The 72,089-nt window shown below is 38.1% G+C and overlaps 4 protein-coding genes across 6 annotated transcripts in view; 2 read left to right on the top strand and 2 right to left on the bottom strand.

The window, feature by feature from the left end:
* Window positions 1–6,408, top strand: part of LOC137024661 (guanylate-binding protein 4-like) — a 12,506-nt gene extending 6,098 nt beyond the window's left edge. The window contains exons 7-9 of the mRNA XM_067392458.1: window positions 4,448–4,660; window positions 4,860–4,962; window positions 5,633–6,408. Coding sequence (XP_067248559.1) covers window positions 4,448–4,660; window positions 4,860–4,962; window positions 5,633–6,078 — 762 coding nt within the window. The 3' untranslated portion in view covers window positions 6,079–6,408. The remainder of the gene's footprint in view (window positions 1–4,447; window positions 4,661–4,859; window positions 4,963–5,632) is intronic.
* A 9,790-nt stretch (window positions 6,409–16,198) lies between these two features.
* LOC137024666 (transcription factor Adf-1-like) lies at window positions 16,199–18,163 on the bottom strand. Its single transcript, XM_067392461.1, has 3 exons — window positions 17,654–18,163; window positions 17,162–17,343; window positions 16,199–16,978 (listed from the first exon to the last, which is right to left on the bottom strand). Exons 1-3 carry the CDS (start codon window positions 17,802–17,804, stop codon window positions 16,502–16,504), a joined length of 810 nt encoding a protein of 269 aa, XP_067248562.1. The 5' UTR covers window positions 17,805–18,163; the 3' UTR covers window positions 16,199–16,501.
* Window positions 18,164–20,347: 2,184 nt separating this feature from the next.
* Window positions 20,348–51,285, bottom strand: LOC137024659 (tripartite motif-containing protein 16-like). 3 transcript variants are annotated; one of them, XM_067392453.1, is made up of 15 exons: window positions 51,238–51,285; window positions 50,948–51,096; window positions 50,339–50,469; window positions 49,646–49,756; window positions 49,372–49,488; window positions 47,653–47,769; window positions 47,379–47,495; window positions 46,704–46,820; window positions 46,430–46,546; window positions 31,946–32,525; window positions 30,910–31,005; window positions 30,591–30,824; window positions 27,808–27,967; window positions 27,607–27,654; window positions 20,348–20,932 (listed from the first exon to the last, which is right to left on the bottom strand). In XM_067392453.1, exons 3-15 carry the CDS (start codon window positions 50,386–50,388, stop codon window positions 20,412–20,414), a joined length of 2,385 nt encoding a protein of 794 aa, XP_067248554.1. In that variant the 5' UTR covers window positions 50,389–50,469; window positions 50,948–51,096; window positions 51,238–51,285; the 3' UTR covers window positions 20,348–20,411. The 3 variants fall into 3 exon arrangements, with proteins under 3 accessions (XP_067248554.1, XP_067248553.1, XP_067248555.1); XM_067392452.1 differs by lacking the exon at window positions 51,238–51,285 and having other exon boundaries at window positions 50,948–51,112; XM_067392454.1 differs by lacking the exon at window positions 51,238–51,285 and having other exon boundaries at window positions 50,339–50,456; window positions 50,948–51,112.
* Window positions 51,286–65,849: 14,564 nt separating this feature from the next.
* LOC137025099 (transcription factor Adf-1-like) lies at window positions 65,850–70,939 on the top strand. The gene is made up of 3 exons (XM_067393131.1): window positions 65,850–69,787; window positions 70,098–70,279; window positions 70,463–70,939. The coding sequence occupies exons 1-3, from the start codon at window positions 69,637–69,639 to the stop codon at window positions 70,937–70,939; spliced, it is 810 nt and encodes a 269-aa protein (XP_067249232.1). The 5' UTR covers window positions 65,850–69,636.
* Window positions 70,940–72,089: the final 1,150 nt, after the last annotated feature.

The following is a 72,089-nucleotide window of genomic DNA, read 5'->3' as shown; positions in this document are numbered from 1 at the left end:
ATGAGGCAAAGGCATATGTTGAAGCAGTCATCACTTCTAAAGAGGTGTCACAATCAAAGCTTGGTGTCATTAGAGAGGCCACAGAGGAAGATGCAGTTCTCCAGGCAGTGACAAGCTTTCCCAGCAAGGGTTGGCCAAAGCATATACCCTTCCAGCTGAGTGACTATCATACTGCTAAGGCTTCCTTGTCTGTTGTCAATGTACTTTGTACGAGGATAGGATTGTCATTCCTCGATGAGGGAGGAGGTGTTATGTCATGAAGGCCATCAAGGTCTCTCCAAGTGCCGTCAGAGGGCAAAGATGTCAGTTTAGCGGCCTGCAATAGGTAATGACATTAACAGGAGTGTCTCAATGTACACCTTTTGTAGGGCCCACAAACCCACGCAAATGAAAGAACCTAGTGCAAAATTGCAGCAGATTTATGCGAGTTGAATGGTGAAACTTACTTGATAGTTGTAGACTACTACTTGAATGACATCAAAAATAGCCCACATTCAGACACCATCCAGGTTTCAAGTTATCAGCAGACTGAAGTGTATGTTTGTAAGATGGAGAATTCCCAGGGAGCTTGTATCTAGTTAATCTCTGCTGAATTTCAGCAGTTCTGTACAGGGTACGATTTTCACCACGCAACCTCAAGTCCTCATTTCCCCCAAGCCAATGGAGCTGCAGAGAAAGCAGTTCAAACTGCAAAACGGATTCTCAGCCTACCTGACCCTCAGATGGCACTGATGTACTACCGGGCAAAGCCCAGCCCAGCCCAGATAATATCAGGTTGACAAATCAGAACCAACCTGCTAATGCTTAACTCCCTGAGGTCTGAAAACGCTCCGGCCCGTTTTGCAGGATTTTTTTCAAATTCCAGCAAAACAGACTTAAAATACTTTGTCATTTCTTGTCATAGAGACATAAGTAATATATCAATTGAAACTATAGAATGTCTTCTTTTATTTGTGTAGCATATGCACACGTATCAGGATAATCAATAAACTTGGGAATGTTCAGAACGCTTTTAGCATGCTGGACTGGGTTGTAAAACCATCTCGGCTCCGAATAGTCTGCCATAAGATGAGCCCACTTGACACTTTTGTGGACCTGCGATGGTAAACAGTAAAGTCCAACTTCCTCTCTTTGGTGACTTCAAAAGGCGCACCCCCCAGAGACTGTCCAGATCCACATTCCAACACCCCACACACACAGGAACACACAAAAGCACACACACAGGCACATACAGAAACACACAATCATACATTTTTAACTGTATATGTGAACTACCACTATGCTGGAATATATATATGATATATTTTAGAGCCTATGCATGTTTCCTAGTGTTTAAATGAGTGTATTTGTGCTAGTGTGCATTTTAACGATATCATTTTGTCTGTAAACCATAACTTGGTTTCTATGCCTTTCTGACCTATCGAGTTTGATCTCGTTTCAAAGCTCCGGACTTGAGCTATTCATTGAGACATGTCACAAAACGGACAAATGCATTTTTCTATGTGTTTAATGATCCTGTGAAGAACACACCCCATCTCGAAATCCGATCTGATAGCCATTAAGTATGCAAATTCAGCTAGGAGACCAAACAAAGCAACTTTGCCCGCCAAATAGTGCTGCGCCTCTATTGGCTGCTACAATTCAGGAGGTGTGTTAGCTTGGGTTTCCATAAAGACAACGACACACACCTTCGCTCACTCTCTTGTCTCTTCGCGCTGCTCTTCTTCTTCTCCTTTGTCTCCCGACTGACTCACGAGCACCTCGTGCACGGACGCCTCAGGTGACCGCGCTTCCCAACCACTCGCGCAGTTCAGGAGGACCACTTCTTTAGACTCTCTCTCTCTCTTCGGCTAAGTTACTTAAGCTTAAACCTCTTTTGAAAACCCCGCCGGAGAAACCCTCTCTGAAAGGACCAACCCAGCCAGGCGCATTGAAACTGCTACACACGGACTTGAACCAATAAGCAAGTATTATCATTTATCTGAATTTGTCTAAACTGATTTCTGTGCTGGCTCTCTCTCTCTCAAAAGGGTTTACGTTAACTGTGTAATTTGCCATCCTTTGATCATCTTTCTTTCCATGTCTTTTCTTCATTCTCACTCGTGTATATATGTGTATACTTCTGTATATATTTTTGACGTATAATCTCGGTAGCCGTAGCTGCATATATTAAACACATAATTCATGCTCGATTGTTCTGTTGTTCTTTCAACTGAAGACCAAGTCACTTTAACGTTTTTCGATCGCTTTATGCTTTAGTTATTTTCATGGCCAGAAAATAACTCTGTTTATAATATTCTGTGAGGGACTTAGTTTGCTGGACAAACGAACAGTTTCTCTAGATAATTATTAAACCAGAACTAATCATATATGTAATTGATTATAATTCGTTGTAATTGATTCACAATATATGTTTAATTCCCCGTTGGGTTGATATATGAATCATAATTTATTCATAACCTTATGAATTATTATATTCATATTTCATCCATAAATTAATGAATAACTGTACGAACCGCTACATTCGTTACATTTGTGTACACTCAAATACACAAATAAAAGAAAACTAACATGATGTGTGATCTCTCGTCTCCCTCTGAACGAAGTCCAATCTGATAGTTCTCAGAAAATGAACTGTAACTTATGAATACTAATCACAAAAAAAATTACACTTATGTCTAAAGAAACATTGAAATGTCAGGTTTTAAATCGTGCAAGTCAAATCGAAAACAAACATTCTTTGTTTATGTAATCTGTATGAAAATGGGATTCAGCTCATTATCCGCTAATGCGGCCACGCCCACGGAGCCAGCGCTATTCAGAGGCAAATTCAGTCAATACATATATACATCGTCTCAATCGTGTATTTATTGTCTTGAAAAGTGTTTATTTGGATGTTAAAGCCGTGGTTAGCGATCTCTAGAAGACATGCCGTTAGTTCCTGGTTCCTTTTCTTTATATGAATTTGTGGCCTAAAGGTGTACAGAGCGCCCTCCGGCTGCAAGTATAAATTGAAAACACAGTATCCAGCACTCATAGTGATGACAATAAATACTGAATAAATATTACTCCTCAGTATAGAAAATTGACATAAACATATAAGAATCCATCAATATTTCTCCAAATGTGCATGCTTTTAAGCTAAAAGCCTATATGAAATGCCATAGAGGTAACATAGTTGTTCAGACACTTTGCATCACAGAAATACATTATATTTTAAAGAATATAATAGAATACCATTATTTTAAATTGTAATAATATTTCACAGTATTGCTGTTTATGATGAGCTGAGACATTATTACAGAGGGATTTTTTCACAGCCCACCTGAATGAAAGGCCTCATTAATATGCAAGTCATTTCAGGTCATTATTATGTGATTCTTTTGTCTTCTCATGTGTAAATGACCCATTATTCATGATGATTCATGCCTCCACGCATACTGTGTTTCTTGACAAAAAGTGTCTTACAAAAACTAAATCAATATATTGTTTTATATGAAGGAGTAGGCAGCATAATTTTTACATAATTCTGAAGCAAAAACTCTAGTCTACAACCTCCAATACCCAGAAGTCTTGTGAACACATATTTAATATACTTTTATGGCCTTATTTCAGTGAATTAAGTTTTTGTTTTTTTCAATAACCACGCATAAACATTATTCCTTCAAAAATACAAACATGTACATACATGTTCCTCACATATTATTGTAGCCTAGTTTGTGCTGAATACAGTCCAATGACACTTTTGTCATTTATATGTTTATGAACAACTGAAAAAAGCACAAATGTCAGGGCATGTCAAAACTTCTCCAAGCCCCAAATCAGCCTCAGACTCCAGAGGGTTAAGGAAAAACACCAACTTGAACCCATTGATTACAAAGCAGTGGTGTGGAAGGATAAGGCGCAAAGGAATCCTAAAAGTTCTTCTATGATCTGAGACACTCTGCTCATGTTTTATCAGAACTCCAACCTGGGGAAAAGTTGGACAGTGAGAAAGGCTAGAAAACACCAGTTGTGGTGCTGAATAAAACTGAAACAAGATCTTACATGGTGCAAGGATTCAGGCCCTCCTAGTGCAGAAACTGAACATTAAAATACTCCTGTGGTTGCTCCTGCTGCACCTATGAAGGCACCACCATTTATAACTTCCAGTGGAAGAGTTGTGAAAACACCAAAATATTATTTAGGCTAAAATCAGTTTTACCTGGAAAATAGTGGCTCAGGAGGTAGAGAAATTCACTAAGAATCAAAAGTGTCCTGGTTCAAACGCTCGTGCATCCTGGCTATATGTCAAGTGCCCTTAGGTAAGACACTGAATCCCTGCTTGTTCCCAGTTGTTGGGATGGTAGCCTCCACTACTGGTAGGAGGCCACTGTTAGAAAATGTGCAAAAGAACTCAAACAATGAGCATTAAGCATCCTTCCTGTTTTTCTGTGTGCTGTTTTAGGAAGCCATCAGTCGTCAGTTTGATGAGTATCTCTGGGACAATGAGAAGGCTTCAGAGGCAAAATGTGAAAGTCTTATGTCAGTTCTCTCTGACCCAATGACAGAAAGAATCAATCAAGGATTTTATGCCAAACCTGGTGGTTACAATCTCTTCTGTCAGGACCTGGAGGACATTGTGAATCAATACAATACACTGGCCTGCAAAGAAGTCAAGGTTATAAATGTTTCATTATATAGAACAATGCTATAATTATGACAATAATATTTCCAATATTATTTATTGTTAAAATGCAGCAAAGCCATAATTATACAATAACAATATTATGGTATATATTTTGAATGTGAAGTGATAGCACTTCAGTTCTTAATATTTTTTAACATCATGCTTAGTCTTTCCTTGTATGTCCTCATAGATTGCTGAGGTGTTGGAGAGGTTTCTACAGGAAAAGGCTGCAGTGACCACAGCCATTAAGCAAGCTGATGATAAAATAACTGAAAATGAAAGAAGAATTTGTGGTAAAAGCGTGTTTTCCATATAATAGACATTGTTTTTTTTAATAAAATATGCTCTTTTAAGGAAAAACAGCTTGCTATATAAAGGGGATGAGAATGATGCCCAGGGGTGTAGTGGACAGGCATGCAGGACACGCACTATGCCGCTATACTGCCGCTGCTGAACATGATGCGGATCTGACGCGCATCTCATTTTCTCATTTTCAAGTCTTTAAGTTTGTTTAAGAAGTTATTTAACTTAATTTAAGACTGCTCTTATGAGGATAGTCGACAAAACGGGCATTCTGGCGTAATTCTGTGTGTTATTGTTTATTCAAGCACGAAAGAGAACTTGATACTGGTGCACATTTTTCTGTGCATAGTGTGTCACACAGACATGACATTCACAGACAGCGCATTCTTGTTTGCCTTGTCGCGCTTGAATGGATATTTGCATGAATAAGAGCGTGATCATTTAATGTAACACTAGCCAAAGGATGACAGAAAATGGATGCTGTGTTAATTTCATTAAATATTTTTAAAGTGTTAAACTGGACTAAATTAATCATGTGATAATGCATTAATTACACCGTAGAGTTAGACATAAATCTATGTTAGATTTGTCTCCTTCATTGGACTCTTGTCTCTTCTCCATCTTATATTTCCTTCAACCACTTCCTTTTTGGCTGACCAGAGGAGAGAGAGAGGGCAGTCCTTCTGGAACAGGCAAATAAAGCCCAGGAACAGAAACAGCGTCAACTGGAGGAGAAGATGAAGACTGAACAACAGAATAATGAACAGAGGGTGAGACAGGTCACACAAAGCATGGAAGAGGAGATGTCGCGCCAACAACAGGTGACCAAGTATGCAATGGACAGTAAGCTGAGGGAGCAGGCTGCCCTGATGGAGAATGGCTTTCAGGAGAAAGCTAACATGATGTCCTGGGAGATAGACGAGTTGAAGAGAAAGAATGCAGATGTAGAGGAGTCAATGTCAAGAAAGTATGGACAAATGATAGCAGATCAGCAGCGAATAAATGAACAGAACATGGAAGTGCTGAGGCAGCAACACATACAGCAGATTCAAGCAATTAATAGCAGACCCAGACCTCGATCTCAATCATCTTGTTCTTTACAGTGAAATGTGTTGAAAGATGTAGTTGCTTTTATTCATAATTACTAGAATCTCACTAAATTTGATGTGACTTTTTGTTGTTTTGCAATCATAACTACAAACTTATATCACAGTTGTTTCAAGTTCTGCATTTTATCAATTCAGAATGGTAATGTTTGATCACCCATTTATGTAAATTACTTACTTTTCCACATGGAAAATTGAAAGCAGTTTCATTTCATTTCATTTGCATCTTTCTTTTATTGTAGTTGTCCTTTTTGTTTTTCTATGCTGATGATATCATTGCCTTCTGTAATAAAAAACATGATTCAAGGAAAACTATTCAAAATAAATGTTATTTACACAGGCGGATGTGTGATATAATGCGTGGATGTATATGGATGTAGTATTGCAACAAAATTTCTATTTTTGTGCAAAAGATAAACAACCAAGTTATGCTAATTAAACAGCATTTGTAGCAGTGTCATTTTACAAAATAATTATAATCTTTACAAACATATATCTTGGTTAGTGAGGCACATACAACGTAAGTGAATGAGATCAAATATTGAAGTCCACAGGGTCAAGCCATCAAACACTGAACTGGACTGTTCTATAAAGTATGAACACAAAGAGGTCTGAGACCACATTCCTACTTTAGTGGACCAAAAAAGGTCCTCTTTCAGGGACAGGGACAGTGTGAACGTAAAGATAATTTTTTCACTTGGTTCACTTCCACTTAAAGGTGTTGAGTTCTTTTAAAGAAGTTTGTTTGAAAAGAACCAAACCCAGTTCACTTAAAGTAAACCAGCCTGAAAGAGACCTTAGTGTTGTGGTGTTCAAAATATAGTCAGGGTTTCCACAGGGACCTAAAAATATTAGGCCTTAAAAAGTCTTAAATTTTCTGAAGTATTATGTTCTAGGTCTAAAATAGTTTTAAACAGGTCTTAATTTTCCTGCGTCCATGTAATGCTAGCTATAAAGCTCATTGAAATGCTCCTGCAGTGCTTTAGGTATATATATTTGATTCCATGGTTTAGTTCTTTCTTTTGCTAGTCCAAATATAATTTGCTGTATTACAACTACAAATGAGACCAACATGCAACTTATATTGCAGCCAATCAGCTTTCGTGTTTGGTCCCCAGGCCAAAACTGGTCCACAATTTCCTTGGGCCCAGATGTCGTGCACACCCTGTCAAATGACTTATTTATTGATATGGCATTGATAATATTGATAAGACAGATCTGGCTGTGAGTTGCAGCGGACTTGATGGTGTTTGCAGCGTCCTAAGAGAACTTCTGCAGTCATCCCTGTGCTCTTCAGCACATCTGAAAGAGCTTTTTATTTCTAAAAAGAACAACACGGGTGTGACACTGCGTCTTTTTAAAGATGTCATTCTGCCTGTGTGTTTCTGGGTGTGGTCATTTTCTACATTGCCTCTGTCATGGAAATTCCCCATATTAATGACAATTCGAACAACCTCCAGTTGTCAATGTAATATAATACAATACTACAGTACCAATACGGGTAATTCCCGTCCTGAATATAATACAATATAATATTACAGTATCTTGAGGTAATTCCCTTATGGAATACTTCTAATACATTTCCAATACTTCGAGGTAATTCCCCTCCTGAAGTAAGGTGATGGCATCCTGTCAAGAAGCTACTAGCACTACCTCAATCACACATGAGCACACAGGTCTTTAGCATCTATACACTCTCACTGTCCTTCTCAGGTGTACGCTGGTCCGACACAGGATCATTAATACTAACTCTGAGTATTACAGCCTCACCCCGAGGGCGACTCTATAGTCTTCCAACACTATCACTGTCTCGGGCGGTCACTTGTCACAACAACAGAGTGAGTCTCAATGAATAGAAAGATACATGCACATTTAAGTCTTACAGTTGAGTAAAAATCAATGTTACTCAAGTCTACACAGTTAACCAGGTAGGTCAGCAGAAAGTTAAATTGTGCATAGTATGAAGTAAGGAATATGTGTTATTGGTATAGAAAGTATGTGTATAAATACATAAAATCAAAATTATGCTTGCATGGAGGTTAGTTATTAAATAAGCCTCACCACTAGGGGTGCTACGGCTTATGTGTGTGGCTGTGTTGATGACATGCTTTATAGATAAGAAGACATTGCTGTCATCTGAAAAGTAATAAATGTGGGCGTACCTCTTTTTGTGTAATCTTATTAATCTGTGTAGTATTTTAGCTCATCCATAATATTTGTGATGTTGATGAAAGTAAAGTGATATATTTCAGTGGTTATTTGTAAAACATGTAGAAAGGTATTGGCTGACATGTTTAGTCACTTTTGTGTATTTTTAAAGATGTATAACATTAAAAAGTAGATGAAAGTATTATTTAAATAAGTCATAGCTTTTGGCGCAGTAGTAGTTTGAAGTTGGGTAACGTTAAATAGAAGAAACAAGTAAGTAGTTTTGGGTGGGGGATCTGTAATGGTGGGGTTTTTAATGAAGGGATAATTAGGTCAAGCAACATTTTGTAATTTCTCATCTATTATTTAGCAGAGAATATGTGTGTATTGTGCATTTCGAAGGTATTTGTCCTCACGAAATGTTTATCATTTGCATCTGGAGTCATAGGCTGGCGGGAGGCATTGTAGGCCTACGGCGTCAAGAGCACGAGAGCACAAAAGTGTTGTTTTGTCTGTGGTGTTGCTCAAAATGACCCAATATTTGAAGGTTACGGGGGAAAAACAGAAACAGTTTGTATACACAGGTGATTATGTGTTAAGACTGGCCTCATATAAACTGAGGGATATGTATGCAGTGAGCATAACGTTCTGATGACGTCGCCAGGTAGCTGTTGTTTGGTCAGTATGACGCCGTCTCGGTGAAGTTACGTTATTGCACTGTAATGTGGCTACGGGGCATATGGGAATCATGAAGTTACGTCGATCTAACTAATGATTTCCGGTACCGGTACATTTTCAGTTTTGCAAGATAGTTTCCCAACTGAAGCTGGGTGCAGACTGTGTGTCGAGTTATTTCCTTTATTTTATTTAAAGAAACAGGGACAGCGTACAATAAACATTAACCTCAAAGGGAGAGATGCCGGGTTTTAGCTCAGCAGCTAATTTAAACCCGTAATCCCTGGGCAATCTGGGAACTTTGTGCATCAACATCTGCTTCTAACTCGAATAAAGCATCAGCCAACTACAGGGGACACAGGGAACAACTCCAGAATCACTTTTCAGTTCTTGTATTTGGCAGTTTAGACAATAGTTTCAGTTAGTCTCAAGTAGATTCAATTAGGTTGATAACCTTAAAAGTGAAAAGAAAAAAAAAAGAAAAAAAAGAAAAGGATACATCATTACTTCTGATGAAATGCTAACAAATGTGAACAAATACAATTTAAATAAACTTTACCATTCACAATTGTCTCGGTTTGTTCATTTACATATTTAGCTTCATTTCCTTTCCTTATGCAAGCATAACATTAATAACATTTTACATTAACTGTTTAAGCAAATGATGCGTTTCCCGTTTTGTGCGTCACTCACAGTCTTTTAACTTTTCAGCACGCATCATCCTTGTACAGATACAGAAAGTGATTGTGCATCTTATCCGCGTTGTTATCTAACCGAAACAATCGCATCTCCAACTTTTCTGCACTCTAGCTCTGCGTGCATGCATCTGCCATTTGAGTTTCACTTTCTTCCGTATTCGCTCGGCACTCTCCGCCGCTCTTCATCATGCTCCGCCATTCGGCATTCTCAGGAAGTCGGTTTGAATTCAGCTCCTTCGTTTCACTTATTTTCTTTGACAGTGCAGCGATCACATACACAAATCTGCTTTTTAGCTTCACAGTGTTTGGCTGGAAGAAAGAGAAATATCTCCCAAACTTGCCATCTTGGAGCAAGCAATACAAGGATCTGTAAAAAGTGATCTGATTGAGAACTTTTTGAAGTGTGTCGTGTTAGAGAGCAGCAGAACAGACTTCTGTAGTGCGGACCAGGAGCAATTGATCGAGATCTTAGACAAGTACAGTTGTAGGAGAATTCCAACACAAGAAAACTTCAAGTAAATTTCACAAGAATGGCACACAAGACTCTCATTCAAGAGCCTGATTGTGTTCTTGAACAGCAGACGAGTGTTGGACCTCTGAGGAAACTGAAGATGTGTATTGTGCACTACAACCTACAGTGAGGAAAACTGTGTGATCTCTCAAATTCCCTGAAATGATGAATACACACCGAAAGGACATAATGCTTGTGTCTGTGCGTAGTCTGCATGCTGTATAAGCGTAGTTTTACAATACCCCATAGACTTATGGAAAGTGTAGTGCCAAACCAATACATCACCCTGTTACATCATCATCTCATGTGGATGACGGGTGTCTTCATCTGACACACTGAGCTTGATCATCAATAGCTGGGAAACTGTTTTTAGAAAAGGCCAATGTTTCAGGAAACCAGACCAAACACTCATTTACAATTACATGAGACATAATTCATTTCGGTAAGTTGTACTGTATCATTCAACATACCTTCTGATGTTCACATGATTGGTTCACGTGCACTTGATCCGTGCTACAGCGATCTGTCATGCTATGATAAAGACAGACAACATGACATTTATTGTTTGAATTTCATCTTAAAATCAACAAAATTTAAAAAAAGACTTAAAAAGAAAAAATAACGCACAAAGCCTTTCGTGAATATTGAATGGCAGGTGAGCTAGAAATATTTAGTGAATTTATTCACGTTGTGCATCAACAGAAACGGCACAGATTAAAAGATTTTAGATTTAAGAAACCATATCATTACCTATTAAAACTAAGAAATTAATAATGTCAATCCAGAACTAGTCCACACAGCTGATAAGTTTAACTGTTTTAGCTTATCCATGTTGTGTGCATGAAATAGGTGCTGAACACAGTCAAAACATGATCGGAGGAGCACTAATTAAATGTGTGTTTATTAAACACAGATTTCATCACTTCAAAACACTTTTGGCGTAAAATCAAAAATATGTTGTACTAAACAAAAATAAAACAAATTCTGAAATGTAAAAATTTCACCAGGAAATTATACAGACTATCAATACAATTTATTTTCTTTCTTTCTTTCTCTTAAATTTAAGGCTTTGTGATCGTAAAGTGCACAGCATCAATTAAGAATATGAATAGACAGAGAAATTATACTATATTAAACATAAGATAATAATCATCCACTTTCTATTAAACGTAGAATAAAATTAATGGACATAACATTTTTTTAGTAAAACAACATGCTCTACAAAACACAGTTTGCAATAAACATTTGCTAAACACAGTAAATTCTTAAATGCTAGAAAAACAATTACCTGCACAGAGCAGTGGAAAAGAGAGAGAGTAGTGAGTGATGTAGTTATAATACAGCTCCATCTATTAGAAAAAACATTTCACTTTGTTAGAGAGCACATGGAAAGATCGAGTTGATTAAAACGGAAATAAAACTATCAAATACACAAAATTATGAACAGAAAACACACTCTAGAAATCAGTTAGTGTTCAATGTTTGCAATCCGCTTCATACATCGTCTAACATTTTATACGAAACCATTATTTTTAACTTTTACTTTACTTACTAGTCCATACAAAACACAGAACTGGGATCGTGACAGTAGAAGAGTTTAACTCCTACAATTCTCTGTAAAAAGGTCTGAATGTTATAAGATTTACTGAAATTTTGAGTTTGTGAAATATTTTGTGAAAATGAGTGACCAACTTTGCTTTTTTGTTCACAGCTCAATGTTTGCTGTGGTGAATTTCCCAAATGAAGAAGACAGTTTCACTGTCAGAAACCTGGTGCTCCAATGAAGGATGTTATTGACCTCCATATAAGAGCCAAGAGAGGATAAAGAAGGCAGTGATGAAAAGACAAACACTGACGCATGGAGATACACCCATTTGAATTAACAAAAAGTGAGAGTTTTAAATGAATATTGAAAAACTAAATGACAATCCAATGAATTGAAAAACTGTTTATGTGATTTTTTTTCTTTTTTCAGATATGAAAAGGCCCATGAATGCCTGATTCAGGCTGAAAAGAGCTCAGACATGGAAACAGAGCCAGAGTCTCATCAAAGAAAGAGAAAGTAAAATTTGGTGTTTGAGATAAATGGATCCTGAACACGACATACACTAGAGCCTCTAATCATTTCATGCTCGCTGTCATTCCCAGAAAAAATCCTGAATCTGAATCAGATTGATTCTGAGGAGTCTGATCCTGAATATAACCAGCTCCCACCACTGCTGAAGTGGTGAAACTATGCTTAGCTTTGACACAGTTTCTGCCAATCTCATGTTAAACTTGAGTACCTGTAGAGTAGTATTGCATCCTTCATATCTCCAAAAACTCTTTAGTTTTATCATATTTATAAAAGATACATATGCTCTATAGACTCTTTCCGGAAAAAGCCAAGCTCCAAGAGGTGTGTCTGCTGTCAGTGTCGTGGGCGGAGCTAAAGACCCACAAGCGTGCACAGCTTTTGCGTAGAGATCGTCTGCAAACTGGAACATCATTATAAATACAAAGGTAACAAAAGTGTTTGTGTTGTTTACATTATATGGACTTGCACGCCGATTGCCAACAAAACACAGACATCTGATGCAGTTTTACTCTCCACCCGCGATCTGCAAATCCAGCGCTGAACTGGGACTTGTTTACAAAGCATTCAACACCAAAATCCCGGGAACAAACAAACTTACGTGCTCAACTCTGTTGCTGCCTTGGAAAAACAAACTCTATCCACTGTTCCCTTAAAGGTGCTAAAGAGGATCTTTTCGTCGACTGAGAAACCAAAGACTGTTACTGAGTTTTTGAAATGAGCGCATGCGTAAAAATTTCGAGGGAACGCCTCCCTAAACTCGTGCACGAGTATTGGAACACGAGTGTTTACCACCGGCATTCTCTGTGTCGTGTTAGTGGATTCATTATGTCGGACTCACCGCAGGTAACTCATAATCTGCAGTTGTTACTCCTGTCTCCGGACAAAAACATTGCATGCGGCGCCTGTGAAGTGTGGAAAGTTACTGGAGCGCGCAGCCGCGCTCGTCTCGCACAAGGAACGTCACGGCAGTGATTGACAAGCCAGAGGGCCAATCGTTTACGCGATGATCGCGTGAACGATTGGCTGATGTTTTTAAGGCCCTACCTCGTGCACAGATGATGTATATTAATATATTGAATTATTTGTGTTCATTACAGCACTGAGAGCAGCAGCAGGACGATCACATGACAGATATAGAAAGAAAACACTGACATTATTCACCACAACACTACATGATGAGTTCAGAGCATGGTATTACCACAGTTCATGTAGAAAAACATGGTTTATCATGTCAGGATACTTTCTAGATCAGGACGAGCAGCATGAACCACTGAACAAAGAAACTCCAACAATTCTGTCATTTACAGTAATGATGAGATTCATCTGGACTGATTTCAGAGTTCAGCTCACAGTTTTACTTCTTTCATTCCTAATATATTTCTGAAGGCCGGAACACACCAAGCCGACGGCGACGAACTAGTGGCGACGAAAGCAGACTGCGGGGTCGGCTGGCGTCGGCTGGCGTCGGCAGCGTCTGGGTCCAAAGTTGCCCTGACACACCAAGCCGACGTTCGACAGCCGACGGCCAAATAGCACGTCCGTTCTGCGCCTGCGTGAGATGAAATGCCTTTCCATGCCAGCAGGTGGCAGTAGTTTGTGTTCGTTGCTATGGTTCGTTGCTAGGGAGACCGGAAGAGCTACAGGGATACAAAACATAAACAAAGGTGCATGAAAAACCAGTTCTCGCTCATCACATACGGATTCGTGTTATTTCAAAAATGTCCGACACGTTGCAAATGGCACTGGCTTTGTCAGCCCTTGGTCTTTTGCTTGTGGAAGAGGAAAAGAAGAAGCGGATGAGAAAAATACGGAGAAAGCGCACTAAATGGGTGAAACCATGGATACTCCAGAGACAGGCCCAAGGTGCTTTCCCGAACCTGTGTCGAGAGCTCGAGTTACAGGAAACTTGTGGTTTTAAAAATTTCGCTCGGCTTTTTCCCACTCAATTTCACATGTTAAAAGAACTTATTAGTCCAATCATACAGAGAACAAACACGAACTACCGGGATTGTATCTCCGTGGGGGAACGTCTGATGATTACACTACGGTTCTTGGCAACAGGTAAGGTTATTCGTTGTTTGAACATTTCATTAAAACACCTTTTCAGTTGTGTTTATTTTGGTGTATTATGAAGCATTATAAAAGTGAAAAGAATTTTATTATTTTGTATCCAGTTGTAGCCTACTTTAAAAAGACACAATGTATAAAACATTATTATGGTTGTTTGTAGCACAATGTCTTTAATAACTGATAAAAAAAATATTTGCTTTAATGTAGTGTAGTACAAATGCATTAAAAGTGTTAGATTTGACTCTGTAAAAGGTGTGGAAAATTAATAGTGGAGTTATGTGTTTGTAATCTTTGCAGGAGAAAGCTTCAAGAGCCTTTCTTACCAATTCCGGGTGGGAATGTCCACAATTCAGCAATTTGTTCCTGAAACCTGTGCAGCAATCTACCAAGTCTTAAAAGAGAAATACCTAAAGGTATACATGTATCTGTTTAATGTTTTTTGTTTTAGCCCAAAAATGAGCAATTTTTTTGATCTCTCAGATATTGTTTTAGGAGGCCTCTGATGTAGAAATTAAAGATTTTTCAGTTTTTTTACATTTTAATAAGGGTAATTTTAGGGTCTTATATTGTAGTAGATAAACTGAAAGAATAGACAGGATGGTAGACCATGTGTCGAGGGCAGAGATCTAAGTATTATCCATCAAATTATAATTTCAATGCAAATAAAATTCCACTACTACATTCAAACAATACAGTCTGGCTGGCCTATTATGCTCTCTACTTATCATACTAAAAGAACACATTCATCCCCCCAGAGCACTTACAGGTTCATATTCAAGACCATTCATACCTGTCCCTGAACAATGCAACAGGCATCTCCCCAAAATCCAAAACATAAAGAGCCTAATGCTGACCTATAAACACTTCTTCAACCCAATAGCATTGTGAGGACGAACAATAGAACCCATTAACTATGTAAATGTGATCTTGAGAGAAAAAAACATTTGCAGGCATTTTTTTTTAAATTTTTGAAAGTGATGTTGTAATTCTGCAGAAGTGGGCTTTGCAGGGTTAATTCAAGAATGTCAAAATCACTGAGTTATTAATGGTCTGACGAGTTAAACTAATTTCTTTTAATTATATTGTTTTTTTAGTGCCCAGACACAGTGGAAGAGTGGCAGCAAGTAGCCGTTGGATTCCAGAATCAGTGGCATTTCCCAAATTGCCTGGGTGCTCTGGATGGAAAGCACATTAACATTCGTCCCCCTCCAGGATCTGGATCTAAATTCTTCAACTACAAGCATACATTCTCAATAGTGCTTATGGCACTGGTAGACAGCAACTACAGATTTCTGTATGTTGATGTGGGCTGCAACGGGCGCATTTCAGATGGTGGAGTGTTTGGGGGATGCTCATTGCAGGATGCCTTGGAGAAAAGAACATCCAACATTCCTGCACCTGCACCACTTCCTGAATCAGACCAGCTGGCCCCTTACTGCATTGTGGCTGATGAGGCATTCCCCTTAAAGGAATACCTCATGAAGCCATACCCGAACCGCAAGCTGTCTGTAGAGCAACGCATATTCAATTACAGACTTTCGCGAGCTCGAAGGGTGGTTGAAAATGCATTTGGCATCCTGGCAAATCGTTTTCGCGTCCTACTAACCACCATTAATATTCAAAGCACTGCCAAAGTGGAGGACATTGTTTTGTCTTGCTGTGCTCTGCACAACTTTCTGCGCAAAGAGTGCTGTGAAGTGTACATGGCAGGAATCGACCAGGAAGAACAAGATCATGACACTGTCCCTGGAAGATGGAGAGAAGACCCTGGCCTACAGCAGGCCTCTCTGCCACGCACAACCAACAGTACAACACACGCCAAACAGCTCAGGGATAAACTGTGCCAGTACTTTAATTCGGACACCGGTGCAGTGCCCTTTCAGTGGGGCAAAATATAAGCATGTAGCAAACTTGTTTCTTTCCCCCTTGACCTTGGTTTATGTTTTATAACAATGGTGTGAATTTGCAAAATAAAGTTTATATTTTTACATCATTGTGTTTTGTGATTTTTTTTTTACATAAAGAACAGTGAAGTACCTTTTACACAAAGTCAGTGTTTTATTTTCAAATGTGCAAAAATAGCATTAAGGTAATTTACAGAAAAATATCAACAGTTGGTATTTAAAATAAATAAAATGTACAGAAATATAAACTTTGCATAAGTACTCTAATATAACGTACAACTAAGCGTGACATATTTACTAAATGCTACAATATCTGTTTACAATTTTGCTACATAAAAAATTACAAGTGTGTATACTGATTGGAAGATGCATCCAGTGCATGGTTGTGGCCCACTGAATATTTGAAAATGCAATTATCAACCTCATGCTGGAAATGTGGCAGTAGATGTGGTGGCAAATTCCGCATTCTGTGTTCAAGATTTTTGCAGTAAGCTGAGATGGCATCATTGGTGTTTTCCTGTGATGCCAACTTTTCCAGAGTTTTGCCGATGGTGCGCATCAAGTTTGTGGATTCCTCGCTGGAGGATTCGTCTTGCATCTTCCTGCGCTTCCCTGGAGGCTTTGGTTTTATGTTGGAGCTTTGCAAATGGTCCTTTCTCATGGCTGTGGACTCAGTTCCACAGATGGTGGATTCAGCCAAGGGTGTACTTGACCGTAGGTCAGCATCACTGAAGCTGGGGTCTTCATGGGTGCCAGTCCAGGTGTCACTGTTGGTACCATCTGAGGGTGAACAGGAATCACTATCAGCCGCAGGTTCCTTAAAAAACATAAGATACAAATGTGACAAGTTAATGTAATGGCTTGACTTAATATGCGGAGTTACTTGTGAATAGACTCTTTTAAAGAAGCACTTGCCATCTTACAAAAAGCAAAATGTTTATTTTATTCTGAAATTAAACAATAAATAAATAAATAAATATAAATATATTTGTTTATTTACCATGATCATTAGATTTGAAGTGCTCTCCTTCCTTTTTGTGTGAGGCTCTAGAAACTGCAGGCGGTTCAGGATCCATTGCTGCCTGCCAGTCTTCTGAGCTCCAGAACTTCCTGAGGGTCCTTGTTTCTTATAACGCATGTATTGGGTTCGCAATGAATCCCACCGCTTCTTGAGCTCTTTTTCTGAGGGACAAAGTAAAATTTTGTAAGCATTAAGTGTTATGGCTGCTTATTTTGTCACTTTAATGAGTATTTGTTATGCCAACAAATGTTACTTTTTGCTGTATTGTTAATTATATTATTAACAATTTGATTAACTTTAATATTATTATGAAATATGAGATGCTAGCACAGCACATATTAATTACTGTCTGTTTCCATAAACAAACTTAGTTTGGTACACACAAAACACTAAAATGGTTATATTAGTTTTACTATGGACTATTGAACAATTACAAACAAGCTTTCTCAATTGCCAAAAAGGAAATCTTACCTGATATGACGAGTTTATTTTCGATCTCACGCCACAGTTCAGCTTTCAGCACACGGTTGACATAACATTTTTCCGTAATGTCATACAAACCCGGCCTTTCCTGGATCATGTTGATCAATTCGTCTTCACTTGCCTCGTTCCAGATAGCCATGTCTTTCACGTACCTAAGGTAAACAATGTGTGTTCCCTCTTGACTTCGTCGTTTACTTGCTTCGTCACTTCCGTTTTTCTTTTCTCATGCACTGGTTCGCTAGCTGAACAGCCAATCAGAATGATCATATGGCCCGACGGCCCGACGAGGTCCAACGCCGATTCAACATTTCGAATCGGCCGAAACAAAGCCGACGAGGACCAACTTCAGCCGACGGTGCAGAACACACCGAGGAAACTTAGTCGGCCGACGAAGAAAAACTGCCCGACGGCCGACCGTCGGCTTGGTGTGTTCCGGCCTTGAGTTATCTGGATTGAACTGATGATGATTGACTCAATCCTTGTTGTTTTTATCTTTTCTCAGAGTTGTCAGAGCATCAGGTAAATCCTGAAAAATCCTGTAAATCCTGTTCAGAAGGAGGTTTATTTAACCCTCTGGCCTTATTTGGTCATTTTTGACCGAAAAATTTTATATTTTGAATTGTTAAAAATCGTAGCTTCGTTGGAATGAGATGACACTTGGTGACTTTTGTCACATTAGCAATAGGAACACACAAAAAAATCAAGGACATGATTCGGACATGTTAAAGGGTCATAAAAAAAAATAGTTACCTTACCTTCTCAAAAATGACCGACATAGGAAATGAATAGGAAATATGAAAAAATACAACAACTCAGAGAATCTTTTGTTGGTACAAACTACAAATCAGACACTGTAAAGAAAAAAAGTGAAGGGGGGACACTCTAAAATATCAAGAGTGCAAAACAGACACACCCAACCCCCCACCCCACACAAACATATATATGAACTAGCACGACTATAAGACAGAGCAAGTTTATGCAAATGTGTGAAATAAAATAAAAAATTCAGCCACAAAGCAGTAAAAAATTAACTGCAAGAAAGAGGTTACACTCTAAAACACAAAAGTTGAGTACAAAACAGAAACACCCACTCAAACACACACTCACTTACACACATTCACAGACACACACACACACACACACACACACACACACACACACACACACACAGCACACCATTATACACATACAAATGAACCAGTGTGGCTGTAACAATATGGTAAAATTTAGCCAAAACTCAAATAAGAGGATGAAATCAGATCAGACCCAGATTTATTAAGCTGTTATAAAACACACCTGTTCATTTTTGTTATATTTTTTATTGAATTTTGATGTTGTGTGACAAAATGTTCTCCTCTGTGTTCAGGTTTGACTGTAGAAAAATTAATGCAAAAACCAACACTTCAAATCAACATTAAAAAAAAAAAAAAAAAAATCTAAACCTTGACAAAAAGTAGTCTTTGAGAATGTCTAAGTATAAATCCTAATCCAAAACTTAATAAAAATAAGTGTTTGTGTCCAAAAACCACTAGAGAATTTATAAGCCACTTCCAGGGAGCCATCTTGTACACGCCCCCGTCCCATGACTCCACCCCCACGTCAAAAAAGTGCCACAAAGCGAGATGCGCAGAAAAATGAAGCGCAAAGGGAAAACGGCATCACAAGCTCAAACTAGACTGACATGCAAAATAAAAGCAGCGTTGCAAATAAATTAATAGATATGACCATGGAAAATATGTATTGCAAAATCATTGCTTTTCAGGCTGTTTCATTTATGTTTTGCAATTCTTTATTTTTGTTTGCAAAACTTCATTTTTTTCTCCCAATACTTTATTTTCTTTTGCAATTTACGGAAGCCCTGAACCGCATGGTGAAAAAAAAAAAAAAAAAAAAAACTTGGTGGGGAGGGGGAAAAAAAACGAAAACTTATCTCATTATTTCAACATATTATGTCGTTATAACGACATAATATCTCGTTATTTCAAGATATTAAGTCGTTATTTCAACATAAGTCCTTATAACGACATAATATCTCGTTATTTCAACATAATAACTCTTCATTATCTATCAAGTATGATAAAGGACACACACTTATCAACGTCCCCAGTGGCACAACCCTAAAGTATTGGACCGCCAGTCTACCTTTTACTGCGATTGCCGCGGTTTCGAATCCACCTTTTGCCGAGTTCGTTCTTCTCTAGTTTCACATCACATATCAAAAAAGGCATTTATTTTCAATAAAAATTAAAACAATGTTATAAAAGTGCAAATAACCTGCCTAACGAGTGTTTAATAACATTAAACGTATTTATTGGGCAGGGTTAGCAGCATGTTCGATATTACCCACTAGAGGGCAGAATAAGACAGGGAATCAATTAAAGAATGCAATAGTTATGTTGACCTACTGTTACAATTTGGTGCTCCAAAATCCCAGAGGTTTATCATGGGAATTTGCGTTCATCCCAGGCTAACCTTTATTGAGGTTAAATTTATTACACCATAATCGAGAATACAGTAAAATTCTGTAAATTAAATTACAGAAACACTACTGTAAAAATTACAGTAACTGGCTGGCAACCCTGCTGCCAGTATTTTACTGTAAAATTTACAGTAATTTTTTAACAGTGTAGTGTTACTTTAATGTAATGAACAGAAAATAAGAGACTCTACAACATCTCACTGTTACTGATTTATTATGAGCTCAAAGCATTATGGGTAGAATATCTCTACAGTCTATTCTGATTCATCAACACAGTTTCACTGATGAATCAGAACCAAGCCTAAACCCAGGATAGAGCGGTTGAGTGAATGTGGTCTGGACTGTGTGGATGAGGATCATTGTGTCTCCAGAGACGCTGTAGAAGGACAGAGTTCCTGCTCTGTGATCCACATACACTCCTATTCTACTGCTGATGAGCTTTACTGGGAGTTTAGTCTCTATGTTATTGTGTATGAATGAGTAACTGGAGGAAGAGCAGAACAAACTCCAGGACTGATCGTTAGATCCAAACCAACACTCTTTTCCCTGTCCCTTCCTGCTGATGCTCTTATATGACACTGATATACGCACATCACCACTCCACTCAATCTCCCAGTAACAGCGTCCACACACACTCTCTCTACACAACACCTGCCAAACAACATCAAATCTGTCTGGATGATCAGGATACGACTGCTTTGTGTCAGTGACAGTAATCACTCTGTTTCTCTCAGACAGATGGAGGCGTTTATTCACTGTGTTCAGATCCAGAGTGAACTGATGGGAATCTGATGGAGATAAAACACATCACAATCAGGAATTATGAATCTGTCTGATCTTTTAGGGCCAATTGTTCAAAAATTTTAATCAGGATCAGATTAATGTGTAGCGTTCATTGTTTGTGTTCACTCAGAAAAAAAATTTCACTGATTTATCTTTTATGTTTGTGCCAATGTAGTTTACAAACAGTGGTTTAAAAAACCCACTTTGAATCAAATATAATAGTTTTGCTTGATATTTACATCTGTTTGGGGATTATTTTATGGCACCAAAATCTCTTTTTTTACTTTACAGTAGGCTACCAAATGGCTAAATATGTAGCCTAATGTCTGCTTCTCGTTTATTACTTTAACAGTTGAACTAATCAAGACCATAAAAATGTGTGTATGTAGACTTTTGGGGATGGTCATGCGCGACGAATGGTGATGGCTGCATGATATTGACGGTCCGCTTCAGATGTCCGTTTTTCTAAATTATTTTTCCCTACCAAGTTTCTAGCTGAGTTTCAAGTACTTCCCTTGTTCTAGAGACATTCCAGATGGCATCCAAACGGGAATTAATTCACTCACCTGCTAAGAAAAAGCCGAAAGACGACGAGCGCCTTCATGACGCCATTGCCGAGATGCTAGACAAGCAACTGAGCGCCATAAAGTTAAGCATGACAGCGATTGTTCGTGAAGAGATATCAACGATTTCTACGCGTCTTGACTCATTGGAAATGGACATAAAATCGTTCAACAAAAGATTTGAATACATGCAGGCCACGGTCCGAGATATTAAAAAGGAATTGATTGCTAGCAAGTCCCGCCTAGAAGAGCTTCAGGAGAAGTTATCTCTTTACGAAGATAAGTCTAGGCAAAACAATCTAAGGCTGGTGGGGCTGCGCGAAGGAGCTGAAGAAGGGAATGCAATCCAGTTCTTGCAGACCCACATTCTGAAGTGGATACCGGCCCTTCAAGGGAAGTCGATTGAGATTGAACGAGCGCACCGTTTGTATGTGAACGAGAATTATTCCAGGAAAAAAAGCGCACACTTTGATCTTTAAAGGATTAGTCCACTTCTAAATAAACTTTTCCTGATAATTTACTCACCCCCATGTCATCCAATATGTCCATGTCTTTCTTTCTTCAGTCGAAAAGAAATTAAAGTTTTTGATGAAAACATTCCAGGATTATTCTCCTTATAGTAGACTTGAATGGGCACCAAACGGTTGAAGGTCATAATTAGTTTCACTGCAGCTTCAAATTGTTCAACATGATCCCAGATGAGAAATAAGGGTCTTATCTAGTGAAACCATCGCTCATTTTCTGAAAAAAATTGAAAATTATATAAGTTTTAACCTTAAATGCTCATCTTGAACTAGCTCTCTTCTTCTTCTCCTCTATTAGAATTCCATCAGTGTAGACGCTGCTAAGCGTATTACTGGCCTCCTTTTCGACTGAAGAAAGAAAGACATGGACATCTTGGATGACATGGGGGTGAGTAAATTATCAGGAAAAGTTTATTTAAAAGTGAACTAATCCTTTAAGCTCCTCTGCTACAACGACCGACAAGCGATCCTGCAGGGAGCTAGAAACTTGTCATCACTCAGTTACGAAGGGGGTAACTTACGTTTTTTTCCAGACTTCAGCAAGGGAACGTCTCAAAAAAGGAAAGCTATGGCTGAAGGAAGAAAACATCTCCAACAACTAGGCATTGAGTCATTCCTGCTCTACCCTGCGCTAGTCAAAGTGCGAAACGGCCAAGAGCAGTTGCTTTTCAGATCCCCGGGAGACCTTGAGAGGTTTGTCATGTCGCTAGGCGCCACTACGGAGACGGATACCGCATTATCTGCAGTGATGTCTAAGGACTAAACACGGCCTTTTTGGTTTCTGTGTTAGCTTTTTAAGTAGGGATATAAGTTCATGTATCACTGTGATGGACATCTGGATGTGCTGGATGCTGGTATCTGAGTATATCCACATAGTTTGAGTGTATGGCCTCGAATAGTTTTACTTTCCAGGCAGGTAAGAGGGTGTGTTTTACCTCTCTGCATGCTGCCTACATTAGTGTGTTATTTGGTTCTTTGGTTAGTTTAACCATTACATTGTTAGAAATATGAGGGTTTGCAGTATTTGTTTGTTAAATTATTTATGTTTCGAAGGGGTGGGTTTATTGTCGATGTGTATGGTCGCCATGGTTACTTTAGCCTTTTGTTTGTTTATATTGTGACTATTCCAGGATGAGGGACTTTAATGTGATATTGTGGAATGTCAATGGTTTGAATTCTCCCATAAAAAGATCAAAATGCCTAGATTATTTACATCGCAAGTGAGCTGACATAGCCCTTATACAAGAATCCCACATTAAAGCCTCCGACACAACTCGGTGTCAGAATAGACATTATAAATTGATAGCTTCCTCGTCTCATAATAGTGCTGCTAGAGGAGTTGTTATACTTCAGAACAGAAGATTCCCATTCTTAATAGAAGAAACAGGGGGAGATGAAAATGGGTGGTTTACATATGCTTTGGGATCATGGTATAATTTAAAAATTGTTTTTTTCTCTGTTTATTCCCCTAATAAATGACACAGAGCCCTTACCAAATTCCTCCTTAGTTTTGCTGATTACAATTTAGTTGTTGGCATGGATGCTAATGCAGTTTGCAATCCCTTAGATCTTTTTCCACTGTACATGGGGATCAGGCTTCTCAGTCATTAAATGATCTTATTGTGGATAATGACCTGTGTGATATCTGGAGAGTAAAGAATGAGAACTGTAGGGACTATAGATTTTACTCTGCACGTCATAAATCATTTTCTAGGTTAGATTATATTTTAATTTCTAAATACCTTACTCAATGCGTAAACCACACTGATATCCCATTCTGATCTCAGATCACTCCGCTGTAGTCTGTAATCTGTAATCTGTCTTCTCCAATTATACCTCAAAGTCCAAAAAGGTGGCATTTTAATACAACCCTTTTGCAAAATGAAGACTTTGTTAAGCAGCTACGTTCCAATTTGACTTTGTTTCTTAAAGAAAACATATGCTCATTTATTAATCCACAAATACTATGGGAAACAATTAAATGCTTTTTGAGAGGTATTTCTTTTGCTTCTTATATAAATAAATCCAGAGCAAAATAATCATCTCACCTTGAGGGTCAGATTAAATTATTAGAGAAAGACCTTAAAAAAACTTTTACAGAAAAGAAGAGTAGGATTTTAGGGAATTTAAGAACTGATTATAAAGCAATTTTACTAAAAAGGGCAGAATTTCTCATACACCACACTAAACAAAACTACTATGTTAATGGAGAACCGCCCAGTAAATTAATGGCTTTAAGGTTGAAGCACAACGATGCTCTGTCCTCTATAACAGCCATTAAGGATAATGCAGGCAACCTTCATACAGCTCCAGGAGAGGTGAACAGGATATTTAAAGAATTTTACGAGCATCTCTACAGATCAGAGGTGGGAACGGACGAACAACCTGGTATTGAATTTTTGTCAAAACTAAATCTCTCTCACCTAAATGATGACCAACAGACCTTTCTTGATTCTCCATAAGAATTGAGAGAACTAAAGGAGGCTTTAGAGTCAATGAATAAGGGTAAGGCACCTGGTCTGGATGGTTTACCTCTGGAGCTGTATTTGGTGATATGGGATCTAATTGGACCACTACTTCTCGACTCAATAAATTTTGCGATAGATACAGGTCATTTTCACAGAGATCAGAATACTGCCCTTATTTCTTTAGTTCTGAAAAAAAAGGAAGAACCCCCTTTGCTGTTCAAGCTATAGGCCGATTTCATTAATTGGTACAGATGCTAAGGTATACGCTAAAGTTCTAGCCCATTGTTTAGGAACAGTTGCCAGTTCCTTAATTTCCCACGATCAGACAGGATTCCTCACGGGACGTTTTACTATGTTTAACGTAAGACGCCTTTTGAATATTATTGACTCACCCGACCTGACAAACGAACAACGTGCTATCCTCTCACTAGATGCTGAGAAAGCCTTCGACTGCGTTGAGTGGCGATAACTATGGTCTACCTAACGAACTCGATCCGGTTTTGGCTCTCGTTTTATTCACACGATCCAGACTCTCTATGCTAACTCTTCCGCATGGGTATCCATAGGTTTATGCTGCTCAACCGCTTTTCAGTTGAAGAGAGGCACGAGACAGGGTTGCCCATTGTCGCCATTGCTACAGTATTTGCAATCTCATTAGAGCCTTTGGCGCAGACAATTCATCAGGATCACATAATCTCTCCTATAACTATAGGCTGTTCCAAACATCATATTTCTCTCTTTGCGGACGATATCCTGCTGTATATGTCTAACCTTTCAACTTCTCTCCCCACAGTGTCTCAAAATATTTAAAGACTTTAGCAAAATCAGTGGTTTCAAAATTAACTGGGAAAAATCAGTATTAATGCCCCTGTCTGCATTGGTCGATACTGCATTAGTGTCCACCCCGATTCCAATTAGTAAGACTTTTAAATATTTAGGAATTCAGATCTTTCCCACACTGCAGGCTGTTTTGCAAGCAAAATTATATTTCTTTATTCACTGCTATTAGACAAGACCTACAGAGATGGGATGCTCTTCTAGTTTCACTAAAAGGCAGGATTGCAATCATCAAAATGAATATGCTTCCTAGACTTTTATTTTTGTTTTCCATGATCCCTCTTTCTCCTTATAGAATCTTTTTTAATGCAATAAACTCCTTGATTACAAAATTCATTTGGAACAAGAAACGCCCAAGAATTAAACTCAAAACACTACAGAGAAGGCCTGATAAAGGTGGTTTAGCACTTCCAAACTTCCAGCTGTATTTCTGGGCACTTCAGCTGCGCTCTCTCAAGATTTAGTTAGAGACCGATACAAAGATTGCTTGGCGTGATATGGAAGCATCAGCTGTGCTTCCGCATCAGCTTCAGGATGTGTTATTTACAGGTTTACCAAAGAAAGCCCAGAAGTTTGGAAACACAATTGTGGGTAATTATCTTAAGGTTTGGTGCGATGTCTGCAATTTTATGGGAAGTTCTATTAAGTTTACAACTGAATCCCAGATTTGACATAATCATCACTTACAATCTGGTAACAAACCTTTTGTTTTTAAGCCATGGTCTGACCAAGGTGTACATGTTATGGGTGATTTATTCAACAATCACGGATTAAGGTCCTTTCAAGATCTGAAAGACTGCTAAAATTTTCCTGGTCACTCCTATTTTCTGTATTTAAGGTTGAGAAGTGCAATGCGTGCATATGCCGTGCCATGTAACTGTAAGCTGGACTCTCATCCTCTGTTGGATTGTGTGAATTTTTCTCAGGCACGAGGGCCAGTGTCATTCATTTATAACAGATTACTAGAGCAGTGCTGTGGCACACTCCCTATCACTACTATATGGGAAAAGGAACTTGCTGGGATCTGGGAAAGTATTCCAACGATGTCCAAAAAACTCGAACACCAACTAATACACTACAAACTCATCCACAAGGCTTACGCTACTCCATATGTCCTGTACAAAATTAAGTGCCTGCCTACCCCTTTTTGCTTACTTTGTAATTCAGATACCGTGGGGACCTATATTCACATGTTTTATGAGTGTCAGCATATTAGTAAATTTTGGGATAAGGTTTTTGAAGTCTTGACAGAGCTGTGTGACGTGGTTGTCTTTAAACATCCCAGTTTTTGTAAGTTAAATGATAACAGTGAGCTCAATCTGAATGATAACCAGCGAAAGATCCTCCACATTGCTCTAACTGTGGCCAAAAAGATAATTTTTAAAATCTGGCATGAACCCACATCCCCAGCATTTAAAATGTAGCTTATAGAACTCAAAAATATTGCATTGTTAGAATGCACAACGGCAAGAATTAATAAAGCCAAACCAAAAACACTTAAGGCATGGGCAGAATTTATTAGGAAAATCTCCCATTTAATATCTCATTAAAGCAGCTGTACTGCTCGCTCTATAAGTCCAGGAAGAAGGAGCAGTTGGAATCTTAGATTCGTGTTGGTGTTATCTACTCAACCCCTCTCCCCTCTTTTCCTCCTCATTTTATTTATTTTTACCCATCTATTATTTATTATTGTTATTTATTTTATTTTTCACATATGCAAACCCTGGTTTTGTATATAGTTAAGCTGTGTCACACATGTTGACCATATTCTATTCTGCAATAAAAAAATGTGTATGTATATTATGTGATAATTGTTTGGGGTCTTTTTGTTTTTTTTACCAGTTTTAAAGTTTTATGACATTTTTGTTCCTGAAATCCACCCTTCTGCTGGGATCAGTATAATCCAGATTTTTTTTTAATCAAAGGTATCCCAATCTTACAAAAGGTTTTGAACAACACAAACTGATGATTTTATCCAGATCAAAACCAAGATTGAATTTTGTGGTCTAATCTGATTTTAGAATCTGTTTTTCCTTCTGAACAACCCATTATCAAGGTTTGATCCAATTCGATAGACGAAATCCGATCAGATTACTTTTGAACAACTGGCCCCTGATGTAGTTGAACTCTTCATGTTCAATATATCATCAGTGTCTCAGTACAGTTTACCAGATATCCTGTGCAAATCATCATTTACATGATCAACTGTTATGTTTTCTTTCTCCTTCTACAGGAAGAACATGAACACACTCAGTGAGTTTTTCTGCTTGTTTTCTCAGTGACTTACATTGTAGGAAGTCGTTCCTGGTCCTGGGAACAAAGTTGGTGAAAGTGACTGTGGAAATCAACAGACATGAAGAGTATAATTATCATGTCAAGAGAAAATGATCACTGCATCCGTTCCTAAGACATTTCTAATATGATCTTCTACATGATATGAGATGATGGAGGATCATTTCTGAGAGCAGATGAATCTCCAGGACTTTACCTCTGTCAAAGATCTTCCTGAGCTCCTCTTTGCAGAAATCCTCCAGTTTGTCTCTCAGCTGAAGGACAGATTCTCTCACAACATCAAAAGAGGAGAGAGAACTGAAGGGATCGTCATTTACGTCTGTAGATTCAGGAGGAGCTGAGAGAGACTGGAAACTCTACAGAAAACAGAAATCAAAGCTCATCACCTCCACACTTCAGCCAATAACCTGCACTACTGACAGATTTGAGCAGCTCTTGTTGATCTTTAGTAACTCTCCTCAATCCAGCACTTTCACAGCATCAGATTCATTCTTCTCATGTTCATTATAGGACATTAAAGCAACGAATTGTAGCATATGTCACACACTATATGTGAACTGTTTAGTAAATAATTTTGTTTGGATAATAAATCATTTGCTAAGAATGTAAAGGTTGAGTAGGGTTGAGTAGATTTCATCAGGAAACGCAGTTCAAAGGCAACGAGTAGATTGAGAATTATTTATAACTTTTGAGCAGTTAAGACGCGCGTACACGGTGCGATTTTTGAGCTCGCAGGCATTTTTTTTTTCAATCACTTGGAAATCGTTGATGCTCTGCCAAGCAGAGTAGGCTACCTTACGAGCACTTCCCGACCTCCCGATCATTTTTAAACATGTCGAAAAAGTTCAGGAGATATCGGTTTGAATTTGTGACGTGTGCGGTTGAACGAGCCGATTCTTCGATCTATCTGAAGTTGACCAATCAGGAGCTAGGAAGACCACAGAAGAAGAAAGATGAGGATGACAGCGCCACAGCGAATTTGGACCATTGAAAAGGAGGATAAACAGCGAGCGCTGTATGATGTGTCAAGCAGTGTGTATCATGACAGGGTCGTCCAAGATGATATTTTACAGCGGATCACCCAAGAGCTACAGTTATCAGGTTAATGATAAAAAAATAAATGATGCTTGATCCGACTTGACTCATGATCCGCTCTTGATCACGACATGAAATTTCTCTGTACTGTACTATACATGTTGGCCATTAAAGAAAACGTATTTAGCTTCATGTTTATGTTTAAATATGCCTATTGTAATGTTATTTTTACATTTCATCTATTTGATTATGAAAAGTGAAGAGCATGAGTAAGATAGAAATACATCATAAAATGCGCAATACATCTGGAGACATGGAGTGGTTCAGACATGATTTTGATCACTTCATTAAGTTTTGACTTGTAGAAAGCCTTTCTTTAAAGTGAATTTTGTTTTGTAAAAATTGTATCTTAATTTTAATCAATGTTTCATCAACCAATTGCCTGGATTTAATAAATAAGAAGCAAATATAGCAGACAATATAATCATGACATGGAAGCGCGGGCACGATCACTGGCGCGTGAACTGGAGCGCGTCTTATAGGCTAAATGAACCGAAACTCAGAGTATAGGCTGCTTGCCTCGCAGACATGAGAAATATATCTATAGAAAGCTTGGGATGTCTAGTTTTAAACTAAATAATTCAAAACGAAAAGAAATAGGCTACTCTCTGATTATGTAATCTGAATAAAACCTGCAATCTCTCTCTAGGTGCATCCACGGATATGAGAGTCAACAATGTCAACTTCATCTTCGCAGCTGACACGGATTCAGAAAACTTAAATTTTTTAATAAACAATTAAAATGTCTCCTTGCTGTTTTTGTCACATTCATAATCAATTATTTTGGCGGTTCTTTATGGCAAGCTTTTTATGTGCACTTGAGTGCTATATAAATGCTTGTTATTATGGTTTATTCTCTCCAGTAATTAAGAAATTAAAATAATTTAAATGTCATTAGTCAACTAATGGCTTGAACAACTACTATTAAGACATGTTAAACTGTGCCCCAAAAACACAATCAAGCCTAGAAAAAAAACACTGAACCACCCCTTTAATTAATATGAATTTATGATTAGCCTTTAGCTTGACTATGGTATCAAACAGCTAATAATGTGTTGCTAATGTCAGACACACCGTTCCCGTTCTTTATCTCAGACAGAGTCAGACAGCCTTCTAACATTCAGTATCCTTTCAAACGCTTTGAACAACATCAGTGGAGAAAGGCATATAGTTCATCATAACATCATAATAGACTCGCTATATTGCTAAATCTACACAATTTTCACAAAAATAAACAAAAAATATACCAGGATAACCTGGCTTCTCTCGAGACTTTCCTGCTTCAGAGCAGTCATAGTTAATGATATGCTAAAGCCTGCCGGCACATTGTTGTTATGATTGGTTACAAGGTCGTCTGTGATGTCACAAACACCCACAATTTCAAGCCGCGGATTTTTGGTTTACTGCAGTTTCAAACAAAATACTCAGCAGTGGTGTTGACTTATTTGCACATGGTTTGTCTTAAAGCATGGGTCGCAAAACATTTGCAAAAAGGGTAAGAACCACTGGACTAGCATTCACACTGCACGTAGCAGTAATATATATATATATTTTTTTTTTTTTTTTTTTGGCTGTGTTGGTCACCTGAATTAAAGGAACATTTCACACTGTTGTAAAAAAAAAGTTATATTAGTGAAGTTTTGAGCTGTTTCTGTCTGGAAGCTCAATATATCGTTCCTAAGAGATTTCCAGAGCTGAACTGCATTTGTAAGTGTGTTTCTCTCAAAAGAAGATGATCAGATGAGAGTCTGAGTGATGATTAAATAATAACCGAACACAAAGATCAACATTTCAGTCAACGGCTCATTCTGCTCTCATGAAATGTTTCTCTGTGAGTCTCTTGCTCAAGTCCACTATGATCCTGTTCTTCTAGATCTCTGTTACCTGCAGGAAATGGATGTGATCCTGTGTGTGTGAAAGCTGCTCCAGTTCAGCGTCTCTCCTCCTCAGATCATTGATCTCCTGCTCCAGACGCTCCAGTCGTCCTTCAGCTCGACTCACTGCAGTCTTTTCCTGATCTCTGATCCGCTGTGTGGCCTCAGAGCGGCTTCTTTCAATGGAGCGGAAGAGCTCAGTGAAGATCCTCTCACTGTCCTCCACTGCTGTCTGTGCAGAGCGCTGTTAGGACACACATCACAATCACACAGTGGCTTCAGTGAGTCTGACTGAGACTTCTCAAACTTCTCTTCTTCTCCAGACTCACCTTATGAGACTCCACAGCCTCTCTCAGCTGCTGAAGATCTTTCTCTATCTGCTGGATCCTCTGCTGGAACGACCCCTGCGTCTCCTTCAGCTCGGGCTAAAGGACAAACCAATGACAGGAGAAACATCACATGAATCATCAAGTAAAAAGATATGAATCCAGTATCAGTGAAGTGGTGAGATTGAGGGGTTAAAGATCTTACATGATGAGGTTACAGGTTCATTTATAAGTGCCAGCATTATTTCATCAATGTTTAATTTTATAGGAATAGTTCATCCAAAAAACGTTTACTCATCCTTATGTCTTTGCAAACTTTTATGATTTTCTCTTTCAGAACACAAAAGATATTCTGAAGAATGTCTGTTTCTAGAGCCAAAACCAAATACGGTGACTCGTTAATAACATCATTCCTCACTCGCTCATGCATGTTACATGACTAAACATGCCACCATATTTGATTTTTCAGAAATCGATTCAGAAGAAATAGACTACCCCCCCCCCCCCTGGTGTTGTATGGATTTCTTGATTGAAACTTTTTGACCCTATTGACTTTTTAAATATATGGACAGATGAAACATTCCTTAAAATACCTTTTGTTTTTCTCAGAAAAAAGAAAAGTCCAGTTTGTAATAAATTGAGTAAATGATTTTCTGCATGTACTACTGGTTTAAAAGGGTCCTATTAAGAAGTCCAATCATTCAGTCCTGTCAATCATCATTATGAGCATATATAAGCAGCAGTCATTGCACCGTCCAGTTCTTCCAGCATCTCTCCACCTCTCCATAACTGGTTATGGTAAAGCGTGTTACATTCCCACAACACACTTTAAGTAGTAGTCCAATCACAACTGGGGCGGGCCGACCAATCAGAGCAGACTCTGAGTTTTGGAAGGCAGATTTTAAAGAAATTGAAATTAAAACTGTTAAAAAAAACAGAGTTTTTTGAACATTAAATGATATAAATGTATTCTACTAGACCCCATAAACAAAATGATGAACCTGTAAATGATCATAATGGGACCTCTTTAAGTTCATACCTGTTTCTCTGTCCTCTGTGCTGCAGCTGATACAGTGTCGTGGTTTTTATGTTCATCCATACACAGCAGACATATACACTTCTGATCAGTGCGGCAGAAAACCTCAAGGATCTTGTCGTGTTTCTGGCAGATCATCTCCTGCAGTCGTCCAGTGGCTTCAGTCAGATTGTGTCTCTTTCTTTTAAAGAAATTCTCATGTTGTTCAAGGTGATTCTGACAGTAAGAGTTCAGACACATCAGACAGGACTTGACGGCTTTGTGTTTTCTTCCAGTACAGACGTCACACTGCACATCTCCAGCTCCAGCATAACAGTCAGCAGTAATTTTAGTGTTCTTCAGTTTCTCCACCACTTCAGCCAGAATGATGTTTTTATATAAAGCAGGTCTCGTACTGAAGGTCTCTGTGCACCGAGGGCAGCTGTAGACTCTCTTCTGATCCTCCTGATCCCAGCAGACTGTAATACAGATCTTACAGTAACTGTGTCCACAGGGAATGGCCACTGGATCCTTCAGGAGATCCAGACACACTGGACACAGGAACTCATCCTGATCTACTGAAATTCTGCCTTCTGCCATATTACTGCATGAATACAGAGACACAAACACACAAACAGATCAACTACTCTTCAGTTTCTGTTTCTCTGAACTCATGTTTCCTGGTTCTGTTTGAGTGACATGCAAAACAGGCATAATTTTTTGGATTGTGTTTGGCTACTTTATATTAATATACGTCTTTTTTTCCTTGCGCCTTTATGAGTCCATCAAATGACTGTGGTGAGTCGGATCAGTCAACAAACACAACAAGTCATGTCATCTTCACCCGTTATTGTCACATGCACTGCCTGCCACATGTAAGACCAGGGGCAATTGTAACATCTCAATTTACACCAATCAGAAACAAGGCAGAACCATGAAACCCATTTTGCATGTGCTCTGTGGAGATCCTCCTCTGCATGCCAAAGAACAAGCTTCTGAATCATACTTAATAAAGTTTTTCTACAAAGACTCTTTTTTGAGGTATATAAGTAATTTTCTCATCTACAGTATTTTCTTCATACTGTCTTAACCATTAATGTCTATGAGATTTGATATATTTGTCAAACACTAGCTTTGTTGTTTCTAGCTAGCAGGGTAGCTTGTCACGGGGTGGTACAGTCTGGGGCAATTGTAACACTGCATTACAATTGCCCCTGACACCATCAAAATAGTGTCCAGCTTAGTAAGCACATCAAAATAGATAATTTTTTTCCAATAATTTGTTTTTGCCTCTCAATCTAGGGATCCATTTTACTCAGTAGGCCCTGTACACTCTCTGTTCACAGCATGCCTAGGTTCAGACCAAGGAAAACAGCAAGGAGAGTTAATTAATTGTTCTGGACAATATGGATGTAGTGGATATTAAATAGTTTTAACTATATCTGCATTCTCTGGAGTTTATTGTGGTCCTTGGTATTTATATGAAGGCATTGCATGTGTTGTTACAATTGCCCTCGCATGTGGGGCAGATTTAACATTTGACTTCTAATGTTTTAATCAATATTGTGACTCTAACATTGCTTGTAAAAACATTTGGTGACTGTTAACAAGTAGAACACAGATACAAGTTACTGACATAAAAATTGTATCCAAATATTTCAAAAGGTTTTTGAGTAATGACAACATGACCAAAATTTGTTTCAATTGCCTCCGGTCTCCCCTATAGTATAGCCTTCTCTGTCTGCAGTGAGATTTACACGTGATAAATGCTGGGAGATACTCAGGCTGACGGAGAAGGTTTCAGAATTAGAGACACGCATCCAAACTTCAATCGAGGATGGTAAGAATAATATGACTCTAGATTCTGTTTTGGATGTGACTAGCTTAATCAACTCTGTACATTGTTTGGTTCATTGTTTAAAAGTGCTGGCTAATGCTAATCATAAAAACTCTAAGATTATTATTCACGTCAGCACTAATGATGTTCAACTTCAACAGTCGGATATCACCAAAGTTAACATTAAAGAGGTGTGCTAACTCGCAAGTATGATGTCAGACACTCTAATTTGCTCTGGACCCCATCCTGTTCATCGGAGTGATGAGATGCTTATCAGACTATCATCACTCAATAGCTAGCTTTCTAAATGATGTCTGCAGAATAATATAGGGTTCATAGACAATTAGAAAAGTTTTTGGGGCAGACATGACCTTTTGAAAAGAGATGGTATTTATCTCTCCTGGGATGGTGCTCTCTCTAGTAATATGGCACATAGTCTTAGAGATGAACCTTAACTAACTGGGGCACAGGTCAGGAAGCAAACGGACTGGCTAAACCAACCATCTGCTAGCTGTGTCACATCACAGAAGTCAGATAAATCACATCACATAGAGCCTCTTTCACCTAGCTATCATCATATAGAGACTGTGTCTGTTCCCCGAATTTGGAAATCCAAAAAACGTTTTAACCCATCTAAGGTTAAAAATTTAATTGATGTTCAACAAATAAAAAACAGAAATAATACAGTTGCAAAAATGATAAAGCTTGGTTTGTTTAAAGGTGCCCTAGAATCAAAAATTGAATTTACCTTGGCATAGTTAAATAACAAGAGTTCAGTACATGGAAATGACATACAGTGAGTCTCAAGCAGAATTGTTTCCTCCTTCTTGTGTAAATCTCATTTGTTTAAAAGACATAGACAGTTTAAAAGACATCTCAACATAACATCGACTGTTACGTAACAGTCGGGATCATTAATATGTATGACCCCAATATTTGCATATGTCAGCCCATGTTCGAGGCATTAGACAAGGGCAGCCAGTATTAACGTCTGGATCTGTGCACAGCTGAATCATCAGACTAGTGTAGCATATGCACACGTATCAGGATAATCAATAAACTTTGGAGTTTTCAGAACGCTTTTAACCTTATGAACTGTGTTCGTTAATCACTAAATCGGCTCCGACCAGTCTGCATAAGATGAGCCCACTTGACACCTTTGTGGACCTGTGAGGGTAAACAGAAAACTCCAACTTCCTCACTTTGGTGACTTCAAAAGGAGAACCCCCCCAGAGACTGACCAGATCCACATTCCAACACCCACACACACAGGCACACACACACAGACACATACAGAAACACACAAACATACATTTTTGACTGTATATGTAAAATACAACTATGCCAACATATACCCATCCTGTATTTTGAAGCGTATGCTTGTTTCCTAGTGTTTAAATGAGTGTATTTGTGCTAGTGTGCATTTTAATGATAGAATTTTGTCTGTAAACTATAACTTCTTTTATATGCATTTCTGATGTATCAAGTTTGATCTCTCCGTAAAGCTCTGGACTCGAGCTATTCACTGAGATATGTCACATAGCTGACAAATGCATTTTTCTATGTGTCTAATGATTCTGTGAAGAACGTACTCCATCTCGAAATCCGATCTGATAGTCATTAACAAAGGAACTTTGCCCGCCAAATAGTGCTGCACATCTATTGGCCGCTACAATTCAGGAGGTGTGTTAGCTTTGGTTTCCATAAAAACAACGACACACACCTTCTCCTGTGTTCTCCCGACTGTCTCACGAGCACCTCGTGCACGTCTCTCCCAGACGTCTCCGGTGATCACGCGCTACCATCGCGCTCAGCTTCGGGACCGCCATCTTCCAGTGAAACTCACTCTCAAGTCCCCAGTTCAAACCTTCCCGCGGAACGGAAGAAGCCAACGAACGGCACCAGCGCTAAACTGAAATTCGACACGCACAACCAATGCAAGTATACTGCCGTTTCTCAATCTTAGATGATGAAACTGATTTCCGTGCTGGCTTAGGACTGTTTGTAAGTTTGCTACTTGCCTTCCCTCTTTCCTTCTCTACTTCCACTCTTGTACATAGGTGTGTATATTCTTGTATATATATTTAGATGTATAACCTCTGTATTCGTAGTTTGCATATATTAAAACGTTATTCACGCTCGATTGTTCTGTTTGTTCTTTCAACTGAAGATCAAGTCACTTTAACGTTTTCGATCGTTTTATGCTTTGATGCTATAATAGCAAGTTGTTCTCATGGCCAGAGAATAACTGCATTCATAATATTCTATGAGAAGCAGCGGTTTGCTGGACGAGCTGGTAGTTTCTCTAAATAATTATTGAACCTGAACTAACCACATATGTAATCAATTATAATTCGTTGTAATTGATTCACAATATATGTTTAATTCCCCCTTGGGTCGGTATATGTATAATGATTCATAAAACCTTATGAATTATTATATTCATATTCCACCCATAAATTGATTAATAACCGCTACATCGTTACACTAGGTTAACAAGCAAGAACAATAGCGAAAAATGGCAGATGGAGTGATAATAACTGACATGATCCCTGATAATTTTAGTGATATTTGTAAATTGTCTTTATAAATGTTTCGTTAACATGTTGCTAATGTACTGTTAAATGTGGTTAAAGTTACCATCGTTTCTTACTGTATTCACGGAAACAAGAGAGTCGTCGCTATTTTCATTTTTAAACACTTGCAGTCTGTATAATTCATAAACACAACTTCATTCTTTATAAATCAATCCAACAGTGTGTAATGTTAGCCCGTTAGCCACGGATCACAGCCTTAAACTCATTCAGAATCAAATGTAAACATTCAAATAAATACTATACTCACATGATCCGACGCATGCATGCAGTATGCATGATGAACATCTTGTAAAGATCCATTTGAGGGTTATATTAGCTGTTCGAACTTTGTAAATGCACGCGATTTAAAGGGGCCGCGCGCTGAATCGGTGCATAGTTAATGATGCCCCAAAATAGACAGAAATCAAAAATCTATGGGGTATTTTGAGCTGAAACTTCACAGACACATTCAGGGGACACCTTAGACTTATATTGCATTTTGTAAAAACTGGTTCTAGGGCACCTTTAATATTAGATCCCTTTCTACAAAATCACTCTTTGTAAATGATATGATTACAGATCATAACCTAGATGTGCTGTGTTTGACAGAAACCTGGATGAAACCAGACTTTAAATGGATGAAACTGGATGAAACTTTAAATGAGTCCAAACCCCAAGATTACTGGTATAAACATAAGTCACGTCTGAATGCCAAAGGGGAAAGTGTTGCTGTAACTTATAGCAATATTTTCAGTATTACAGAGGTCTAGTTTCAAAGATTTGAGTGACCAGGATGACCAGATACGCGCCGCAACAGTTTTTCGAACCCGCTCCGCTGGGAGGCCCAGAGGGTAAAATCTACGTACCGACCACCTTACGGAAAGACCTTCTGGGCTCACTACATGCTTCCCCGGGCTCTGGACACCCAGGCAGCCAGCGAACTCTCTCGCTCCTTCAGGCTCATTACTGGTGGCCCAGTATGGCCCGAGATGTCTCTCTAAACGTCCAAGGATGCTCAGTCTGTGCCATTTCCGAAACTCCACATCACCTACCCTCTGGCAAGCTGGTTCCACTACCCATTCCACATCACCCATGGTCCCATGTCGGAGTTGACTTTGTCACTGACCTGCCGAACTCTGATGGATTTACCTGTATCCTCGTAGCTGTGGATAGATTCTCCAAGCTTTTAAGATAATTCCTCTTCGAGGACTGCCTACCGTTATGGAAACAGCAGAAGCTCTCTTCCATAAGCTGTTTCGCAACTTTGGTATCCCAGAGGAAATCGTCTCCGACCGTGGGCCACAGTTTACTTCCCGCGTTTGGCCTGCTTTCTTCCAACTCCTCAACCTTTAATCCGGATATCACCCTCAGACGAATGGCCAGATTGAGCGAAAGATACAGGAGATAGGGCGGTATCTCCGGCCCTACTGTCATGACAAAATAAAATAATGTAGTGCAAAAATAAAAATATAATCAATTACAAAAATCAATGACAGCTGTAATCCTATTTTATCTTTGCCACATATCTTTCATGCTCAAACCTACTAAATCATTTGCAACGCTCGTTTTATTCTGCGTTTTAGTCAAGCGTGCGCTCACGATACCGGTTTTCCTTTGCACTGCACTTTTCTGTGCAGTTCTCTTTATGGCACTGGTTTGACATGGGGGTGGAGTCAAGAAACGGGGGCATGCCCCCGCGAAACACATCATCGGCAGGAGACGCAGATCGGAACAGAACAGATCAAGCATAGATACAGAGCGCATTTATTATAATCTGAAAACCACGCCCACCGGGGGGAAAACAATCCAACCATCTCCAGGCTGCCTTCTTGTCTTTTCTGACTCATTACAAAAAACAGAACAATGCCTAAAAGGTGCTGTGTGACAAGGTGTACAGCTAACAAGCTAAAAAACCCAGAAATAAGTTTTTATAAGCTGTCGACCCCAAAAAATGAATGTTTAAGGACACAAAAGTGGATACAGGCAGTGAGACAGAGCGCAAAGGGTCATATTACTATAAGAAATGCATTGGAGGGGGTCGTAATCGGCGACAACATATGCTAAACAAACCAACAAAAACAAACCATTCATTATTTTTAATCATGTCAAAGAATTATTTCACCTGTCGCCGATTACGTTCCCCTCCAATGCATTTTGCGGGGGCGTGCCCCCGTTTCTTGACTCCACCCCCACGTCAAACCAGTGCCATAAAGAGAACCGCACAGAAAAGTGCAGCGCAAAAGAAAACTGGTATCGTGAGCGCACGCTTGACTGAAACGCAGAATAAAATGAGCGTTGCAAATGATTTAGTAGGTTTGAGCATGAAAAATATGTGGCAAAGATGAAATAGGATTACAGCTGTCATTGATTTTTGTAATTGATTATATTTTTATTTTTGCACTACTTTATTTTATTTTGCAATTTATTATTTTTGTTTGCAAAACTTATTCTTTTCCGCTCAATACTTTATTTTTCCTTTGCAATTCTTTATTTTTGTTTGCAAAACATTTTTTTATTGCTCAATTCTTTTTTGTGTTTTGCAAAACTTTAAGGCATTAATTTGACTCCATACAAAGGTGCAAAAGCTGCTGTAGATCAGCTTACCCGGAAGTATCTGTAACTGGCAGATTTAAAGAAAATTACTGTCGTTTGGCAAATAAATAAAGTACGGACAGTTACATATGCATTTCCAATCATGTAGGCTTTATGGTACACCTCAAACAAGGGATTTAATAGTAATTTATAATGTTAATATTGGTTGTCGAGTCCTCAGATTGCTTGGGTATGCAGAGCATTCGCAGCTTATATGGACCGCACGCCACTGTAATATTCATGCTCGATTGTTTCTGTTGCTCATTCAGAAAATCAAGTCACTTTTACGTTTCGATTTTGCAAGCTGCTTAACACTTTAATGCTAGAATAGGAAGTTATTTCTCATGGCCAGAGGAATAATCTCCTTTTATAATAGTCGATGAGGAAAACTGACAGTTTGCTGGACAAACTAAACCAGTCTTTCTAAATTAACTATTAAACTAGAACTAATCCTGAACCATATATGTAATTAATTATAATCCGTTGTAATTAGTTCACAATATATGTGCATAATTCCCTTTTTGGTCAATTTATATTATAATTGATCATCACCCATAATTTGAATTAATTAATTACTTAATTATTTCGTTGTAATTCATTACAGCTAATATTACTCTCTCTCTGTTTATCCCAAGGTTTACCATATCTGCCAGATCCAGGCCATATCCAGATGAGATGAAGGACCTGCGCATAGACACAACGAAAACGCAGTCCTGAAGTGTCAACTAAACTATCCCCTGCGAATGCCTCTTTTCCTTTTCTTTCACCATGTATAGATAAAATGTTATCAGAATGATTCCTGTTCGCATGGATGCACAGAAACAACTAATAATTCTGTATTATGCGGGCCAGACAAGTCATTTGGCGATGTCACTTTGTAAAGAAAGACTAAGCGTCAGTACACACACATTCAAACATGCATAGCTATAGACTAAACATTTAAATGAGCAGCAAGAACGCATTAAAAGTCTATTGTTTTCAGTTAAATGGGTGTCATGTAAGTGTCTAAGTTACTGATTTTTACAACTGAAATGATTCAATTAAAAAATATACTTTAGCTCAATAATATCTTTTTCCAAGGGCTGCTGTAAAACAATCTGTATTGTAAAAAAGTGCTATTCTTTAAGCTTGATTCTTAATACTGTGTGTCATTACCTGGATGATGCATGACTTTTTTTGTTTTGTGATGGTTGCTCATGAGTTCTCTGTTTGCCCTGAGAAGTTAAACTGCCCAGTCGTCTTCAGCAAAATCATTCAGGTCCCACAAATTCTTTTGCTTTTCTAGGGCCTCATTTAAAAGCTTGTGTATGCACAGATTTGATCTTAGAGTGTGCATAGGTTTAAATCCACACATACCTCATATTTATAAAAACGGTCTTTGAAGTGGAAAAGTGCTTAGCACCATGTCAGGGTCTGAACAGATGCACTCACTATTTCTTGTCAGATTACTGCAGGTTTTTGAAAATCTAAGATATTCTTGCAGCTCGGCATTCTAAATTAAAGGATTTGGACAATGACTGGTGATCTTTTACATGTAAATGACATTAATTAGGTGTCATTTACAATGTAGAGAACTGAAACCATTCAGCTGTGTGCAAGTTCAAGATCATTTGTGATTCATAGATTTCACATCTGAAAGAGAGGTGAACTCTCGTTTTCTGTGTGTGCGTTCATTTTATGAATCGCATGTACACATATCCGAGAAATGATCATAATGATCAAATTTAGGATAGTTTCTACACAACATTTTATAAATGAGGCCCCTAGCATCTTCTTGCATACAGTATTTGAATGCTTTCCAGGAGTGACTGCTTTTGAGATCCATTTTTTCACACTGAGGACAACATTTTGGTCACACTTTAGATTAAGGTAATTGTTAAGTTTAGGTATTGGGTAGGATTAACGGATGTAGAATATGGTCATGCAGAATAACGCATTCAAAGGTTAGTTCACCCAATAATAAAAGTATTTTTCTTCAGGGCTTCGACAATAAGGACTCAATAAGACCAGTGTGAATGACGTTCGGGACAGTAGACGGGACGGTCACTTGCCCGATCGGGCCAGTGCTGTAGGATGTGCAATATATATCGTTTATAATATCGTAATTGTTAATTTAATGATCTGATATTATCGAGTATGTCCCTCAATTTACAAAAACCAAACAAAAACACACTCATTGAGTGCACGCATACACTACGTGACGTTAGATATTAAGTGTGCGTGCATATTTAGTGTACACTTTCACTGCGTGTGATTTAGTATACTAAAATGCCTTTAGAATGCACCAGAATTCAAAATAAGGGGCAAAAATGCCCCAGTATATCTTTTATATTTATATCATTTAATATAGTTAACCAATATTACACAGCGCCGTTTTTCTCCAAATATCAGCAATTACAAATGTGATATTGATTTTATACAGAGTACAGTTTAATGAACAAGAACTTAATATCAAGTGACTTACATATTAGACACCAAATAGCCTGTTTCACTCTATTTCACCAACGAAAATAGTTCCAAACAAAGTCAACAGAATTGTTTTGCGTCTCTGAGAATGAATCAGCCGTTTAATGAATCGGTTGAATCCGGTTAAATCTCAATTACTCGCTCATTAGCAAGGACTTGCTGCCACCTACTGGCGGGTTTAATTTCAGGTTTAATCAGAATCAGAATGTGCTTTATTCGCAAAGTGTGCACAAACACACAAGGAATTTGTTGTGGTTTTCTACAGAAGCTCTTGGTACACACATGCATATGACATGAGAACAGAAACATTTAAATAAGTAAACTAAGAATATATATATATATATATATATTATATATATATATATATATATATATATTTACGCAACTAATTTTTTCTCTCTCTCAAGTACTAAAAGTGAATACTAAAACAGGGGTAACTGCTATGTTAGCTGTTTAGGCTGGGGATAGCGTTGGGCAAAAAACTGTTCTTATGCCTAGACGTTCTGGTGCACAGAGATCTGTAACGTCTGCCTGAGGGCAGAAGTGCAAACAGGTTGTGTCCAGGGTGAGAGGGGTCTGTGATGATGTTACCTGCCCATTTTTTCACTCTGGTGTTGTATGAAGGTCATGAAGGTTGGGCAGGTGCATACCAATTATCCTTTCAGCTGTTCTAACAATTCGTTGCAGTCTTCTTATATCTGATTTGCTGGCTGACCCAAACCAAACAGTTATAGAAGTGCACAGAACTGACTCAATAACAGCTGAGTAAAACTGTTTCAGCAGCTCCTGTGGCAGGTTGAACTTCCTCAGCTGGCGAAGGAAGTACAGTCTCTGCTGAGCCTTTTTCGCAGTGGAGTCAATGTGATTGTCCCACTTCAGGTCCTGGGAGATGGTGGTGCCCAGGAACCTGAATGACTCCACTGCAGTCACAGTGCTGTTCATGATGGTGAGTGGGGGGAGAGCAGGGGGGTTTCTCCTGAAGTCCACGATCATCTCTACTGTCTTGAGCATGTTCAGCTCCAGGTTGTTAAGACTGCACCAGACAGCCAGCAGTTCAACCTCCAGTCTGTAAGCAGACTCGTCACCGTCCTGGATGAGGCCGATCAGTGGGGTGTCGTCTGCAAACTTCAGGAGCTTGACAGAGGGGTCTTTAGCGGTGCAGTTGTTGGTGTAGAGGGAGAAGAGCAGTGGGGAGAGGACACAGCCCTGAGGAGCTCCAGTGCTGATGGTGCAGGTGCTGGATGTGAGTTTTCCCAGCCTCACTAGCTGCTGCCTGTCTGTCAGGAAGCTGGTGATCCACTGACAGATGGAGGTGGGTACAGAGAGCTGGGACAGATTATTCAGGAGGGTATCTGGGATTATGGTGTTGAAAGCCGAACTGAAGTCCACAAACAGGATCCTTGCATAAGTCCCTGGTTTGTCTAGATGTTGTAGGATATAATGCAGTCCCATATTGACTGCATCGTCCACAGACCTGTTTGCATGATAAGCAAACTGCAGGGGGTCCAGCAGGGGTCCAGTAATGTCCTTCAGGTAGGCCAGCACCAGTCTCTCAAATAACTTCATGACCACAGACGTCAAAGCAACAGGTCTGTAGTCATTTAGTCCTATAATTTTTGGTTTCTTGGGTACAGGGATGATGGTGGAGCGTTTGAAGCAGGAGGGGACTTCACACAGCTCCAGTGATCTGTTGAAGATCAGTGTGAAGATGGATGACAGCTGGACAGCACAGGCTTTGAGACAGGCTGGTGAAACTCCGTCTGGCCTTTGGCTTTCCTTATCTTCTGTTTCCTGAAGACTTTGCATACATCCCTCTCACTGATCTGAAGTGCAGTTTGAGAAGCAGGAGGGGTGAGGGAGAGGGGTGAGGGTGTTGATGGCTGTGTGGTGAACCGGTCAGAGTGGGTTTGGGGTGTGAGACCAGGTCTTTCAAACCTGCAGTAAAATGCATTCAGCTCGTTGGCCAAATGTTGGTTCTCCACAGTGCTGGGGGATGGGGTCTTGTAGCTGGTGATGGTTTTCAGTAGAGATGAGCCGGATACTCGGCTGAAACGAGTATCCGGTACGGATAAAGCACTTCTGCCGAGTACGAGTATTATACGAGTAATACGAGTCAATATCTGTGCTCGGATTGAATGAAAATCATCATTGGGTAGCTGATTGTGTCAGCGTTCTGTGATAGGCTAGTCACAGCACCACTCCCCTACACACATACAGATGTATTTTGTTGCTGTGTATCGCTCTGCTCACTCACAGTGAAGCCTCGTTTACACTGCACGCGTGTGCGGCGCGTTACGGCTGCGACGCGACTACCGGAGCTGATACACGGCCACTCTAGTCAATGCTTGTGTTTACACCAGCCGCGCCGCGGCACGTTTGAGAAGCGTCCCAGAAGCGGCTCGACGCGCCGCTTCGCTAAAGATAGGCACCTCGCCTATTTTGGACGGACGCCGCGTCCAAGACACGCAGCTCAAATACAAAATAAAGTCAAAATAATCACCCTGTGTAAACTCCCGCTCCTATTTCACATCACTAGGAGGCCCGCTCTCTCTCTCTCTCTCTCGCTCTCCCTCTTACTCACTCTCTCACACACACACACACCTGGTGTGGAAATAAAAAAATAAAAAAGAACCAAAAAAAAAAAAATATCACACTGATCATAAAAAAATTAAAAGTTAAAAAAGAAAGTTATGTTGTTGCACTGCATTGTTTTTGTTTTCATTGTTGCAAAACTTGTTCTGTAATATAGTTTGTTTGCTATCATGATCAAAACCATTGATCTGAAGCTCAATCCTGATGCTGTCCTGTAAATATTTTTCTAATCAGCAATAAATCTAACAATTTCTGATCAACCCATATCAATTGCATGCTTAAAATAACCTACCGGTTAAAGCCCCGCCCATTTCACGACCAGCCCGCCTACTTCCGGGTTAGGCCCCACCCACTCCGAGTACAGATACAGATACAGATAATTCATATGGTTAACAGATACAGATACAGATAATGCTGTACTCGCTCATCCCTAGTTTTCAGGCCCTTCCACACTGATGCTGGGTCAGTAGCTGAAAGCTGGTGTTATAGCTTCTTAGCATAGCTTCTCTTTGCTACACTGATCTCCTTATTCAATGTGTACTTGGCCTGGTTGTAGAGGACTTTGTCCCCGCTCCTGTAAGCATCCTCTTTGGCCTGGCGAAGCCGTCTGAGTTTTGCAGTAAACCAAGGTTTGTCGTTGTTATATGTTAAATAAGTCCTGGTGGGAACACACATGTCCTCACAGAAACTGATGTAGGATGTCACGGTGTCAGTGAGCTCATCCAGATCAGTGGCTGCAGCCTCAAAAACACTCCAATCAGTGCAGTCGAAACAGGCTTGTAGGGCCCGCTCTGTTTCACTAGACCATTTCTTTACAGATATTACCGCAGGCTTAGCAGATTTCAGTTTCTGCTTGTAGGCTGGTAGAAGATGAACCAAACAGTGATCAGAGAGTCCCAAAGCCGCTCTGGGGCTCTGTTGAGTCCTGCTGTTGCTTTCAAATATTAGGGTTGAACCACTGTTTCAAATGAACATGAACCGTTTCAAATATGTTTTTAGTACCTTTCTGGGCATTGAAAAAGGAAATGATTTGCTGGCAATGCAGGCCTCACCGAGCCATCAGATTTTATTAAACAGATATTAATTTGTGTTCTGAAGATGAACAAAGATCTTACAGGTGTGGAACAACATGAGGGTGAGTAATTAATGACAGAATTTTGGGGTGAACTAACCCTTTAATATGTGCTTTATAAGTACTTATGAACAGCCAATATCCTAGTAATGTGTATGCTAATAGGCAACTGATTAATAGTGAGAATTTGACCATAAACTGTTGTTAAAGTTTTACCAACTTTTTTTTCATTTAGTACTGCCCTTCACAGATAAGTCTTGAGTCTTGAAATAAGATACTTACATGTTTCTCTGAATGAAAATATATATATAAAAAAAATCATCATTTTGTTCAAAAGTTTACCCCTGGCTCTTAACATATTGTGCTGCCTTCTTGAGCATCATGAAGAGCATCACCTTGCAGATTTTGCAAGGTGTATGTAAACTTATGACTGCAACTGTTCATTGCCACGTTTTGTGAAGGTTAAAATATTCATTTAAAGGCTTTGTCACAGACATGAACTCCGTGGTTCCCTCCTCTGACCATCGGAGGGAGCCATCACCAGAATACTGACACACACACTTCACACTACATTTCCCAGCAGCCCGTGCCTTGGACTAATTACACTCCCAGCTGACACCCATTATAAAAGACTGCCACACACTTTAGTGAATTGTAAAGTCTTGTTTTGCCTAGGTGAACATTTCTGAGCGTTTGTATCCTGTTTGATTTCCTGTTGCTGATTACGTCTGACCCCGTTTCTCGACCTGTTGCTGCCAGCTCTTGATCTCTGCCTTGGTTACTGTACTGTGAGTGATATCTGCCTGTCCTGACCCTCTGCCTGTTGTTTGACCACGATTCTGCCTGCCTCTGTTGTTCCTGTTTGCCCCTGTTTGACCTAGCCTGTATGACCACTCTGTTTCTCAATAAAAGCATGCAAATGGATCCCAGTCTGAGTGACGATTCGTTACAGGCTTAGTGTTGAGTTTACAGTTGCAATGTCAAGTCATATAAACCTTTCAGGTCTCGGCCGGACTATATGCGGATTCGGGTGTCAAGGACTCAGCCCCCTTTGGACACAGACTTCATGGATTAAGGACTTGACAATTGCGGACTCGGACACAACCTTATAAGAGACCTTTTTCAAAAACAATTTTCCAAACTTTTGACACCCCATATGAAATACTGTACATTTGTGTTTAAGCTTATGAAAATTTAATAAACTTAATGTTTATTTTTACAGTAGTAAAATGTTCTGGGTTAAGCTTGTGATACAACAAATACATTGTTATGTTTATTTAATACTTAATTGCATTACTGCCCTACTCATGAATATTATACTGGCTGTTAATATAGGCTTGTTCTTACTATACGTTTTAAGATGCATATTTTACCTGCTGCTAGGTTGAATTTTGCCATCTTTGAAGTTCAGACGGTGGTCTATAGAGGAGTTGCTTTTCAAAGACAGGTGGCTGGGTACTGGAGAAACCGATCCTGGTCTTAAATTGTTACTGCATAGAGTAGAAATGACAAATTGAGTGCTGTTAAGTGGTAACAACCCAGTGTAGAACAAAGCTCTTTTAGCAGGTCAGTTTTCTGTCAGCTAATTACACACACCTATAATACATCTCTTCATGGACAACATTATTTGAAATAGAAACATCTTACTTGTCTTCAGATGAAATTCCTTCATCTTTGATGTTCAGAAGATGATCTATAGAGCAGTTGCTTTTCATAGACAGGTGGCTGGGTACTGAAGAAACCAATCCTGATCTTAAATTGGAACTGCATAGAGTAGAAATGACAAATTGAGTGCTGTTAAGTGGTAACAACCCAGTGTAGAACAAAGCTCGTTTATCAGGTCAGTTTTCTTTTAGCTAATTACACACACCTACACATCTCTTCATGGACATTTTTTGTTTTGTTTTGCCCCTTGTTGAGCGTCTGGAATCCGCACCTTAAAGGGGGGGGGTAATGTCATGATCACCTGCTGGAGTGCTTTGGTTAGCCACTAGAGGGCACCCCACTTCGGACTATTGTCTCACATCACGGACTCTATCTCCCATAATCCTTTGTTCCAGTCATCATTGTTCATTGCACATGGCTGTTATCACTCTTGTTATTAGTGTCTGTCTATTTATACCAGGTTTTCACTCATCTTCATCGAGGTTTTGTGTATGTTACTTGCACATCTGAGCACTTTCCCTTGTTTGTTTTCTTGTGGACTGTTAATGGATTTTGACCCTTTGTCTGGCACTGTACTACTCTGTGGTTATCCCTAAATAAAAGCTGCATTTGGATCTTACTTTCAAGTTTCAGTGAACCGTGACAGAAACCTCTTACTCGTGTTCAGATGAAACTCCTTCGTTTTTGAAGTCCAGAAGATGATCTATAGAGGAGTTGCTTTTCATAGACAGGTGGCTGGATACTGAAGAAACCGATCCTGGTCTTAAATTGTTACTGCATAGAGTAGAAATGACAAATTGAGTGCTGTTAAGTGTTAAAAACCCAGTGTAGAACAAAACTCTTTTAGCAGGTCAGTTTTCTGTCAGCTAATCACACACACCTATAATACATCTCTTCATGGACAACATTATTTGAGATAGAAACATCTTACTCGTGTTCAGATGAAATTCCTTCATCTTTGATGTTGAGAGGATGATCTTTAGACCAATTGCTTTTCATAGACACATGGCTGGATACTGAAGAAACTGATCCTTGTCTTAAATTGTAACTGCATAGAGTAGAAATTACAAATTGAGTGCTGTTAAGTGGTAACAACCCAGTGTAGAACAAAGCTCTTTTATCAGGTCAGTTTTCTGTTAGCTAATTACACACACCTATAATCAGGGGTTAAATTGGTCCGGGGCCATCCGAGGCTGAGCCCCAGCACATGGGCTTACCAGGGATCAACATACGCTTGTCCGGGACTGGGGGACAAGTGGATTTTTTTGATGTGAAAGAGAATTTTACTTGACTGACCAGATAAGTAGCTTGATTAAAATGTCAATAACAACCAAAATGCGAGAATGATTCATTTAGATTAAGTGGCGATTTATAGTGGATATAATAGGCCTATATGTAACGTATATTGGCGGTGATATTGCGCTGTTGAGGCACATGTAACCTCTTGAGGAGAATTCAAAACAAATGAGCTCTGCTCACACAAATAAACTCCGTTATCATGTTGCAATAAAAATTCAATATGTGGGTTTTTTATAGCTAGCTATTTAAGACATATGATAAAGTTAAGCATCACATGACCAAAAGTGCTGAATTCCTGAATATCACCTCGGTTGAAATTGACACTAATTTCATACAACAGTTCAATAAACAAGTAGTTAATATTAATTAATTACTTTTTAGGTGCAATATTGCCTGTTTTTTGTTCTATTGTAGCAGTGAAAATAGTTTCAAACAAGGCAGGACCAGCGCATCTCGCAGCTACGCTCAGCCGTTTCCAATGATTCAGCCTTTTGAACGAATCGGTTGAGTGAAGATTCAATTGCCCAATCATAAACAACTGCTTCAATCTTGATTCAGGCTTTTTAATGAATCGTTTGAATAAATGACTCAGTGGCTCACTTATTAAGATGGTCACTTGCCGCCATCTAATGGCAGTTTAATTTCATGTTTAAAAGTATAAATTTCCCACCAGCATTTCTTATTTGTATATTCAAAAATATTTAAATAATCTCATAACATTATTGAACGTAGTTGTACTTTTTCAATGTAAATAATTTAATTTGGTAACAGCCCTATAGTGTCTTACTATTTTAATTCATCAAATGTAAGAATTTGAAATAAAAGATTAAACATAAATTGAATTAGATTGGGGGGGAAATGCCATTTATAAAGGTTAATAAAAGGGTACATAGCATACATATGCAGATTTAAATATGTCACTGCTGATAAAACAATGATGAGAATGTTGCTTGTTTCAGAATAAATTATATTTACAAGTTACAACACACAAAAAAAATCCTATTTTTTTCCAGGCAAGCTACCTTTTTACTCTGACAAGTAAATTACTATTTTAGCACAAAATAAAGCTTAATGTCAAGCACTGTATTTTGTATTTATATTCTCTCCTTTAATGGTAATATCACTCTTTTATTTGATACTGACACAAAGCACAGGCCTACAGAAAGATTTTATTGTCATCAGATGTAGCTTTGCACATTACCAGCATCTATAGAATGATTTTGATCAGCATTTTAGTGTTAATTGCAACTTGTTATATTTTAGTTTGTCACTTAATATGATTTCTTTTAACCCCTGCCTATAATAATACATATCTTCATGGACAACATTATTTGAGATAAAAACATCTTACTCGTGTTCAGATGAAATTCCTTCATCTTTGATGTTCAGAAGATGATCTTTAGAGCAGTTGCTTTTCATAGACAGGTGGCTGGGTACTGAAGAAACCGATCCTGATCTTAAATTGTAACTGCATAGAGTAGAAATGACAAATTGAGTGCTGTTAAGTGTTAAAAACCCAGTGTAGAACAAAGCTCTTTTAGCAGGTCAGTTTTCTGTTAGCTAATTACACACACCTATAATACATCTCTTCATGGACAACATTATTTGAGATAGAAACATCTTACTCGTGTTCAGATGAAAATCCTTCATCTTTGATGTTCAGAGGATGATCTTTAGACCAGTTACTCTTCATGGACATACTGCTGGGTGCTGGTGATACAGATCTTCGTCGTTTGCTTGATATGCAAAAACACATTAATGATACAATTATTTATAGACATTTACAAGTTCATTTCCCAACCTGGAGCTGGTTCACAGAAAGGCACTCAATTAAATATTTTACTATGAATGAACTCACAAATAAATGCACACATTTATTCTTACTTATTCCTACATATTGTGGATATATTGTGCTAATGAGGTTCAAAAGATGATCGGTAGACTAAACAAATAGAAACTGATCTCTCTGTCTAAAATAAGACTTTATTTAAATTTTGTTATCTGTAGTGTTTTGTTTTTATTTATTTATTTGCTTAATTGTGTCCTTGTAGTTAAGAGAGAAGCAATTTTCGGTTACACTTTATTTTAAGGTGTCTGTGTTACAGTGTTAATAAACTTAAGTACTGAGTAATAATAATTAACTACATGTACTTACTATAGGGTTAGGATTAGGATGAGGGTTTGCTTTAGGGTTAATTGCATGCAATTATGCATAATTTATAGTTATTACTACAGTAACTACATGTAACATGTATAACAATGACACTGTAAAATAAAGTGTTACTTAATTTTCTTTTAAATTTACTTCATTAGCTTACCGGCCACTCGGAGACAAGTCACCATCTTGTATTCCTGGTTTACCGTCCATGGTTTACCATCTTCATACAATAGCAGAATGGGTAGAAGCTGGTATTTGGAGTGTGCATTCCATCCTCACTGTTGATGTATACTGTATTAAGATTTAATTACTTAAATGCTTCAGGGACTTAGTTTACATTGTTTTTTATTAATAATCTAAAATGTTGCCTTCAAATAACCTGCCAATAACTTAAAGCACATATTCTAAGTGTGCTAGCACATAGGCTATAAAGCACTTTTCAAAGAGAAACATCTGCTTCTTATTTCTCATTAGCACAAAGTGTACTTCACACTATACTTTTGGATATTGCATAATCTAACATACCTCTATCAATCCATTATTGGTATCATAAACATCATAAACCTGATCATGTAAACAATGAAGACGTTTTCAATATCCTTTACAGATCAGATGTACAAAAATGGAATACTGTATGCGATCCTTACTTGCTTCCTATTTAGATTGTTTGAGGCATAGTTTAATATATGCAAGGAGTTACAGTGTTGACTTTATACAATTAAATCAACACGTGGCTGAGGCATAATCCACGGAAGTACTGGTAACTTACATTGTTGGAGCGATTTTCAGATCTTTCAGAGATTAGATACTTATTTTCCTCACAAAATATCCATCCATTTTAGGATTGTTTCCCAATTCTCTAACTGATGCTTCCTTGTTTCTTCTCTGTTATTAAGCTCTTCCCGCCATGTATCAATTCTAAATGCACCGTGAGAAGGCGAGAAGCAAAGCGTGGTAAAGTTAATTTCACTTTCGATATTCGCCTGCTTTAAGGGACATCTAAAAATTACACCCACAGTACATAAACGTAAACGTAAGTGTAGCCCCTCCAGTTCACACCTGCCCGCTCCAAGTGGGACGTGATCCCGGGCCCATCCGCATTGGGAGACGGACGCTCTAACAAAGAGGCTAAAGGCTGCAACCTGTCAGTCGGTAGAGCATCTCTTGAGATCAGGGGAGTGAGGCTTACATGCACAGCACTTACCAGCCTACGTCTGTTACATAAGCGATGTCAAATCACTCATTCACATGACTTGTAACTTGTAAGTTTTAATTCACAAAAATACATTGAAAGAAAACAACAAAATATGTACACTCTGATGGTTGTATCGGTAAATAACCTACAAACTGACAACCGCAGTGGACCCTAAATATAGCTGGAGCTCTTCAATGCCTGCTAAAGTCTCAGCTGCTTCCGAGCTTCCGGTATAGTGTTCTATGATAGTAAATTGTGGTAAACTCATGTTGGGTTATATCTAAGCAACATGGTTTCCATGTGGGAATGGGCTGCACATGGGCAATTTATGTGGGTTCCATATAGGTCTGCCCATGTTGGATGATAATATGGGGCCTTAATAGGACATATGTGGGCAAAATAATTTCATGCTTAAATTACATGTTTTTTCATTGAAAGTATATTTGGTTGATAGTCACTTTTATACAAAGAACAAATAATATCACAGATATGATCTGATCCGTATAACAACTTTTTAAATAAAAAGGCATTATTTTCTATTGTGACATTTCATTTGGTTTGAATTATCAATATTAGAATGTTCACCTGCCTACGAATATATCAAAAATGTATTTTATTTACAATTTGCATAGGTGGGAATGAGGGAAAATAAGAAATGTCAGAATTAAAGGGTTAGTTCACCCAAAAATGAAATTTCTGTCATTAATTACCCACCCTCATGTTGTCCCAAACTCGTAAAACCATCAACATGACTACAGTGGTTGAACCTTAATGTTATAAAGTGACAAGAACAAAAATAATGACTTTAATCAGTTAATTCATCTTAATTCAATTTTAAGACAATGATCAATTAGCTAGGCAACAACATTGGTACTCATCAAGTCATTGCTAAATTGGACTAATTTAGACAGTCACGCTAAATTTGTGTCATTTTTAAGAGTGGATTTTAAAGGTCCCGTTCTTCGTGATCCCATGTTTCAAACTTTAGTTAGTGTGTAATGTTGTTGTTAGTGTATAAATAAAATCTGTAAAATTTTAAAGCTCAAAGTTCAATGCCAAGCGAGATATTTTATTTAACAGAAGTCGCCTACATCGAACGGCCAGTTTGGACTACATCCCTCTACTTCCTTCTTTAATGACGTCACTAAAACAGTTTTTTGACTAACCTCCGCCCACAGGAATACACAAGAGTTGTGTTTGTAGAGTGTGTTTGTCGTCATGTCGTCGAAACGCTGTTATTTTCATCCCGCAGTCCAATCACCGGGTCTGATTCCGGCTCAAATTGATAGGGTAAAATTAAAGACATGTTTACAATAACACTGAGCGCGTGCATCTCCACGTTATGGTAAGAGGCGTGACCTTTCCGGGCAAGATGCGCTAAACTGCTGTCGAATCACAACACAGGAACCGCTGGCACAATCAGAACTCGTTACGTATTTCTGAAGGAGGGACTTCATAGAACAAGGAAGTCATCAGCCCGTTTTTATGACAGTGGAAACAGCGGTATACAGATAAGTAAATTATGTGAAAAATACTGTGTTTTTTTACACGCGAAACATGAACACATGTTATATTGCACACTATAAACACAATCAAAGCTTCAAAAAAACACGAAAAACGGGACCTTTAAGGCTTTGCGTCAGGGAAAAATAAATTAAGTGTTTAAGGACTGCCATGTTGCTTTATTTATGACCCTTATTTATGAAGCAAATGGAGTCGTGGAGTCGATTCCATCGTCTCCTACAGCAGGAGTCGGAGTCGACTCCAAAAAACCTGGACTTGGAATAATATGTTGCCAGTGGTTTAGATGTAACCACAATTAGATGTAGCTGAAAGCTAAATGTTTGTTACTTTAAGACAGATTGTTATTTTGCAATGATGAGGAAAATTGGTGAACACTATGTTGTAAATAACACTAAATCATCTAAATATATACTACAGAGTGGTAATATAATTAGTCAAGTTGTATTGTTTCTTTTTTTTTTTCAGAAATGTCCTGTTGTAGGTATTGTGACAATGCAGCAAAGATCTAAATTAGAGGTGGAAGGATACCTTCATGATGTGTCCAAAGTGATCGAGGGAGGAAATCGGCGTCAGCACATGTTTGAAAGTGCACAGAAAGACGGGTAATTGTGAAAAGTGCGATAGGCAAAAGCAGAATGTTTTTATGAATACGTATTAGTTGCATGTTTGTCTTTGTGGGAAAATATTAATGGAAGTCATGCCTTGTGTTACAGGTGCTGGTGTGGTAGAGAAGAGATGTTAACGGATATCCACAACGTAGAGTATTTATTAACACACGAAGGAGATGTTACACACATCAACACATAAAACTAACAATAGGAAAGATAAGGAGTGAAGGGAGTGAGTCCATTATAAAGGGAGTGCAGATCAGGAACAGGTGCAGGTAATCCGTGATGATGGGGAGATGACGAGGGAAGTGAGTGCAGGTGTGGAGACAGGAGGATCTTGGGAAATGTAGTCCGGGAAACGAGGGAACTGTGACACTCTGTTGTTTTTGTAGGAGTCCTGTAAGGCTCTGGGATGTGGGTTTGTCACCATCATGTCAAAAGAAAGGAGAGATGGACATGATTGTGAATGCTTCGTCATCTCTAATGTGTGCGTCAACTGGAGTTTAATTTGATGAATCTTCACATGAGGTTGTACAAGATGTTGCAGCAAACTTTGAATGATCCCAGGGAATATCAAAGGGTAGTTGTTAAGTGTTGATGGCATAAACGCATGAATGTTACAAATCAAAATTTCATGTGAAAAGTTGTGTGTTTTTACAGTAGTGGCTGATAAATGTGTCTGTTTTGGAAGTGACATTAAAAATGCAGATGGCTCAGAAATCTGAGGGGCACGACATGTGCTGTTTGAATGATGCTTCTGTGTACGTGTCCAGTGCGTTTACATGAGCACCTTTAGTTTGATTCAATCCTGAATAATTCCAATTGATGACTATGATTAATCAGTGTAAGGAACCCCCCATCGGCCCAAAAACGGAATCCGACGGCGTTGGGCGAAGGTTAACACGTGTATGTCTTTTCTGACTCCAATTTCAAATGATTCTTACTCTTAGGTTGTATTTCCAATTAAAAATTAATCATTTGTTATGTATTAATTTAGATATTTGATTATTCTGGGTATCTCTTATTTTCAATTATTCTTTCATTACGGACCCATATCACTTAGAAAAGTCACTTCGGCCGTTTTAGTGCTTTTCACGATCACAATCTCGCCAGTTCTGTTCTTAGTCAGAGGGTGCAGAGTTTACTAATGCATTTGAGTCAAACCGCCACGTGCTTGTTCATACAAAAACACAGTTTTCTTAGTCACGATACTGCAACTTGCTAAGCCAGTTGATAAACAAAAATCAAAAGGTCCCATGATGTGCAACATGCTCCTTTCATTGAGCCTTTAGTTTTAATCGATCCTGACGCAGATTTGTGGAAATATGGACTCCAATAATCTACCGGTCATAATGATTTCAGAAGAATCCAGAGTAAATCAAATATAACATTTTATTTGTCAAATAAAAATGTCTCATGTCAATTCCATAGTTGGACAATTAGAAGCCAATTCAGAAATAATAAATGCATAACATCGATTACTCAAAGAAATGCATATACACACAATGACGTGTGAATGTCTTCAGACATTCGCCCATCTCTGTATGGGGGTTCTGGCTACAGAAGATCCCCCATGACTGCTTTGCACTTTACCTTTTATACCAGGACCAGAACAAAAGGATTGTAAATTTTTACTACACCAACACCTGTTTTGGGGGAGATGAGTGGGTTTTCACAAAAGGCACCACCCAAAAAGAGGACAGAATCCTCCTTAGTTTTCAATCTTCTTCATAATACCAGTGACTGCTGTGAAATTGAGACCATTTTACCAATCGCACTGAGACATTTGAAATGATACCAAACATGAAAGGGAAAAACAATATATATACAAGTTACATTATACATCTTGAAGAAGTTTCAGTGACTTGAATCAGGGGGAAGAGAAGGTGTGATTGTGTGTGTGTGTGTGAGGGTGGGGTTAGGGCAAGGCGTTGTCCTTTGCTATTCCTTTAAGATCTTCTCTCCAAATGAGTTTTATTGCTTTATTGCAGGATACTTGATCTCTGTTCTTATTTAGCAGGAAAATCAGGCCTTACATGAAATGTTATATTTTAAGCATTTTAATTGTCACGTTATACATGCAAAATTAGGAAATGTGAATTTAAACTGTATTTGCAGTCACGTTTCAAACACATTGATCAATATTCTTGCATAGACTTCAGTGAAATGTGTGCTGATTTCTCTCCACATTCTGAGTGTGCTAGAGATTTGATCTGCACTACACTATACTGCTTACTTTGCAATCACAGTTTTGTTTTTATTTTGTTTTACATTTATTTATGTATTTTTGTTTTCTTATATTTCATCTTATAATTTATGTATTTATTTGTTTATTGTTTTTGCAGGTTTGGTCATCCATAATATAAGAGTATCAGAGCCATAATAAGCTAAGACAATAATTAAAGAACAAAGCAGTGTAATGACTGAGACAAATCAGACACAATTATTTGTTAGTTCACCAATAGTTTTAAGCTCACTCTGGGATTTGACTGTCCCCATTCCCCGGGAAGTTTTCAGTTACAAGTTTATTGCGCTGAGGAATGTGGTTGCCGCATGGAGAGCAGAGAAGAGACACAGAAAATCTGCATCTTCCCTGCATTTTCCACACAGAACACAGACTCTATGGCATTAATGTATAGACAGACTGTGCTATAAATGAATCCTTCTCAGGAAATGGTATCCATTATTACTGTTGTTGTATTGTACTCATTGTATTTACATGTTTGATGATTGTTAAATGTTATGACCTGCACGGTAACTTCAATTATGCCATGTTTGGTGTCTATGCATTCGTGTCGAGCAGATTTAAATGTCTGTGTATGTGGTATGTCCATACCTGCACAACACATAAGTGTTATAAGGATCTTTAATAGTACTTCTTCAAAGCTCAACCAGTTTAATCTTGCTCGGTCATAAAAGCCCCACCAAGGGGAGGTGTGTGTCACCCGGAAATACAACAACCTCATTGGCCCCCATCATTCCTAAGAGGTTGGCTTTGACCAGAGGTTAAAAACGATTGAACAGGGCCACTCCTTCTCTTTTTCTCCTTGCTTCTGAACGACCGAATCGATCTCCTTGCGGCCGGCCTAGGCCAGGCCTGCAAGGCCTGTAGGCCTCGGCCTACAAACGAGCCATGTGCTCCTCATCCAACATGGAAAAGACTGGCAATAACTTCGGACTGAATCACCCAAGATCTCTCCTCAGATGGCAGAGCCGATGCTCCTCAGCCTAAGGGCATCTTGCAAGTATCGTACATTTTAACACTAAACAGCGAGTTAGTATTAATTTGTAAGACTTACCTTGCTATTGCTGAAGAAACTGATGATTCCTTTCCAGATTGCCTTTGACATTTCATGTAGCTCTAGTAACAGCATCTCTTCCGGTTCAACTCTATCATTACTCATTCTGACTTGCGTGTGTGTGTGTGTGTGTGTGACCCTCTATGTATGTTATGTTATGTGTTTGTTAGTTTAGTTATGTGTTTGTGAGTTAGTTAATAAAGATTGTGCACAATACACGTTTGGTTCTGACTCCGTCTGCTAATGAATTGCCTCTTAAGTGATAGATCCGGACTACGTGCTCTGAGTAGTACAGTACAATAAGAAATATTATTTTTCCATAACTTGGAAATTGACATTTCTTAGAATTAATAAACAATCAACACTGAGCGTTCACTGGACGAACAGGTTAACTGATTGTAATGTTAATTTTAATGTAGCTACGTCCAGTTAATCTGATTAACGGATTTGCATATTCATAATTAATCATAATTAATAATCATAATGAGTTATGAATAATTATTAATATTTCCCCTTTGAGTTAATTTTCGCTACAGCAGTATCAGAGAGAGACGGCATGTCAAGCATAGTGGCGCCATCTTGAAAACTGGTTGCATTTGGACACTCTTTGCACATTTCTGTGATGAATCATACACACAGAAGAGAAGTTGCTTCAGTTTGAGATGGGCCATGATGTCAATGGAGTGTTTAGGGATTTTAGCAGGAATTTTATGATCAATGCACACTGGTGAACAATTTTAAAATTGCCTTTCTTCAGCATGACTTAGGGAAAGAAAAGTGGGGAAGTGTTGCCCAAATAATTCTGTTTGGCTGGAAGAAATATCTCCCAAACTTGCACCTGTCATCTTGGAGCGAGCAATACAAGGATCTGTAAAAAGTGATCTGATTGAGAACTTTTTGAAGCATGTCTCAGAAAATGAGTGTGTCATGTTAGAGAGCAGCAGACTTCTGTAGTGCAGACCAGGAGGAATTACTGGATCTTAGACAAGTAGAGTTGTAGGAGAATTCAAACAGAAGAAAACTTCAAGCAAATTTTGCAAGAATGGCACATAAGACTCTGATTTAAGAGCCTGTTTATGTTCTTGAACAGCAGGCGAGTGTTAGACCTCTAAGTAAACTGAAGATGTGTATTGTGCACTACAACCTACAGTGAGAAAATCTGTGTGATCTCTCAAATTCCCTGAAATGATGAATACACACCAAAAGGATGTAATACTTGTGTCTGTGTGTAGTCTATGCATTATAAATAGATGCACAGAAGCTTTACGCTACCCCATAAGTGATCTGTAAAAGGTGATCTGATTGAGAAGTTTATTAAGTATGTCTCAAAAAATGAGTGTGTCGTGTTAGAAAGCTGCAGACTTGAAGAATGTCGTCTGTGCGGGAGAGTGAGAGGCTCTGTCCAAACCCGAAAAAAGTAAAGTAAGTTCGACAGAATGGGAGTTTTTCGGCTCCTTAGACAGCCCAATCCACAGGATTTGCCTAGCTACAGTCAGCGCGAAGCGTGGCAACACCACCAACCTTTTTACCCACCTCCGTGTCCATCACCCTGAGATTACGCCATTTTACAGAGTATGTTGTGATTATTTTACTAGTCATGGAATGGGAAATGTTATATTAACATGTTAACAGCGATTTTCTGTGTTCATATATTTAAATAAAGGATGATTCTTTTAATAAGTACAGCGTTTTCTTTACTCGTCTTATTCAGTGTGATGTAGCTATGCATGCAGTTATATGCCCTCAAAATTCAAGATACACGGGCATTTTTTGCCCAGACGAGTTTTTGTCATTATATCATATGATAAGATGTAGTTGTATTACGATATCACATGAGCAAGAGTGCCGTTTTCCCAAAATCAGCACAAATGCAATGTTCCTTCAACTTATTGTTAAATGAACTGAGTTACATTTTAGACACAGTATTGTTAATATTGTTTTTTTCCTTTATTTCGCTGACGAAAATTTCAAAATTATGAACAGCAGAACAGAGCCCCCGTGCAACAGAAATGTTATTGTTATACTGACTGAATCCACGTTTAGAACGAATCAGTTTAATGAGTAAAAAAAACATTCAATAAAGATGGTCACTTGCTTGCTTCTTGAATGAATCAGTCATTTGAACAAATCGGTTGAATGAATGACTCACTCACTCACTCACTCACTCACTCATTAAGACAGTGACTTGCTGCCACCTACTGGCAGTTTAGTTTAGTTTCATATTTAAGGTACATTTTAATTAAAAAGTTAAAATTAGAAAAAAAATCCATATTTAATCATTGAATTAAATGTAGACAAATTGTAAATGCTGTGTAAATATATTAATGCCACTACTCACTAGACAGTTTCAAGTAATATTGCAAAAATGTATAAAACAAAACATCCTCTTTCCCAGCTAACCAAAATACATGACTGTTACGTAACTGCAACGTAATTTGGTGACCAAACTTTCGTCGTGGCGACGTAACTAGTTACGTTGTGGCAACCGGAAAAGTGAAATTCCCGGATACGTTAACTGCGACATTGTGGCAACGTTGTGTATCAGTGGTTGTGTGTTGGTAATCAGTTGGTAATTTTTATATTTATTTATTTTTGTATGGGCGGACATGCAGTAGTTTAACCTAATTTATGTCCTCATTTGCCCAAACTAATTTAAAGGCTATTCCAACAGCTGTGAACAATGAATGCAGAGCTCAAAATGAATTCAATTCATTTATTTTGAAAAACACACAGAACATGAACAAAAATCCAAATAAAAATAATGAAATACACCCAAACTATAAATAAAAAAATATAGCCTACAGCGAAACATAAAATAAAAGCATTCAAGACGTTTTGCACTCAGTATCATTAAAAACATATGCTATGCTAGCGTAACATTTTGCCAACATATATTTCAGACGTTCAATCACAGAGGTAAAAATATTAACATAAAGTACTTAAGGTAGACTGTGGGTAATGTTACTTAACCAATCTGACGCAGTTGTTGAACTTTATTGCTATAAAACTGACGAGAAACACGGAGAAACGTCGACGCTGTCCTCTCCAGCAGCTTGAATGTTTTCCCGGTTGCCATGGCAACTCTAACGGCCACCTGCACTAACGTAAACATAAAAAAAGGTTTTGCGTCTTTCCAAAGTTAACTTTATACATTTTTATAAAAGCCATTTATTCGTTGTCACCTCGGAAAAATTAATTCTTCTCTCAGAAAAATTAAACATACTGTGCGCGTGGCGCGCACTCCGTTTGTGGAGGCGCGCGCTGTATGTCACGTCACTATATAAAAAGTAATCATCCATATTCTGACTTGGTGAAAAGAAAAAATTTTTATTCTTAAGGGACATTTCAGTCTTGTGTCTGACGTTTAATTACACATTTTAAATGGCAAATTCTGGTAATAATAACATATAAAGAACGCGTAAATGATGGTAATGAAATTACGAGCACATGACGTTGCTGTAACATTGCCAGTAAGTCATGGAATGACCATTATATTACGAATAGAGGACGTATCTGGAACGTCCTTGGTTTTCTTATAACGTTAGGAGATCGTACTGACGACGTTGTGATATGGTAATTTGATGGTAATAATATTATGGGCATACAACGTTGTAGTTAAGTTACTAGTAAGTCATGGAATTACCAATATATTACAAATAGAGTACGTATCTGGAACGTTCTTGGTAATCTTATAACATTAGGGGGTCGTACTGACGACGTTGTGAGATGGTAATCTGCAGGTAATGAAATTACTGGCATGCGACATCGTAGTTACGTTGTCAGTTAGTAAGTAATGAAATTACCAAAAAGTACGAATACATTACGTAACTGTTACGTCGTGTGTTAGCTGGGTTTAGCACCTTTAATATAGTCATGTGTGCCCTTTTTGTTGCTTCCCTTTGAGCCAGGGGTTGTAACAACATGCATAATTTGAGTTGATATTCTGATTAAATTTTTTTTCCAATCCCATTTTACCAATGCCAAGCCACATCTATATTATTAACTATATTATTATATAATCAATATATAAACAAGTGATATTTAATTGTTAACGAGGGATTGGCTGGACCCTGCTGACACAATCAGTATTTCTCATCCAATGGCATACTTTATTTTCTAGTTTCTCTAGTATTGCATCCTACTCATGGGCATTTCATGACTTTTCTAGTGATGTTACGGTCTGTGCCGAGGCTTCGGAGCGTGTGTCAAGAAATCCCGGAAGCTTTCAGTGAAGCGCGTATCGAGGCTTGTATCGCTTTAGATCAATGACGTCATTGATGACGTTCGAAGCCTCGCTTCTGCCTGACTGGTTTGAATGGTTCGACTGGATGTGGTTCAAATCTTGACGCGACATTTTGACAGATATATAAACCATGGGATTCCCTCAGAATTTGTGGTTTTAGAATAATAATATCTCCCCTCCTGCATATAATGACCAAAGAATTTATTACATACATTTGATAGCCCCATTCAATTAAAGCCAATACGTTTATTACACAGTTATGTTATACAATCATTATATACAACCAGAAAATACACATTACATTCAAATAAATATATGTCTTCTTCACCGTTATTTCTAGGCCATAACTGCCGCAAAATACAGTGATCACAGATCACATCAGGTCATCTGTAATGTATCTACTTGTTTTACACTCTTTGGCCACCAGGTGGTATTGTGAGCAAATGAAGCCTCGAGAAATGAACCTTTTTGTGAACCACTTGGCTGAAAAGCTTCAATGCTTCATCTCGCCATCACTAGGTTAAACCTCTTTTTTGGCTCATAATATGTATTTAAAGAAAAAAAAAGAAAGAAAAAAGAAAAGAAAAAAAAAATTACAAATAGTTGTCTATGGTATTGAAATTGTGGGCTACACCTTTGTCACCCAAGGAGTTTAAATTCCTGATGATACAAGAGCAAGGAACTTACAACTTACAAAACCAATTTATTGGCTATATTCTTCTGTCCTGTATTGTCAAGGGTAAGATTTCTTTATAAATGATCTACTCACCCATGTTTTTATTTTTGTGGAACACAAAAGGAGAGAGTCACTTAGTCACTAACAGTGATAGTGAATTGTGACTGAGGCTGTCAGTCTCATCATGTTCTGCCTTGCATCTCTTTTTGTGCAGTGAAGCCAGTTGTGTTTTGACGCAGCCATCAAAGCATTCAAAGTAGATCATTCAAAGCAAAAAAGTTATTTGTTCTGGTTTCAGTGTTCAATAACATCAAACCCATCAAAAACATCAAATCACAGTTGTTTTTTCCAGAGACAGATGAAGCTGTGTACCAAAACATTTATTTATGTATTTAACCTTTTTTTTAAGTGGTCTGCATTAGCTTTCTGAGAATTTTGGAGTTTTGAATTTTGGAGCTTTTTGGACTAATTTATTTGAGATAAAATTCTATATTAATAAATCGACTTTACAAGTGATTTTCATGTGTCATGTAGGCCTAGCCAGGGCTTTTCACTTAAAAACCCCACTTAACCCCAGGTTAACATCGTTCCAAACACCACTTTTAACCCCTGGTAAAGGAATGTTTCACACTTGTAATGTACAGTAGGTAGTCAACCAGAATAATAATTTCACCAAAATTGGGGATGTGTGTTTGCTGCCTTTTATCACTAAGTAGTGCTATATTCACAGACTTTTTAAAAAAATTGAAAGAAAATGTGTCAGTTAATTCTCTCAAATATTGATCTGTTGTGGCTCGTTGAAAGCTGTGGTAGCAGGTGAATTCAATTGAAACGTAATTAAATAAATTCATAATCACAGCGCTGAAATTACATGGCATGGTAACACTTTAGAATACTGTATCGTACTTACTGCATAACTAATAAGGAATTACTGCAGAATTAATCGGTAGTTCTTCATTAACACTCAAGTCACTACTATTAACTACTAAGGAATATGTGTTAACTAATCAGTATGTCATAGCGTTTTTTTAATTGTGTTAAGTAACTATTAGTTAATCAGTAACTAATCAATTCAGTCATGCCTCCTGAAGAACTACGATTAAGTAACTACTAATTCAGCTTCAGGAGGAATAACTATTAAGTAACTATTAATGAACTGTGAAACTCAGTATCAGGTTATGGCCCTTTCTTCTTTACTACTAATGTTAGTTGATTTACTTAGATTTATGCCTACTGTACTGATATGCTCTGCAAATATTGTTAAACATTCGTTCATTTGCGCCACTGTATGTTTCTGTCGGTGGGTGCTATAATGTTGCACGTCTTGCATCACATGCAGGTCAAAGTTTGAGCGCACACATGTAATATCTGTGAGTTTTGTAATATCTCCCGTTTTGCAAGAGAAAAGGGACTGGGATTCCAACTGTCAGCAGAGAGGTACATCGCTCTCGCATTATAACAATGCGCTGGCGACACTTAACCTGTTAACCAGCACTGGCACACCGACGCACCAAAGCTTCTTTGTTTAAGTAACTATTAATGAACTGTGAAACTCAGTATCAGGTTATGGCCCTTTCTTCTTTACTACTAATGTTAGTTGATTTACTTAGATTTATGCCTACTGTACTGATATATATATATATATATATATATATATATATATATATATATATATATATATATATATATATGCTCTGCAAATATTGTTAAACATTCGTTCATTTGCGATTTGCGCCACTGTATGTTTCTGTCGGTGGGTGCTATAATGTTGCACGTCTTGCATCACATGCAGGTCAAAGTTTGAGCGCACACATGTAATATCTGTGAGTTTTGTAATATCTCTCGTTTTGCAAGAGAAAAGGGACTGGGATTCCAACTGTCAGCAGAGAGGTACATCGCTCTCGCATTATAACAATGCGCTGGCGACACTTAAACTAAACACTGTAGATACCACATTAATGAACTGTAGAATTAGAAGAAAGTTGTTTATTCATTTATGTTTTTTAAACGAATGGTGAATTCTTCGTGTTTTTCCTCGTGCTCGACCATTTCCGTGGATGGCGCTTGAGAGTGTTCATTTTTTTATTCAAGTGTTGTCTGCAACCAGAAAATCAGGATGGATCCGTGACCTGCCAATACCTCAGGTATGTTTATGGCCTTATATATATTTTGTGTCTGTTTTTACTCAAGATATTTCACATTACTATTATAAAGTGATGACAAATGAGTTCTGTATTTAAGGCAATGATCATTACCACATCATGCTCAAAGAATTACTTCAAACCCACTGATAATTAATGAAGAATTACCACATCATTCTCAAGGAACTACTAAGAACCTGGAACAGTATTCTAAAATGAAAACAATGGGAACCCATTGATAATTAATAAAGAATTACCACATCATTCTCAAGGAATTACTAAGAACCTGGAACAGTATTCTAAAGTGAAAGTATCCCTGTGCATAAGTAATAAAGCCTAAAGTAGTATTAACATAAAAAATGTAATTTTACTTTAAAAGATGACACATTTTAAGAACATTTACATTTATTGCACGCAATGTCTTGTAGGCTTCAGCATCACAATACTCCAGCTCTGCTATCGCTGCCGTATCCACAACCGTTTTTCGATCCACCCCACACTTGTGGTACGACACATTGATGTCCTAAGACACGAAACGATCGGTTTTTGTGAGAAACCGAACGGTATTTATATTATTTTTTAACTCTAATACACCACTATGTCCAACTGCCTTCATCCTCCATGTTAATAAGGTCAGATCACATTCTGATGACGGAAGTGATCTCTAGCACACGTTGAAGTCTACACGCGCGACATCACTTCCATCATCAGAATGCAATTTGACCTTATTAACATGAAGGATGAAGGCAGTTGGACATAGTGGTGTATTAGAGTTAAAAAATAATATAAATACCGTTCGGTTTCTCACAAAAACCGATCGTTTCGTGTCTTAGGACATCAATGTGTCGTACCACAAGTGTGGGGTGGCTCGAAAAACGGTTGTGGATACGGCAGCGATAGCAGAGCTGGAGTATTGTGATGCTGAAGCCTACAAGACATTGCGTGAAAAGTTCCACAGAGGCCAGAAACTGTCAGTTTGCCAAACAGTGCAAAGAAATGTGCACAAGGGAGCCACTTTGAAGCATCATCGAGGAAAAAAAGAAGAATGGCATGCTTATTGACCTTTGCCAGAAAAAAATAACATGAATTAGATGTATTAGAGAACCATTGGCTGAAAGTTGAAGTTTAGGCATACACATATTTGCTGTCTTCTGTTGTTATATTTGGTAAGTTCCTAGTAATCTAATGTAAAATTTTGGTATTGGTTTTCTTGTTTTAGTGTTCACTTTTTTCATTGTTTTGTTGTATGGAAATAGATTTTTTTTTTTTTTTTTTTTTTTGAAAATGTTATTAACACTGCAATAAATGTAAATGTTCTTAAAATGTGTCATCTTTTAAAGTAAAATTACATTTTTTATGTTAGTACTACTTTAGGCTTTATTACTTATGCACAAGGATATTTTCACTTTAGAATACTGTTCCAGGTTCTTAGTAATTCCTTGAGAATGATGTGGTAATTCTTCATTAATTATCAATGGGTTCCCATTGTTTTCACTTTAGAATACTGTTCCAGGTTCTTAGTAATTCCTTGAGAATGTTGTGGTAATTCCTCATTAATTATCAATGGGTTCCCATTGTTTTCATTTTAGAATACTGTTCCAGGTTCTTAGTAATTCCTTAAGAATGTTGAGGTAATTCCTTATTAATTATCAGTGGGTTTGAAGTAATTCTTTGAGCATGATGTGGTAATGATCATTGCCTTAAATACAGAACTCATTTGGCATCACTTTATAATAGTAATGTGAAATATCTTGAGTAAAAACAGACACAAAATATATATAAGGCCATAAACATACCTGAGGTATTGGCAGGTCACGGATCCATCCTGATTTTCTGGTTGCAGACAACACTTGAATAAAAAAATTAACACTCTCAAGCGCCATCCACGGAAATGGTCGAGCACGAGGAAAAACACGAAGAATTCACCATTCGTTTAAAAAACATAAATGAATAAACAACTTTCTTCTAATTCTAGTTCATTAATGTGGTATCTACAGTGTTTAGTTTAACCTGTTAGCCAGCACCCCCGCTTTTGGAAAATCCCAAAAAATGACATACCCAAACTAAAACAGATACAGTTCATGAACGCTTTGCACTAAAAGCATAAGTAAGGTCTCATTTGAAAGCAGACACTTTGCAGTTTATGGTAAACTCATAATTAATTATTGTCACAATGAAGAAAATTGTTAAAAATAGCTTTGATATTTTGAAAAGTTATTAGAAATTTATTTTTATGAAATATATTTATGAAAATAAAAGTGAAGTTGGCCTTGTGGCAATCTAGAAATGCACTGCAGCTAAAGCCACATGTCTGACCATGTTATATTTCAAATCTGAAGATGATAGGTTTAAAACTCTGAGTTTTATTACATGTTTTTCAAGACCATTTCATGAGACTTTATTTAGAAAGGACTCTAAAATGTTAACTGATGTTTATTGTCATCTATTCAAGTGTATTTTCTATGCTTTGTCGTGCTAACTGCCCCATTCAGTTTCAGTCTCCCCTGAACACATTCACACCTCTCCAGCCAGCTTATGGCTCTTATTATTCTTTTCTTTTGTCTCTATTATAATTACTGATGTTCTATTCAAGATGATTTAATCCCTCATTTCATTCACCAAACTTCTCACTTCACCTTCTTTCAAACTGTATCTAATGCTCTTCTTGGAAAAAAGAGAGAAAAAAGTGAGCTTTTCGATTAAAAATTATTTATTTACATTATAGCTCAGAACAGGTGGATCTCTGGGCTCGTTAGCATGTTAGCTTAGCACACCATCAAAACACGACAATTTATAAGATTAAAACCACGTTTTTTCTCCAAACTTACTAGTCGATTGTTTTAACCTTCTTTGATGTGATGTGGCTTTGGATCAAAAATCAGACATAAAATACATCATTTTAGGCTATTCTGCACAATGAGAAAAGCTATCTCGATTAGCATTGCATTATAAATATAATCTACTATTATGAATACCTGACATGGCGTGAAGAACACAGATAAACCACATATCGTCACAATCGTGTATTTATTACTTTCAAAAGTGACGTTCTGTATGTTTATATCAATGATTATAGCGATGTCTGGTAGCCTCTGTTAGTTCCGTGTATGTCACATGATTACCTCTTGTTCATGATGTATTATTTGTGGACTAAAGGTGCACAGAGCGCCCTCCGGCTTCGGGTATGAGTTGGACACACAGTAGTCAGTGTATACAGCGCTCATATGATGAAAACAGCGCGTTTTGGGTAAAAATTGAATAAATATGACTCCTCTGTATAGAAAATTGACATAAACGTATGACAGTGCATCAATATTTCTCCAAATGTGCATGCTTTTAAGCTAAACGCCCCGAGGGATGTTATTTTGTGGAGTTTTTTTCATGATGATCGTACAGAGTTTTTTTCTCAATGGCTGAAGCTGACGCTCATATTTCAATGAAAAGGTAACGACTCCGTTTCTCATATTCATAACTCCCAACGCATATTAACAAATAACGGTCACTATACGATGTTGAGAGTAAAATAAAGATTAAAAATTGAAGCTCGAGTCTTAGATCTTTTTAATGAAGTATAGTTTGTCAAGGTAATTATATTAAATCTAACAGTAAATTTGAGCTAATTTAATAATTATTCCTCCTGAAGCTGAATTAGTAGTTACTTAATCGTAGTTCTTCAGGAGGCATGACTGAATTGATTAGTTACTGATTAACTAATAGTTACTTAACACAATTAAAAAACGCTATGACATACTGATTAGTTAACACATATTCCTTAGTAGTTAATAGTAGTTACTTGAGTGTTAATGAAGAACTACCGATTAATTCTGCAGTAATTCCTTATTAGTTATGCAGTAAGTACGATACAGTATTCTAAAGTGTTACCCATGGCATTTGTGTTTTTGTTTATGATATTAAGAATGAAATACACTATGTTGTTATGATCAGCATAATTTTCCATAATTAATAATGAAGATGTTTCAATATAAAAATATAAAGCATGCCAGTATAAAAATGCTACATGAATTAGGCTTTGCACAGAATCAATCATACCCGGGTGATATGGCCTTGTGAACTACACTGCAAGACTTCAGAAACTGTGAATCCAGCGATCAGAGAGTCCTGCCATTGTTGGTTAATTCTTTGTCACAAATAAAACATTTGAAATTAACATTTATTGATTTGAAACACTTTTTGGAGCTTTATTATTCATTATGTCATTTTTATTAATAGTAGCCATTTAGTAAGATGATAACATTGTACATTATTTTAACCGATGTTGTCGAGCTGAATAGAGAAGTTGTGATGAAGTGTTGGTTTAGCTGCGACCACAGGCAGTTCTGTCTTTGCAAGGTTGAGTTGAGAAACGGCTGTCAGGCAGGCCGTGATGTGAGCAGCTATCCCGTCAGATCCTCTGAGAGGCAAGACATTTATTTTAATCAGTTACATGCAAACTCAAAATTAACATTTATGTCCATTTTTACATGCAAAGGCATATAGTGAACAGAAAATAATATATAATTGATTCAAATTAATTAATTAAATAGGCCTAAATACATACATTAAAACATTAACAATGTCCCAACAATATCTATCATGACTTCCCCTATTATTACCACAACCACTTAGGGCTCTGTCCTCTTTTTACAAGCATGGTTGATTGGTAAGCATTTGTAACTCTAATGTAACTCTAATGAGAGCAGTCTCAGTACTATGGTACGGTCCAAATCCTCAAAGAAAATTCTCACAGATACTATTTCTTTCTAAAAAGTAACATAGTTGTGATTATACTGCCTTTTCTAATATTTTTGACAGAAAAGTGAGATTTGAGATCGGCCTGTAATTGACTAATTCTCTAGGATCAAGTTGTGTTTTTTTAATAAGAGGTTTAATAATAGTATTAGGATAATATTAAAAATAGTATCCTAGTGATAAAGACAAATTAATGATATTAAGAAGAGGATCTATGGTGTTGTTGACTTTGTTCATATCTAGGGTTTTATTTGTTTTCTTCTAAGAGGCGTTGGATTAATTTCCTTAATCTTTTGCTGGAAAATGTGCTGGAAAAAAGAGAGTCACTAGTTTCTGTTGCAACATTGAGTTCTTCTAAGCTATATAGGATGCTAAGGAGATTAAACTGATCATGAAGATTATTTATAAAGCAATCTTTAGTGGCAGAAATTATATTTCTACCATATTTACTATATTAACAGGGATTAAGTATACATGAGACTATAATATAATATTATACCCATGACTAATAATTAACCAAAACTCAGATATAGTAGAAGACCAACAACATTTATATATTTCAAGTTAAATGCATTTAGATGTACTGTAAGGAACATTTGACAATAACTAACCAGATGATGGCTGGGCATGTCTAATGTTTTGAATTTCTTGAAGGAACAGCCATCATTTCTTCCGCAGTGTCCAATTCAATGAGTCTTCTGCTTGCCCACTGCAGACCTCTAAAGGCCGGAACACACCAAGCCGACGGTCGGCCGTCGGGCAGTTTTTCTTCGTCGGCCGACTAAGTTTCCTCGGTGTGTTCTGCACCGTCGGCTGAAGTTGGTCCTCGTCGGCTTTGTTTCGGCCGATTCGAAATGTTGAATCGGCGTTGGACCTCGTCGGGCCGTCGGGCCATATGATCATTCTGATTGGCTGTTCAGCTAGCGAACCAGTGCATGAGAAAAGAAAAACGGAAGTGACGAAGCAAGTAAACGACGAAGTCAAGAGGGAACACACATTGTTTACCTTAGGTACGTGAAAGACATGGCTATCTGGAACGAGGCAAGTGAAGACGAATTGATCAACATGATCCAGGAAAGGCCGGGTTTGTATGACATTACGGAAAAATGTTATGTCAACCGTGTGCTGAAAGCTGAACTGTGGCGTGAGATCGAAAATAAACTCGTCATATCAGGTAAGATTTCCTTTTTGGCAATTGAGAAAGCTTGTTTGTAATTGTTCAATAGTCCATAGTAAAACTAATATAACCATTTTAGTGTTTTGTGTGTACCAAACTAAGTTTGTTTATGGAAACAGACAGTAATTAATATGTGCTGTGCTAGCATCTCATATTTCATAATAATATTAAAGTTAATCAAATTGTTAATAATATAATTAACAATACAGCAAAAAGTAACATTTGTTGGCATAACAAATACTCATTAAAGTGACAAAATAAGCAGCCATAACACTTAATGCTTACAAAATTTTACTTTGTCCCTCAGAAAAAGAGCTCAAGAAGCGGTGGGATTCATTGCGAACCCAATACATGCGTTATAAGAAACAAGGACCCTCAGGAAGTTCTGGAGCTCAGAAGACTGGCAGGCAGCAATGGATCCTGAACCGCCTGCAGTTTCTAGAGCCTCACACAAAAAGGAAGGAGAGCACTTCAAATCTAATGATCATGGTAAATAAACAAATATATTTATATTTATTTATTTATTTATTGTTTAATTTCAGAATAAAATAAACATTTTGCTTTTTGTAAGATGGCAAGTGCTTCTTTAAAAGAGTCTATTCACAAGTAACTCCGCATATTAAGTCAAGCCATTACATTAACTTGTCACATTTGTATCTTATGTTTTTTAAGGAACCTGCGGCTGATAGTGATTCCTGTTCACCCTCAGATGGTACCAACAGTGACACCTGGACTGGCACCCATGAAGACCCCAGCTTCAGTGATGCTGACCTACGGTCAAGTACACCCTTGGCTGAATCCACCATCTGTGGAACTGAGTCCACAGCCATGAGAAAGGACCATTTGCAAAGCTCCAACATAAAACCAAAGCCTCCAGGGAAGCGCAGGAAGATGCAAGACGAATCCTCCAGCGAGGAATCCACAAACTTGATGCGCACCATCGGCAAAACTCTGGAAAAGTTGGCATCACAGGAAAACACCAATGATGCCATCTCAGCTTACTGCAAAAATCTTGAACACAGAATGCGGAATTTGCCACCACATCTACTGCCACATTTCCAGCATGAGGTTGATAATTGCATTTTCAAATATTCAGTGGGCCACAACCATGCACTGGATGCATCTTCCAATCAGTATACACACTTGTAATTTTTTATGTAGCAAAATTGTAAACAGATATTGTAGCATTTAGTAAATATGTCACGCTTAGTTGTACGTTATATTAGAGTACTTATGCAAAGTTTATATTTCTGTACATTTTATTTATTTTAAATACCAACTGTTGATATTTTTCTGTAAATTACCTTAATGCTATTTTTGCACATTTGAAAATAAAACACTGACTTTGTGTAAAAGGTACTTCACTGTTCTTTATGTAAAAAAAAAAATCACAAAACACAATGATGTAAAAATATAAACTTTATTTTGCAAATTCACACCATTGTTATAAAACATAAACCAAGGTCAAGGGGGAAAGAAACAAGTTTGCTACATGCTTATATTTTGCCCCACTGAAAGGGCACTGCACCGGTGTCCGAATTAAAGTACTGGCACAGTTTATCCCTGAGCTGTTTGGCGTGTGTTGTACTGTTGGTTGTGCGTGGCAGAGAGGCCTGCTGTAGGCCAGGGTCTTCTCTCCATCTTCCAGGGACAGTGTCATGATCTTGTTCTTCCTGGTCGATTCCTGCCATGTACACTTCACAGCACTCTTTGCGCAGAAAGTTGTGCAGAGCACAGCAAGACAAAACAATGTCCTCCACTTTGGCAGTGCTTTGAATATTAATGGTGGTTAGTAGGACGCGAAAACGATTTGCCAGGATGCCAAATGCATTTTCAACCACCCTTCGAGCTCGCGAAAGTCTGTAATTGAATATGCGTTGCTCTACAGACAGCTTGCGGTTCGGGTATGGCTTCATGAGGTATTCCTTTAAGGGGAATGCCTCATCAGCCACAATGCAGTAAGGGGCCAGCTGGTCTGATTCAGGAAGTGGTGCAGGTGCAGGAATGTTGGATGTTCTTTTCTCCAAGGCATCCTGCAATGAGCATCCCCCAAACACTCCACCATCTGAAATGCGCCCGTTGCAGCCCACATCAACATACAGAAATCTGTAGTTGCTGTCTACCAGTGCCATAAGCACTATTGAGAATGTATGCTTGTAGTTGAAGAATTTAGATCCAGATCCTGGAGGGGGACGAATGTTAATGTGCTTTCCATCCAGAGCACCCAGGCAATTTGGGAAATGCCACTGATTCTGGAATCCAACGGCTACTTGCTGCCACTCTTCCACTGTGTCTGGGC

This window comes from Chanodichthys erythropterus, chromosome 8 (genome assembly GCF_024489055.1).
Source record: "Chanodichthys erythropterus isolate Z2021 chromosome 8, ASM2448905v1, whole genome shotgun sequence".
NCBI classification, from domain to species: Eukaryota; Metazoa; Chordata; class Actinopteri; order Cypriniformes; family Xenocyprididae; genus Chanodichthys; species Chanodichthys erythropterus.
The sequence above is the reverse complement of the archived record's forward strand: the minus strand, read 5'-3'. Positions and strand labels throughout refer to the sequence as shown.

Bases quoted from the DNA above. Each gene is read 5' to 3' on its own strand.
- LOC137024659 (XM_067392453.1), bottom strand. From the start codon at position 50,388: ATGGACGGTAAACCAGGAATACAAGATGGTGACTTGTCTCCGAGTGGC. The intron at 46,547-46,703 runs GTAAGATGTTTC...TACTCTATGCAG, and splicing joins GGAATTTCATCTGAAGACAA to TAACAATTTAAGACCAGGAT. The intron at 30,825-30,909 runs GTGAGTCTGGAG...GTGTCCTAACAG, and splicing joins AGGCTGTGGAGTCTCATAAG to CGCTCTGCACAGACAGCAGT.
- LOC137024666 (XM_067392461.1), bottom strand. From the start codon at position 17,804: ATGGCTATCTGGAACGAGGCAAGTGAAGACGAATTGATCAACATGATC. The intron at 17,344-17,653 runs GTAAGATTTCCT...TTTGTCCCTCAG, and splicing joins AAATAAACTCGTCATATCAG to AAAAAGAGCTCAAGAAGCGG. The intron at 16,979-17,161 runs GTAAATAAACAA...ATGTTTTTTAAG, and splicing joins CTTCAAATCTAATGATCATG to GAACCTGCGGCTGATAGTGA.
- LOC137025099 (XM_067393131.1), top strand. From the start codon at position 69,637: ATGGCTATCTGGAACGAGGCAAGTGAAGACGAATTGATCAACATGATC. The intron at 69,788-70,097 runs GTAAGATTTCCT...TTTGTCCCTCAG, and splicing joins AAATAAACTCGTCATATCAG to AAAAAGAGCTCAAGAAGCGG. The intron at 70,280-70,462 runs GTAAATAAACAA...ATGTTTTTTAAG, and splicing joins CTTCAAATCTAATGATCATG to GAACCTGCGGCTGATAGTGA.